Genomic DNA, 72,089 nt, shown 5'->3' on the forward strand with positions numbered 1-72,089 from the left:
GGCTTTCCTAATAGTCTACATACTTTAGTTCAGCAAGATTAAGAATTCAGCTCTAACTTTTTTAAAAAATAAATTTTTAATATTTCATTATTCTTAACTTGACAAACACCAACAAGCATGAACATTTCCATATACAGAGAGTAGAAAAAAGAGGATAGTACAGAAAACCATAAAATTCTGTTACATAGATCATGTTTTTCTTTAAAAAAAAAGTAACACCATGAAATTTCCCATCATTCTCACTCAGGGGTCATGTTCATCTTCTCTACATCATTCCAATTTTAGTATAAATTCTGCCAAAGCCAGCACATACAATTTGTTTTTTGAAGGATGTAACAAATTTAGCACAGTTGCAAAGCTGTCCCACTTGTCTGTGCACCCCTCTGAACCTCCTTCTGTTCCCTTCTGTGTATTTAGAAAATGCTTCATTGATATTCTTATGATAATAATCACTAACATAAAATGTGCCTACTATGTGCCAGGCTCCCTTATAATTATAATTTCATTTGATCTTTATAAAAGCCCTGAAAAGTAGGTGCTGTTACTATTCCCATTTTATAGATGGGGAAACTGAAGCAGACTGTGGTTAATTCTGAGGTAGTGTGTCTGATATCATATTTGAATCCAGTTCTTGTTGATGCCAGACCCGGTATTCTATCCACTGCATGTTACACTCTTATTTTTGCATTTCAGTCACTAGCCTCCCTCCTCTTAGTATTTCCTCCCATTCAAGAATTTAAAACAAAACAAAAAAGAACATGAAACCTCCTTTTTATTTTTACAGATAAACAGCCAACAAAAGCAAAGTTTTTTTTTTTTACTATGACCAAGTCTGAATATAGGTTTAATTCTGTCAAGAGGTGGGAAATGGTTCAACAATCCTCTGGAGTTGTGGCTGGTCATTGCATCAATCTTAATTTTTCAAAGTTGTTGTCACTGGAAAAATTATTTTCTCCTGGTTCCATTTGCTTCACTTTGCATCAGTTCAAATGAATTCTTCTAATAAAGCATCCTCTTATTCTTTCCTTCATTAAAATGTGCTATTATCAATATTTTTGTACATATGGATTCCCTTCCTCTTTTTTGTGATGTGAACCTTTTAATGATATCACTGAATTAAAGGGTATGCACTGTTTAGTAACTTTTGGGATACAGTTCCAAATTATTTTCCAGAAAAACTGGACCAATAATCAGTTCTACTAACAATGCATTAGTGTGACATCCCTTTTCATCTCCTTCAACAACTGTATTTTTCTGTTTTGTCATTTTAATCAATCTGATGGGTATAAGATGGAGCCTTATAGTTGTGTTAATTTGCATTTCTTTTGTTATAAGTGATTGGGAAAATTTTTATATGGTTTTAAATAGCTAATTTATTTTTATGTATTTGTTTGTTTGAGTACTGCCTGTTCATATCCTTTAAGGCTCTCCTAAGGAATGTTTCTTGTGCTTATATATTTGAATCAATTTTCTATATCTTGGATATTGACATTTATTAGAAAAAGATTCCACCCTCCCCCAGTTAATTTTTTCCCTTCTAATTCAAAACTCAATTTATCTTGTTTATACAAAAAAAATTTCAACTTTATATAATCAAAATTAGTCATTTTGTTACTTGTGATTCTTCTAATCTTTTGCTAATCCAATCACTCACAGTTCATAGTTGTGAAAGTTATCTCCTTTTCTGCTCCTCTAATGTTATGATGTTCCCTTTTACATCTAGGTCATGTATCCATTTGGAGTTTATCTTTTTATATGATGTGAGTTGGCTCTTTCCCCCATCCCTTCCTTTTTTATTTTTTTCTTGACAATTATGTTTGCATTTCAAAGTTCCTACTTCACTCTGGTCTTTTCATCAGAAGTGCTGGAAAGTTCTCTATTGCATTAAAAATTCATTACCACTAAGTCTTGCATGGTGAATTATTCTTATTTTGTTTTTGTAGGGCAAGGTCACACAATTAGTAAATATCAAGAGCCTGAGATCAAATTTGAACTAGGGTTCTCCTGACTCCAGGGCTGGTTTTCTATCCACTGTGCTAAGCAGTTGCCCTGGTAAATTATTCTTAGTTATAAGCCTTTAGTGTTTTGTCTTTTGGAATATGGTATTCCAAGATCTCTGCTAATTTTTAAGAAAAATTCTCAGGTCTTGTGTGAGCCTGACTATGTTTCCCTTGCTGCTTCTCCTTCTTTCTTGATGTTTGCAATTTTTTCTTTGATGTGAAAACTCTGGATTTTGGCTTGGTTCTGGGACTTCCCCTTTTGACATTTATTTCAGAAGGTGATCAGAAGATTCTTTCTACCTTTACTTTGCCTTTTCGTTCTAATAGATCTGTATAGTTTTCATTTATGATTTCTTGAAATATAGGGTTCAGGTTTGTTTTTAAACTTGGTTTTCAGGATATTTGTTTATTCTTAATTCAGCTCCTCTTGACTTATTTTTCAGATCAATTGCTTTTGATATCAGAAATAGTATATTTATTCCCACTTTTTCAATATTTGGATTTTGATCTGATATTTCTTGTCTCATGAAGTCACTGATTTCTGTTTGATCTTTTCTAGTTTTCAGGGAGTCTATTACATGGGCAGGGTTTATGACTTTCTATTGTAATTTAACAAGTCTCTTTCTAGTTTTTTCTCCAAAAGATTTTTATGTCATTACGTTATTTCATATACTCCTGACATTTTGCAAATCTCTCTATTCATATCTGAATGCTCTGTCCTGCTCTGTTTAAAGGTACCTATGACTTATGGGTCCACAAACTAGAATAGAACAGAATAGAATAGGATAGGACAGGACAGGACAGGACAGGACGGGATAGGACAGAACAGGACAGAACAGAACAGAACAGAACAGAACAGAACAGAACAGAACAGAACAGAACAGAACAGAACAGAATAGAACAGAACAGAATAGAATAGAACAGAATAGAATAGAATAGAATAGAATAATAGAATAGAATAGAACAGAACAGAACAGAATAGAGCAGAATTGAATAGAATGAATGGAATGGAATATAATAGTTCTCTCTCCTAGCTTTGCAACACAACATCTTGATTGTAGGTACTACCATGATTCTAACAAATTCCATTTAATACTTGTGTGACCTAGGGAAAATTTTTTCCTCTCTGAAATTTTTCCTTCTTTATAAAATGATGCTAGTCTGGACAATCTCCAAGGTCCCTTCCAAACTAATATTCAGTGTTGCAAAGTCCTTTCCAGCTCTACCATTCCATGTTCACAAATTCAATGTTCTAAAACAGTTCATTCTAGTTCTAACATTCTATTTTCTTTTTTTAAAATATTTAATATTTTAGTCATTTTTTTTCCAACTACATGTAACAAGTAGTTTTCAACAATGTTTTTTTGGCAGGGTTTTGAGTTTCACATTTTTTCTCTCTCCTCTTCCCTTCTCCCTCCCCCGATAGAAAGCAATCTAATAAAGACTATATACGTATAACCATAACATTCTATTTTCTAAGTCCCTCCTGATGATTTGTGTTGCAAATTTCCTTCCAGGCCTTTTCTATGATTCTATAAATATAGGCTCTTCTTTTCACTTAACTACCCTTAGCCTCAGTTTCTTCATCTGTAAAAGGAGAGTTTGGCTAAAAGACTCTTCTAGCTCTAGACCTGATGATCTTTGGAGCCTGACTTCTGGCTCTCTCCCTCCATACCCAGTCCCTGGAAGAACCAGCTTGTGGGGTAGCCTACTCTGTTTTAGTTTGGCTCCTGAAAGGAAAAGGAAGGGTATAAGCCCATATCCACCTCTCTTATAGAACAAGTCCATGTGTTTCCCTATACGGTCCCCTTGCTGCCCTGAAGCTGTCTTCCCTAATGTGGAAGCAACTTCCCTAAAAGTGATCTAGAGCCTATCTCACTGGAAAGGAGATAACTTCCTGATGTGCGCACCTTCTACCATAGTGCCAGGAAAGTTCCATAGGAATCCATGGGGAACCATCATCCATCTTCATTGTTTTGACACACTGCCTTGACTACCTTAAATTTGAGCGTGCTCTAGCTAGCATTTGCACTCTGAAGAGAAGCCAGTCACATTTTTGTCTTCCTTTCCTGAGACTCTCAAACCTTATTTTAATCTCGGATACTTTTTCCCCTTGTTGTAGAACTTGAGACCATAGAATTCAAGCTGGAAGAAATCTTAGAAGTGACCTCAGGCAACCAATTCATTTTGCAGAGAAACTGAGTCCCAGAAAACTTGAAGTAATTTGCCTAAAATAATAGAGGTAATAAGGAGTAGAATTTGAATTTGAATCTGGTTCTGTCTTCAAAGCATGGCTACACCATGCTCTCTTCTGCCAATGATAATCTTCCTAATACTCAACTCTGCTCATGTGACTCCTCTACTCAAAAATCTCCTGTGACTTCTTATTCAGCAACAAAACCTTGAACTTCTTATCCTGACTTTTAAGATCTTCCACATGTCCAGTTGATATATCCAATTGTGACGAATTTTTTTGTTTTTTTGCAAGGCAAATGGGGTTAAGTGGCTTGTCCAATGCCACACAGCTAGGTAATTAATTATTAAGTGTCTGAGGCCGGATTTGAGCTCCGGTCCTCCTGACCCCAGGACTGGTCCTCTATCCACTATGCCACCTAGCCGCCCCAATTGTGTCAATTTCAACACTGAGAGCCCATGATTCTACCTTCACCACACCTTATGGAAGGGGAGGTTATGCTCAAGAATATCTGATTTCTCTCCTCTGATATCAGAGGCAGAAATGTGCCCATTAATAAGAGTAGAAACCTCCAGTAGAGATGATTCCAGATATAGAAGGATTCAGAGAAGGAGCAAAGCAGGGGTACCTGGCTGGAGAGGGAGCATGTCTAGAATAGAGACAGTAATAATAGTTAGGTAACACCAAGACCAAATGGTGATTGTACAAGGTCATATAATTAGTAAATGTCAGCATGTTTAGCCTTTTTTTTCAGCCATGTCTTACTATTTTTTACTCTTTTGGGGAATTTTCTTGACAAAGATATTGGAGTAGGGATTGAGAAGATAATTGTATTTAAATTCAAGACAAGTAAGGGGCACAGTGTATATAGAGTACTAGACCTGCAGGAAGGCCTGAGTTCAAATTTAGTCTCAGACACTGCTGTGTGAGCCTGGCAAGTCAATGAATAATTAGCCTCAGTTTCTTCATCTATAAAATGGGGTTAAAATTAGTACCTACTTCCCAGGGTTGTTATGAGTATAAAATGAGATAATATTTGTAAAGCACTTGGCAAACATTAAAATGCTAAGTAGATACTAGCTATAAAATGAGCTATGAAAGGTAGTCATTTACAATATGATGAAGGATTAAAATTATTTTGTGAGACCTTGAGGGTAGAACTAGGAAAAATGGATGAAAGACAGATTTAGGCCTAATATAGGTTGAAATATTCTAACAGAGCTGCACTGGGAGTAATAGGTTCTCCCTCACTGTAGATATTCAAATAAAAGCTGAGTTATCATTTTTCAGGGATGTTGTAGGGAGATTCTTGTAGAGTTCCATTCTAACTTGGAGATAATGTGATTCCTGCAGATTGCAAAGGGTAGGCATTGTGACTGAAGAATTTTCCTCAGGGTCACTCAGTCCTTTTGATGGCTATTATTGTTGTTGTTTGTCCTTCATTCTCATTGAAAACCATGACATCAGGGAGGTGATGCTGGGATATGCAAGTGAATTGGATTTAAGTGGGGGGGGCTGTAAAAAGCAATCAGCCTCACTTTCTCCTCTGGAGTCATTTGCATTCAGTAGCCAGATACAGATCTGGATGATTGGAGATGGCCCTGGATGCAGTGGAAGACCTTGACCTTTTTAAGCTAAGATCTTTAACAGGTCTCAGTTTGACTGAGGAAACGCCCATTCTGTGATTAAGCCAGGTAAGAAATGAGGTGAGAGAATGGCCTCTTTTTTCTAGTAAAAAAAATCAATTTAGCAGTCCTACCTCAGAAGTTGAGGGTCATTCTCTGACCCTGGATATTCTGACATTCTTCCTCTCTTTCCTTGTCCTTCAGAGTTTTCTCCCTTGAACTCTATAATCACTTTGGGTCTTAGAGCAGAACATCTGCGGGTCCAGGTGCTTGCTGCCTGTTTCCCCTTAATAATCAGAACTCTCAAGCTGGGGCAAGATCTTTTCCATTAGCTAATGTTTGGACTGTGTTCAAATAGTTCTCCAACTGGATATCAGTCTCCTATATTCAAAACCTTGGGATAATCCTGACTCTTCCCTTTCCTTCACCTTCTACAGTCAATCAGGAGCACATCTATCTCTGCTCCATCTTGTTTCATTTATCCTCTGGCTTGGCTCAGAGATAGATGTTTAAATGCTTGTTGGTTGATTGAATGATCTTTTGGATGTCTCTTCCTTTTTTTATTCTTTTATTCTTACTTCCAGTACACCCCAGTAAAGGCTCTCAATACCACTAGCCTAGATTCTTTCCCTGTGTTCCTGCCTCTACTTTTTCTCACCTCCAATGACTGATTTATCTTCCTCATGCATAGATCTGGTTATGTCATATATCTCTGCTCACAATCTCAACTCCCAGTGATCTATGAGCTATGACTCAGAATCCTAAGATAGAAGCTTTCTAATATGGAGGTCCTCAGTAAATGTAAAATCATAGGATTAAGAATTAGAAGGAACCCTAGAGACTTTCTAGGCTGATCCTCTCATTTTACACAGGAAAATAGAAGCCCACAGAGGCTTACCTGAGGTATGCCAGGTTGAAAACTCCAAATAATGATTGCTAGCAATTTTATAGGGCTCCAAGATTTGCAGACCACTTGACAAGTATCTCATGTTAGCCTCACAACCTTGGAAGGTACTGCCTATTATTATCATCCCTATTTTACAACCGAGGAAACTAAGACAGGCAGCAGTTAAGTTACTTACAAGGTCACACCACTTTTTTTTGTATTATTAAGGTCTTATGTCTGACTCTTTGTGACTCCATTTGGAATTTTCTTGCCAAAGATACTGGAGTGGCTTGCTATTTCATTTTCCAGTGGATCCATTTTGTCAGGCAATAAGAAGTTAAGTGATTTAGCCAGGGTCACACAGCTAGTATCTAAGGCTAGATTAGAACTCAAGTCTTCCTGATACCAGATCCAACACTGTGCCACCTACAAGAGCATTGTAGGCAAACTGGTGGCACAATTGTGCTGAGGATCAAACTTTAGCAATAGTCTGGTTCATAGAAGCTGCTATATAAATTCTTATTCTCTTTCCTTTCTTCCCACTACATCCTATTGATGAATTAATTTAGCTAACCTACCTGCACATCAAATTCAACATGCCTCAAATTATATTCTTGTTCCTTCCTGTGAAACCTACCCCTCCTCCCGATTTTCTTTTTTCTCTCAATGGCATCATTGTCTTTCTCGTCACCCAGGATCATAACCCAGGGATCATCTTTGACTCTTATCTCTCCCTCACTTCCTATATCCAGACAGTTGCTAAGTCCTTGTGATTCTATCTTTGAGACATCTCTGTCCTATCCATCCCCTCATTTACACTTGTACACAGTTGATCGTATCACCTCACCCCTGGATTATTTTAGGAAAGAGAACAAAGGACAAACATCATTATCAGGCACTTAATAAATGCTTGTTGACTAACAACATTTATAATAGAACCTGTGTGTAGAGTCCTGTACATAGCAGGAGGGACAAACTTGGAAAAAGGACAGTACCTCCTCTCTAGGATCTTATAGTCGAACAGTGAACAGTGTAAATACATTTATATTCTATAAATAAATATAATGTGTGGCATAATAATTGCTAACATTTCTATAGCAACGACTATGTACTAGGCTAAGCACTTTAGAACTAGTATTTCATTCAATGCCCACAACAACCCTGGCAGAGGTACTATTTTTATCTCCCTTTTACAGATGAAGCAGCTGAGGCAAACAAGGGATTAAATGACTTGCCCAGGAATGAGACAGCTAGTAAGTTTCTGAGGTAGGATTTGAACTCAGATATTCCTGACTCTGGGCTTGAAATTAGGAAGATTCATCTTCATGACTTCAAAATCCAGCCTCAGATACTTACTAGCTGTGTGACCTTGGGCAAGTCACTTAACCCTTTTGGTCTCAGTTTCATCTATAAAATGAGCTGGAGAAAGAAGTGGAAGATCATTCCATTACCTTTGCTTAGAAAACCCCAAATAGGGTTACAAAAAGTTGGACATGACTGAAACAACTTAGCACTTTCCTGTCTCCAAGCTCATCACAGTGTCTTGGGAAAATCTAAGGAAGATGAGATGACTTTTAGCTAAGGCTTCATGGAGATGGTAGTCCTTAGGCTGGGCCTTGAAGGAAAGGACAACGGTTCAGAAGGGAGATAAGACTTGAGGAAGGTCTAGCTTTCTGTTTCTAGGTTTTCCCAGGACAGAATAATATTAAACTCCTACTTAAAAGTTGAGTCATCCTCAAGACGGCCCTTCCACTGATTTCCTTCCAATCCACTGTTGAGCCACACCAAGGACCATGGATGTGCTCCCCAACTCTGCCTGGGAAGGTCAGAAGGCAGGGGTGAGGGAGGAAATAGAGAAACAGACTGACTGCAAGGATGGGGGGGGGCAGGCACTGAGGAGGGAGTGGGTGGGGTGGTGGGGTTTTGACCCTGAAATGCTCCTTCTCCCTCTTGGACCTCCTGTTCCCAACAGCTGCCTGGTGACCTCCTAACTTCCAACTGACAACATCCAGGGGAGAGCTGTTTGGCTTTGCCCAGACCTGTTTGATCTACCTTAATACCTTCTAGTCTTGTTCTCTAATCCCTTCTGCCTCATCTCAAACAGTGATTCATAACCTCATTTGAGTGCCAATACCCATTTCCATTGTTCCATTTCCTCTTACTTCCCTGTCTCCCCCTTCCCCAGAATGCTATTCATTTTTAAGTGTCTTCTTCTAACATTTTACCCTCTAAGGACAATCAAAGCTGTCTAATGGGATGGGCATTCTTAAGAAACAGTAGGTTTTCTACCACTGGAAACTTTCAGTTAAAGACTTAAGAGATGACTTGTCAAGAAGGAATTCTGTTGAATTCCATATCAGTACAAAAGAGCCCCCCTGAGACCCCTCCCAGTTTTGAGATTTTGTGATTTTGCTAAGGCCATTTCCAGCTCAATATAACATTCTATGGTTCCACATATGAAAATTCCCATAGCACGAGTTTTCTTCCATGTAAAAAACTGATGTGTGAATGCATGTTATCTGCTGCCTATACAGTTACAGGAGGGGTGCTTGGGAGGTCCCAACAGCAACATTGGCTTACAAGGTCAAGAGGGTTTTGTATGATGGATAATTTGCAAATGAATGATTTGAATGATAAAGTTAGCTCTACAAAAGTTAGCTCTTCTTATAACCACTCTGTGAGTGAAGTGAACTTGGTTGTTCAAAATTATCTAGACTACTACACAAGAATGGGCAACAAGAGTTGTCTTGAAGAATAGTTTATCAATATTTATTTCCCCCCTCTTCAATTCTCCCCTACTACCCCCAAAAAAGTCCTCTACAATATGCCACAATTTTTTTATACCTCTGCCCATATTTTCCAGTGCTTTTTCAAAAAAATGAACTCAAGGCAAAAAGAGTCTGGAAAGTGTAGGATAGGGCTAATTTGGTTCTCTTATTATGTCCAGTATTTGAGAGAAGGGATGGGAAAGTCTTAGCAAAGTGGAAGCAAGTGACTCTGGGACTGACCTTGCCATTGGACTTTTTCATGTGGATGTGATTTCATTCTGAGTAGAGACAGAGGACAGGACCAAACAAACCTGTCTTAGTTCCTTCTAGTCCAAGGAAATTGTGTTGAAAGTGTGAGCAAATCACTTCTGTATCTTTGCCAAGAAAGCTGCAAATGGAATCATGAAAAGTCAGTCACAACTGAAAAATAACTCAACAGCAACAACAGAGTTTGGGTTCCATAGTATCTAGGATCTCTCCCATCTTTCCATTTTCAGTCTTGCATTCTAGCATTCTAAGGTCTAATGAATCTTGTAGTTCTAATATTTTGAGATTTGTGTTCTAACTTAATATCTTTTCCTGTTGCGATATTCTATGATTGAGCTTAGGGCATCTTTTCAAAGCCAGAAGTCAGGTAGGAACAGTTCAAGTCCAGTAAAATTTCCTGTAACCACAGAATGGTTCAGGTTGTTGCAGTTTCATTATGGTGACCCAATATAAAATTGAACTGGTGATCTCTGGGGAATGATAGTCAGCTTGCTGAGGTCAGCTCTCTTATAGAAATCCCTTTTCCTTATACATATGTATACTTACATACATATGTACATTCATGCACACATAAATATATTTGTTGTTCAGTCATTTCAGTCATGTCTGACTCTATTAACCATTTGGGGTTTCCACTGAAGTGGCTTGCCATTTTCTCCTCAGGGTAATTTTACAGATGAGGACCCAAGGCAAACAGGGTTACAAAATGTCTGAGATCAGATTTGAACTCACAAAGTCTTCCTGACTCCAGGTTCAGTACTCTATACACTATCCAGCAACCCTATGCATATATATATATATGTGTGTGTATATAAATATATATATATATGGAGATATATAATATGCATATATATATATATATATATATATAATGAATTTTAAAATAATCAATTTCCTTGGAAATCCTATGTATTTATTTTTTTCATTTAAAAACATTGTTCTGAGGAGTCCATAGGTTTTATCCAACTTTTTGGTTTTTTAGGGTTTTTTTCTTAGGCAATGGGGTTAAGTGGCTTGCCCAAGGCTACACAGCTAGATAATTATTAGGTGTCTGAGGCTGGACTTGAACTCAGGTACTCCTGACTTCAGGGCTGGTGTTCTATCCACTGCACCACCTAGCCTCCACTGTACCAGCTAGCTGCCCCTCCAACTTTCAAAAGGGTCCATGACACGTAAAAAAAAATGAAGAAGCCCAGCTAAGTTAATCTTTTCAATGGACACTGGAAGCTGAGGAAATTTGAATTGGAAACTTAGGCCCAATGAAAGTAAGAGGAAATGTCTTGTCCAAAGTCAATAATAAGTGTCAGGGATGGGATTCAAATAGTTCTCCTCATCCTTAGTCTCCTTTTCCTACTCTGCTCAGTCACATTAATGTCTTAACTGCTAGACTCTGAGTTCTGTGAGAGGAGAAACAATCTAAGTGATGCAATTGTGTCTTGTATTCTAGATGAAGTGAATGAAGATTTACTTGTATTTTATGGTGTCTATTTACATTGACTCTACTCTCCCTTGCCTGGTTTTAATTTACTCCCAAAGGGTCGAGTGTGTAAACTGAAGCACAATTTTTGATCATTTTCCTCTCATATATTTGCAAATACAAATATATAATTTATATTTATTTTTTCCTCTGTACAAATTATAATTTCCCCTCTCTGTGCAAATATAAATATTTGCAAGTAGAAATTATAAGTTTACTCTGACATAAAAATGTTCCTCTTACTATCTCTAATTCCTTTTCCTTATGGATTAAAAAAAATCACTATTTCAAGGCATTCTAAAATTCCAGTCCTGTTGTTTAAACTAATCCTATATTATTATTTCTTTATTATCCAAATGCTGCTAGTTTGAAGTCTTACTTTTATGAAATTTTTTTAGTAGTAATTTCTCTCACATGGTTAAACTGTGACATCATGGGACAGAGTCTTGTAAAATAAACCAGAGGGTCAGCAAAACAAACACTACGTCCATAGAGGGAAAATGACTTCAAAAGAGCTGTGATTTCCTATGCTTTCCCCCATGCCTTAATAATAATAACCAATGTTTCTATAGCCTTTAGCGTTTACAAAGCACTTTATATGCCTGATCTCATTTGTGCCTCACAGTCCACCCTTGGGAGGGCAGAGATTATTTTCCTCATGATCAGGTGGTGAGACAGAGGTTTTAGAAATATCAAGAAGTGGTGTTCCCAAGGCTTTGATTGTTTATATGTGACAAAACTAATACCCAGACTCAGGTCTTCTGATTTCAAATCCAGTCCCTTTCCCACTATGCCAAGCAAGATAATTCTTCCAGAGTTTTTGTAGTCAAGAAAATTTATCACCTGGAGAGAAGCCTGTCTGTAGTTTATGGCAGTTGGACCTCAGACTAGGCAGGTCCTTAGATCATTTTCCAGTTTGACAAGCCTGTCCAGAACCAGGATTCTAGAAGAACTCTATCAGTGGATAGAGTTACAGGCCTGAAGTCAGGTAGGCTCATCTTCTTTGCCCTTCCTTACCTTACTCTTGTTTGCCTCAGTTTCCTCCTCTGTCAAATGAGTTGGAGAAGGAAATGACAAACTATTCAAGCATCTTTGCCAGGAAAACCCCGAATAGAGTCAGAAAGAGTCAGACATGCCTGAAAAACAACTGAACAAACCTATGACCTAGTACTGAGTTCAGTACTCTTTCCACTGAATCAATACTAGTGGAAGATGACAATTAGCATACAGACAACTGAAATACTGACAGTTGTGTAGTTGTGATAGATTTTCCTCCTCAGTCCTCTCTATCCTAATCTTCAAATAATATTTATTTGAAATGAAGCAATCCTTGATTTGGTATCATATTTTTCTTTTATTTCAAAGGCTTGTTACATGTTAAAAAAAAAAAAGTTGCCAACCAATGTGGATGCCTGGCTGATATAAGCAGATTCTACAGGATGCATTTATTTACTTCACTTTATAAGGGGACACAGTGGTCAGTAAGGCCTTTGCAAGGGTTACAAGGAGAACTTTGGGTCTGGGTTTGGCAAAACATTCTGCCCATTTTTGTAAGGCATATTTTTACACATTTAAATACAGTAAGTCATTATTTTAAAATATCCAAACCATCCTTTTGTTCAGAGTAGGACAAAAACAGGCAATAAAGCAAACATAACCTGTGGGAATTAGTCTGACCCACCTGGACCAAAGGAGCCAGTCCTGGAAACCCTAGTGTTGACACATGATAGAGGGCAACCTCTTTCTTCCTCTCTTTTTAGCAAGCTTCAGTTTAGCCCTGAATGGAATATATTGACTTTCATAGGTTACCATTGTGTCCATAAATAACATTAGTGACTGTTCTAGGAGGGCTTTCCTTGCAGTGAGGATCAGGGACAATACTGCCATGGGAAATAGGGCAATAATCCTAGCCTGCTTAACTCACATGGTTGTTGTTAAGAAAATGATTTATTAACCTTAGAGCATTATAGAAATGGGATTTATTATCATAGAATGTCAAAACCTGAAGGGACCTGAGAGATCAAGTAGTCAATCCTCTCATTTTATTGAGAGAAACTGAAGTCAAGAGAAATGAGGGGGATTGTCTCAGGTCACGGTAGCAGGATAGAAAAGTTGGAATTTAAATGAGGTCCTCTTATGCCCAGAGCAGATATTCATGGTTCCTTCCACCTCTAAAGCTTTTTGGATTAATCAATATAAACACAACTCCTTCCTGATCCCAGAGTCAGTAATTCTGTGCTATCTAGCTCTATGCTCAACCATCCCAGAATAAGAAATACTCACAAGGAAATATGCTAACAGACTGGGGAAATGGGGAACATCTTCAAACAGATGTTAAGATTCTAGAAGGACTGAGAAAAGTCAGGCACCACAAAGTTCACACCTTCCTGGAGAATCAGATGGGAAAAAGAGAAGGTCACAAAGAGATTCCTGAAAGGTCATAAACTAAAGGAAATTGTATGAAATACTTTTGGCTATCAGAGAAGCAGGTTAAGAAAATCTACACACTCCTTCACAACTGGGGTTGGGGTCATGTTAGAGGCAGAAACCCTGCCTAATGTCAAGGACCCCAACCATTAGGAGTGATGTCATTTTAAGAACGTAAGAGCTAGTAGGGCCCTTAAGAGTCAACAATATTAGGACTGGAATGACCTCTCAATATATTTATAGAATGCCAGAGATGGATAAGACCTATAACCCAGAATTGTAGCATCTCAGACAATCAAAAAACATTAATTAACTCATATTACATGCCAGCAAAATAAGTCCCTTCTCCCTTCTAAAGGGAAAGACAACATGAAAATACTAGATAAATACAAGATATGTTCAGAGTAGGTGGAAGAGAATCTCAAAGGGGAAGGTACTAGCAGCTGAGCAGGAGAGACCAGAAAAGGTTTCTGGTGGAAAATCTTGATGGAAGTTAGGAAGCAACAGTGAGTAAGTTAATGAGAGACAGAAAGGTGGGGAGATGGGGGGAGGGGAGAAAGAGAGAGAGAGAGAGAGAGAGAGAGAGAGAGAGAGAGAGAGAGAGAGAGAGAGAGAGAGAGAAAATGTGAGAACATTCCAGGCAGATGAGATAGTGTGGTAGGTAAGGGAGAGCAAGGAAGCCAGGATGTGTGCCTTGTTAAGTGTGTGGAGGTAAGTATAAGACTGGAAAGGCAGGAAAGGGCCAGGTTATGAAAAGCTGAACAGGGAACATGACTGCTAAAAGGAGCCTTAGAATATAGATTATTAAACATGGAACTAGAGCATAAAACATAAAATTGGAAACAACTTTAAAGATGATCGACGATCCTCCATTTAAAGAGGACAAAAAATTAGGTTAGTGTTTTGCTCAGCCTCAGCCCTCAAATTCAGGTCCCTACTTTCCTAATCCAAGCCTATGTCCATTTCCCAACTAGTGGTTTCATTCAGACTTGACCTTGAGGGCTGGTATTCTTTTAGAAAAGCTTGGCCTCCTCTTCCTCAGAACCTTCCCCCATTTTTTCTTTCTCATCACCCTTATTTATCTCTTCCGATAGGTAACAGGTCTCCTCTTCCTTCGGAAAGTCTTTTCCAGCCACAAACAAGACCTAAAACTCCTCCCAGAAGAGTTCAGGACTCCAGCCATTAAGATACAAATTACATACCATGTCCCCATGCTGATAGCTTGGACTGCTTCCAGCAGAACTAGGGTGGGGGTTCAAAAGGAAGGATGGATGAAGTTGCTCTTTGCACGTACAATACTGGTCTGATTACAGGCCATTCTATTCCCACCCTCGCCTTTGAAACAACAGCCCATAATGATTATGATTGTTCAGCCTAAGTCTGTAGGTTGTTTTTCTTAAAATCACAGAATCTTAGAGCTAGAAAGGAACTTAGATAGCCCCCTTTTGACAGATGAGGAACCTGAGGCTCAAAGAGAATAAATGATTTGCCTCAATAGAAAGTAGCAAAGCCAGGAAACAAAGGGGACTTCTTTGACACCAAGCTCCCCATCAAATTACAGAATTTCAGAGCTGGAAGGGTCCTTGCATGTCATCAGGTCAATGGGTACTTAGGCAGGAATCCCTGGTCTTGTATCCCTGACTACTGGTGCTCAAGCTTTACCAGAAGCCCTGTAGTGATGAGACACTCACAACAATATAGTGCATTCCACTCTTTGCTACTTCTGAGAGTTAAGAGGTTTTTCTCTCTGTTGAGCTGTTTCCATAACTTTCACCCATTGCTCATTGTTCTTTCTTCTTTCAGAAATGTCTATTTTTAAGAGTGTAGCTTGTATTTTGGGAAGGTTAGCCGCTCTTCAGACCAATACTGAATTCCATAGCCTGGCAAGTAGCAACAGTGGTTTGCAGTATGGGGAAAGTGGTTAGTCTGATGGAAGTTTCCCTGAGTCTGAATGGTTAAATTGTCCATTGTGATAGATTTAAAGCTTGAAGGGACTTTGAAGATGACATAGTCCAAGTCTTCTATTTTACAGATGAGGAAACTGGGGCCTAGAGAAATGACTTGTCAAAGATCATACACAGTTTGAGGGCACTGTGAAAGCTGCCAGGATCATCTACTAGATGATACCAAGATGTGAGTGGGGTGAAGGGCAAAGACAGCAGGCCTTTGGCCAAAGCAAGCATTTCTGCAGTGGGAGGGAGTCTCTGGCCAGGCCAGAATCATGGGGGGAGGAGAGGCAAGGAGGGGAAGAGCTGATGGAAACAGTGCTCCCCTCCCGATATTTCCTGGCATTCAGGCTCTTCCAGCATTCTTGGGCCCCGACTGCAGAAATAGATGACAACATTTATGAATTACAAAAGAAAAATCAGTGCAGAAGAAAGGGTGAGGACCTTGGAACAAGTTCTCATGTTTTCTTGGTATTTGATTTCAGGCCGGCTCGTGGGTGACTGTGGAGGGATGGAATGTGTGTCGGACAGTATACAACAGCATCCCAAGAGATGAGGAAGCCAGCGGGCCTGACTGTGGATCCGAGTGGCCAGAGGAGGCCTAGGGCTGAACACAGTCCAGCTTTACCAAGGAAGAGAAAATGTTCCCTAAACCAGCGCTCTCTTTGCATACAGAAGACGCTATTTGTGGAACTGAAATAAGGGACCAGAGAAGCCACCTGATCTGATTCCCCCATTTTCACAAAGAAAGAAACTGAAGCTAGCAGAGGTTGAAGAGATTTGCTCAAGCCCAGACTGAAGAGTCAGGATTTGAATCCAGGACCTCCCCCAGTTGAGGCATGAACAGGTCCCCCTTGCACTTAGCCTAGGCTTCTCTTCCTTGTTCAACCGATTGAAGGATTTAGAGCCAGGACAAAACTTTGAGGTTATCTGGTTCAACTCCTTGGTTTTATAGAAGAGGAAATGGGAGGCCTAGAGAGAAGGGACCTGATTTGCCCAAGATCTTTCTCTCAGAGAGTACCAGAACGGTTGTGAGAAAGGCTTTTTTATTCCATAATCAGTGTTCTTTCCACAAGGTTATACTGCACTGAATTAAATTAAATTAAATTAAATCCAGGAAAATGATTGTTTCTTGGGTAAAAAAATAGGGAGAAAAAGACAAACCAAGAATGTTTTCTCACTGTCTCTCTTTGCCCATTAATCTATACAGACATTTGCACAACAGAAGTATATAGGCACTATATACTGCCTATATACATAAGTGTAAATACATAGAATTGTGACATCACTGCTGCTTCTTCTGCTGATACCTCCTCAGGGTGTGGAGGGGACCCCGATTCTCCTAGGCCACACCAATGAAGCCAAGTTCTGCTTAGGAAAGCCCAGTGACAGAGTGTGTTTCTGTCAGTGGAGACCAACCAAACTAGCAAAGTGCAGAGGGGCTCCTCCACAGAAGAATGGCCACCAGGGGATGAATTCTTTCTGCTTCAGAAACTCATGAAAGCATTCAATTGGGAGCGGGGACTTGGGGGTTAGAAACTGCGCTAGGAGAAAGAGTTAACTAGGTCAAGAGCATCCTGGATCTTTGAAGTATTATGTTATATAATATGAAATCTTTCTATCTTATAAGCATTTATCCAGGTAGGAAAATACAGTGATCTTTGATCTCTGTTAAAGAGGACAAGATATTTCAGCTCTCAGAGACCTCTCAGTAAAAGTTGTTTAGCCTAGATGACTTCGAGGGAAAGTTGCTTTCAAGCCAGAGATTCTAGGATTCTCTCATTCTCTATGCTACAGTGGCCTGTCTCCTGGTTCTGACTGTAGGAGGTACCCTGGGAACACAAGAACAACAAAATTTGATTTCAACAATGAAGAGAAGCAGAAAAGAAGAAAGTCGGGAGAGAGGATAAGGGTCTAGTTCTAGAAAGCATTTAGGGATAGGTGAAGCCTATTCTGAGACTTCTATAAAGTATGCTCCACTCTTCTCTGCTCTGTCTCTCTCTCTCTCTCTCTCTCTCTCTCTCTCTCTCTCTCTCTCTCTCTCTCTCCCCATCTCCAGTAACACCACTCCAATCTGGGCAGCCCCAGAAATGTTCCCAATACACCCCTGCTCTGTGGGCATGGGGACTATCGTGCGGAATCTCAAAGAGAGGCACTAGTCATCTGTGGCCTCCTCCTCTACACTATAGGGGAGTTGGCCAAAAAAGTACTTCCCTCTGTTTTGGGAGAGAGGACCCCAGCTTCTCTCAGACCACAAAATGGAGGTTGTAGGTGACCTGGTGGCCATTGTCCCAGGCATAGAGGACCCTCTCCTTGGGATTATAGTCAATCTGGGTGGTGAAGGAGTGCTCATTGAGGAAAGGCAGCTTGGGGTAGGCATCAGTGTTGGTATGAGTGTCAAAGGCATAGGAGATCTGCCCCTCCCTCTGGTTGTAGACATCCACAGCATAGAGGATCCCGCAGACTAGGAAGCAATTCCCATAGGAATTGCGCCTCAATCGGGTTTTCCAGGTGGTCTCCCGCCGCACAGACAGGTCTCCAGGGTCCAGCCGGCTCAGTACAATCACCTCTTGTTGGGAGAAGCCACCCTCATCCACTGCCGGGTAAATGACCCACAGGCCACTCTCATCCACAGCAAAGTCAATGTCAGAATGGCCTCGCCACTTCCATGGGGTAGTGTCTTCATACACCACATCTGGAAGCAGGGTCCAAGCTGCCACGTAGCGTTGCCGGAGATCATATTTGATAATATTTTTGGTGAAGGCTCGGTTGTAATAGAAAGCACCCTGGAACACCACATGGCCCGTCCCAATCCAATTATATGGGAGTTTGTACATGTTACTCCAGCGGCCTGTAGGGAGAGTGGGAGAAATTAGGAGCTCCAGTAAATGACCACCATACCAAAAATGTTTCAGGGCTCTGAAAAATCATGAAAATAGAGCTGGGAGAGACCTCAGAACAACTCTTTTACAGATTAAAAAAAAAGTAAAACTCATTGGAGTCAATGGAGGTAATGTGGTATAGGAGATGAAAGCACTGGCTCTGGAGTCAGAGGATCTGAGTTCAAACCCTGCCACTTGTTCAAACCTGGGCAAGTCATCTAACCTTCTAGGTCTTCAGCATCCTCGAAGGGGGCAGAATAAATGGCTCAAAAGACTCTTTCCAAGGGGCAGCTAGGTGGCTCAGTGAATAGAGCACCGGCCCTGGAGTCAGGAGGATTTGATTTCAAATCTAACCTCAGATATTTAATAATTGCCTAGCTGTGTGGCTTTGGGCAAGTCATTTAACCCCGCTGCCTTGCAAAAAAACTTTAAAAAAAACCCAAAACAAAAAAACTCCAAAAGACTCCTTCCAAGTTGTACTCCAATGTCTTGTCAAGGTTGTAGGGTCCTAGGTTAGGAGTTTTTGGTTTTTTTGGACTAGGTAAAAGTGATCATTCTTGGCATCCTTGACCTATCTCTTTCTTACCTACCCATAATCACTGAATGGGCATTGCCTCAATCAAACAGATCTGTTCAAGATTTTAGTTCAAAAAGACCAAGGTCTTCCAACACATTCAGGGCCATCTCCAGTTGTTCTGATTTATATTTGGTCCCTGGACCCAGATGGCTCTGGGAGGAGAAAGTGAGGCTGGTGAGAGGCAATCCTCTCTCACTTAAATCTAATTCCTTTGATGTCAAGGCATCACCTTCCTGAAGTCATGGGCTACTTCGGAGAAGGTCCTAGGAATTAGCTGTGTAATACTGTTCATTATTTAAAAGATAAGAAAACTAAGGTCCAAGAAGCGAGAGTGACTTCCTTAAAGTCATATTATAGCAAATAGCAGACTGAGGATAGGAACCCAGGTCTTCTAATTCCAAATCTAGGATTCTCTCCATTGTATCAACTCTCCTCCAAGATCTAACATTTTCTGATCTAAGTTCTCTTTCAACTGTAGCTTCAATCAATTTACGATTCAAGGAACAAGAAGGAGTGAGCACAGAAGGGACATGGATGAGGAGGAGGCCCCAGAGATTTCTCCTGAGTTCTGAACTTCTGGCAAGTCATTTCCACGTCAATGAAAACCAAGCATTTCTGGCATCTTCTCTTGATTATGTAAGCTGGCTTTCAGGTTCCAACACTGTCCTATTTCTGCTGGGCACCAATCCAACCTCAGGAAATCCTGGAGGGTTCTCAGCTCCTGAGCTCATGAAAGCACCCACTGATCTTTTATCTTGTTTAAACACATGGACTGAATTAGGTACATTCCATCCCTCTCCTCCTTGCCCCCTGCAGCTCCTTGACCTCTTGCAGTCTGATGCTCAGGGGGCCATTTTGGCCCATTTATAATAGGTCACCTTTCCTAATTAGAAAATGAGGGCAGATCTTCCTTGCTGGCACCCAGGCCCCCATCACTGGAGAGCTAGAATCAGAGAACTTAGAGCATAGAATAGTGGAGCTGGAAGAGACATTGATGTTGTTGTTCAAGTCGTTTCAGACATGTCCGATGCTCCATGACCCCATTTGGGGTTTTCTTGGTAAAGATACTGGAGTGATTTGCCATTTCCTTCTCTAGTTCATTTTACCAATGTAAAAACTGATGCCAGCAGGGTTAAATGACTTGCCCAGGGTCACACAGCTAGTGTCTGAGACCATATCTGAATTCATGAAGATGAGTCTCACTGATTCCAAGTCCAGTCCTCTATTCACTGTATGACCTAACTGCCCCCCAGAAGGGACATTAGATTTTAGACCCATGTCTCCATTTTACATATATGGGAACTGAAGCCCAGAGAGCAAGATTTTGACAGATTTTGGAATAAAACTTGAGTTATAATATAAACATCACTACGGTGCTCTTTTCATCATAGTATACTGGTACTATGCCCAATAAAATCCATTCTCAAATGTTTTCTCTTACTTCAACCAAACTGTTCCCTGGCAGAATGTGATAAACTTTCCAAAATAGACTAAGTATAGAGTTTGAATAACTGACTTCTAAGATCCCTTATGAATTCTGAGATACTGTGATTTTTTTTGTGCCACAAGTCTATGATTCAGGGTCTCTCATTCTAGACTTGACATTCTGGGTTTTATATCATGCATTCTATGTACTAAGGTCCCCTCCACTCCTAACTTTCTATTTGCTATACCCTAATATTCTATATTTTGAGGTCCTTTGGAATTCTAATATTTTATAATTCATAAACAAAAAGACATGAATAGGAAGAGGGGAGAGGGGAGAGAGGAGAAGGTGCCTAACACCAAGCAGACAGGTCAAGGGAAGGGACTCTTCCCTTTTCAAAGAGATTATCAGGTTTACCTAGATCATATGTCCCATTTTCCCTAGGGGGAACTTCTTCTTATACATCCCTCCATAAATGCTCCTCACATCCTTGGAAAACTTGGTTCTGAAAAACTGGTTCTTGCCATGTACCCAGTGGGAGCCCTAGCATCTCTACTATTTGACCCAGCCCCTCTCCAAGAACTTTCCACAGGATCCCCAACCTTGTTGGAAGTTGTCCAGGTTACGGAACTCCACCAGACTGTTCCCATAGTAGTAGTTGGTGACATAGATCTTGTCATCCCTGGCCCTAGGGTCCTTCATCCAAGCCCCTTCATTCCGCCCATAGCTGTGTTGCTTCACAGGGGGATCAACAGACTTGATAGTGCCTTCACACTCCACTTCTTTGACTGTAGAGAGAAAGGATTATTCATTAATGAATCTTCTAAATCACAAATGTCTGTGAGCCTGTTTTTCTCTTTTTTTAAAGTGAACATGTTAATTTAGATGTTCTTGATTGTTTAAATTCAATGATCTCAAGTAAATTCAAATCATCTCAGCCTTTATCTTGCCTTTGGAAAATATCATTCACTCCCCCAACTCAAAAAAAACCCAAAACAAACCAAAAAAAAGTCATACTTGTTCTTAAAGGTCTCCAAGAACTGCAAATGCTATCTTTGTCTACTGAGATCCAATCCTTTAAGGACCAGCCAAAATGTCACTACTTTTGAAAAGCCTCTCTCACGTCCTCCTTAGACCCCCAAATGCTTTCTTTGAAACCTAAATGACACTTGGTACTTCACTCATTATCATCTTATCCATATTCTATTCTGTTTTATTGTTTTGTGGCATATCATATATGTATTAGTTTTATATATATATATATATATATACATATATAAAATATTCAACAACATTTAAAAAAAACCACATGATTTTCAAATTACTTTCATCCACATCCCACAGTTTCACTGGGGCTATACTCCAAATCCCTGTTCTGAGTCCCCTTCTTTTCTGATTCCATATTCTCTCATTGATGACCTTACTCATCACCTCCCCTGGAATAAGTTACTAGCTTTATAAAGATAATGCCCAGGTTTTTCTATCTGGAACTCTGGAATGCTCTCCTTTCTAACCTTTGCCTCTTAGAATCCCTAACTTCTTTCAAAACTCAACACAAAGACCACTTCCAACTTTAGGTCATATTGATCATGTCAGTTAAGACCCTGGGCTTAGAAAATTATTTTTTCTTTACTTCAATATATTGTTTTAGCTGTATACATGTTACTTCCCCCTTTGTTGAGATCAGGTATGCCACTGCTTGGAAATATGCCTTTCAAAACACTGGTGCTTAATAAAAGCTTACTGAATAAATGAATGGAGACCATTTAAATAGTATGTGAAGAACAATAGCTCTGTACAGATGTTGCATAATGTAGTTTGTCGTGATGATCATAGACTTCTAGAAAGTTAGATCTGTAAGGCTTAGGATAGAGAATATAAAGACAAAGAGCGTAAGATGCTAGAGCTGGACACCAGATTGTGCTAACAACTGACTCTCTAGAAAGAAAAAAAAAGTACTTATGATACATTTTAAAATTTAATCTATTTTATTAACATTTCTCTATCACGTTTTAAAGTCTAGACAGTCAACAAAACAATAAATCAAGTTCTGATTTGTAGTGTTTGGTGTTTTCTATGGTGTAAATGCTTACACTGAAAATTTAACTGTAGGCTCTTAGGAACCAGCTGGAACTGGCTCTAAAACATCCCTGAAAAGAGGGAATCTTAGAACACAGAATGTTAGATCTGAGAGAGATCTTAGAACATGGAATAGACACTAAAGAATATAAAATGTCAAAGCCCATAAGAAAGTTGTTGAAATGTAACTCCCAAATACCTACCTTGCCGTAATTATGTGATATAATATATAAAATTATAAAAATGTGTTTTGAAAATCCTCTAGTCCAGCTCAGATAAGGATAGAAGCAGTCCATGTGTTAGAGATATAAGAGATCTAAAATATCATACCTTAGATACAAAATATAAGGACATAAAATCTTAGAGAATAGAATTCTAGTTCTAGAATGGCCTCAGAGATTATCTAGTTTGGCTCTTTCATTTATAGAAGAGGAAGATGAGACACAAAGAGATTAAAAGTCACCCATATCACTTGTGATAGAAGTAAGACTAGATCCCAGAGTTCATTCCATTGTCCCTGACATTTTAAAGGTTGATATACCATACCTTGGTTAGGACTTTCTGACCCGTTGGAGCCTGCAGTATTGTATCCAATGGACAGTATGGTGACCAGAGGGCTACTGGTAGTGGTGGTGGTGGTGGTGGCGGTGGCGGCAGTGGTGGTGGTGGTGGTGGTGGGAATCATGGTGGTGGGAAGAGAGGTAGTGCTTGTGGAAGGACCAGGGGTAGGGTCTCCTTCATTTGTAGTCCCCACTTCCTCCTGATCATCTGAGTTGGTTTCCAGGTGTCTTCCTTCTATCTTGGTTTCCTGCTGCTCTGGTCCTGTTACCCTCTTGAGGGTATTTTCTATAAATAATAACAATAATAAACATTTGTTAAAAAATCTTCAAGACAAAAACCAAATAGATCTTGTACTCCAGTGGATAGAGCACCAGTCCTAGAGTCAGGTGAACCTGTTTAAATCCAGCCTCAGACACTTGTGAGCTGTGTATACTCTTGGCAAGTCACTTAACCCTGCCTTCAAAAAAAAAAGGTTCCTATTCTCAAGGGGCTTACAATTTTTTTGGTTGGGAGGCAACTTATACACATATAAGTTTAATCAAAGTAAATATCAAATAGATTCAAGGCAAAGGCTTCATGGAAAGGTACTGCTTGAGTTAAGTTTTGAAGGCAATTAGGCAGAGGTAAGAAAATAATAACAACACTAGTTCACACTTAAAATTTACTGCCATTCACTACTTTATGAATATGGCCTCATTTGATCCTCAGGTAGTTTAAATATTGTTCTCACCACTCCAATTGTTAGGGCTGGACCTTAGAATGATGTTATAATCCCTTCGTTTTGCAGGTAAGGAATCCGAGGTACAGAGAAATCAAATGACTTGCTTAATGTTTCACAGCTAGCAAGCAATGATTCAAACCCATGTCTTTGGACTCCTAGATCCTCTCCTAAGAGGAAGAACTTCTCAGGGCATGGAAGTCCAAGTCCTTGGAGGACCCTTCTTCTTTCTATCCCTATCTCTTATTCACTTCTGAATTCCTTCTGAGCGCATTACAAACTGTGGGAAGGTAGAAATACACTGGGGCTAGACATGCAGATTCATTCAGCCCTTGGCAGGGCAGATGAGGGGGGTGGGGAACAAACCAGGCCTTGTACTGGAGTCCTCTCTCCCCAGCCACCCTCTTCTGATATAGGGAAGCCAGAGAAAAATCCACAGGAAGGAAATAGATTCCTCCAGTCTTGTTTGTCATGGCAGCCTCTTGATGTTTGAAGCCCGCATGGGGCCATTAGGTATTCTGAGAGCACAGATCTCAGGCAGCCTGGGGGCCCTTTATCAGCAGGTGGTGGTTGTTTTTTTTTGTTGTTGTTGTTTTGTTTTTTTAAACAGGATTGAGGCATCCCCTTCCCCTAAGATCATGTTCTTAAAGACAGCAGCATAAATTAAAGTAGACAGTATGTCCTTTTGCAAAGAGCATTTGATAGAGGATGGAAGTTCTGAGTTCAAATCCAGTTGCTTACTGGCTCCCTTGAAGCTTCAGTTAATGTGCTATCTCCTTCAGTTTACATCCTTTGCCTCTTTGTTTTTGGCACCAGAACAATGTCTGTATGTAGTTGGTGCTTTATATATGCTTCATCTGACCCATAAAGTTTTCTTCAGCTTTAACATTTTATGAAAGATGAGAAGACTTGACCTAGGTCACATAATCTAACCTTTGTTGATGATCATCATAGTGAAAAAGTATAGGTGGAAAATTCTTGTTCTGCCCTGTGGTGGGTAATCATGGGCCAATCACATTTGTCCTCTGAGTCCTAGATTCTTTGATGTGGGGGGCTCCTCACACCCACAGTGAATGTGGGTCAACAGGAAATATTTTCCATCTGGGATCAGAACCCCTAAATTCAAGTTTTGGTTCTTCCCCTTCTTTTCTGTGTGATGTAAGGGTCATAATTCTTTTAGCCTCATTTTCCTCATTTGTTAAATGACAAGGGTGGGTGGGGGATGTGATAGACTAGAGATATTCTATAGCAGGGGTGGGGAATGTCTAGTCCATAACCTCGTTAAGGCCTGAAAAATCATTTGGTCTGGCACTGCCAAGGCAACTGCAGACAGGACTCAAAGTTTAATAAATCTAGGAGGTTTTTAGGGGTGAATTAATTAAATATTTGATCAAATAGAGCAGGCTAATTTTTAAGCTAATAATTTTGTAGAGCCCACAAATAATATTACAAATATTCAAATGGTCCTTGGCAGAAAAAAGGTTCTCCATCCCTGCTCTATAGGGTCCTTAACATCTTTGAGTCTACAGTCTTATCTGATAGGCCACTGTGAAGAAAGGACTTTGTAAATCTAAAAGTGCTTTCGCTAGAAATGCAAGGTGCAATGATTATTTTTTGAATGTATTTCTTCTTTTCCACTGCCTTTGAATCCATGCAAGTCTGATCCTCCCTCCTTCTTGACTGACCAACTGTAACTAACTCATAAATGCCCTCTTTACCTCCAGTCTTTTGTCTCCCCAGACCAGAGTAACCTCACTGGTGTTCATGATGACCATGATGTTCTGATCAAGGTCCCCCTCACCTTTGCATAAATACCTTCAATAGCTCCTCATTACTTAGAGCAAGATTCTAAAACTGGGGATCTTTGGCCCCGAGAACTTGAATGGAAAAAATCAATTACATCCTAATTTCAATATAACTGGCTTCCCTTGTAATCCTATGTATTTTATTTTAGTATTAAAAAATTATTCTAAGAAAGGGTCTATAGGCTTCACCAGCCTACCGAAGGAGTCCCTGACATTAAAAGGGTAAAAATCCTTAGTTGAGAGCTTGAAACCTGCCTATAACCTAGAGTTCAAGGCTCTCTATAATCTGTCCTATACATTCCTTTCCAGCCTATCTTCCCTTTCATGTATACAGAGGCAACTAGGTGGTATACTGGACATGGAATCAGAAAGAACTAAGATCAAATCAGCCACTAGTTGTTTGGACCCAGGCAAATCATCTAATCCTCTATCTGACTTAGATTCTTCAACTGTAAAATGGGGATAATAAAGCATCTACCTCCCAGAGTTGTTGGGGGGAGTTCAAATAAGATAATATTTGTAAAGTACTTGGCATAGTGCTTTGTATATAACAGATGTGATATAAATGCTTATTCCCTTTCTTCCTCTCAACTCCCCTAACCTCCCCATGTTTACTCCACATTCTAACCGAACAGGCCTTGGTTAACATGTCCTACTTTTTCCAACCCCTTCCCCTCAACTAGGAAGGGAGAGATGTTATGGAATTAGAATTAAAATGACCTAGTTGGAAGTGAAGGAAAAGGAGGATGTCCAACTGAGGTTTCAAATACAAAAGGATGGATGACTGATGGAAACCCTGACCGAAATTGAAAAGTCAAAAGATGGAACCTTCAGAGAAAGTTTTCAAGACTGGAGGATGCTGACTTCGAAGCAAACTCTGAATATTTTCTGAGAGAGACATTTCATCTTGGTTTGAACTTGAAGAGTATAGGAATGGGAAGGGATGACGGAAGAGACCTGGGTTTGAGTCCAAGCCTCAACCATGAATTTTATATGACATATTGCATATCACTTTCTCTCTTTGGATTCCAGTTTTTTTATCGACAAAATGAGAGTTGAACCATCCCCGAGTTCTTCCTAGCTCTAATAATGTAGACTTTATGTTTCACCATGTTATAGCTTTATGTCCCTTCCACCTCTGACATTCTATGTTCTATGGTCTAAAACTCTCTGATCCACAGGATACCAAGCCTAATTCCATCCTTCATCTTTCTCATTTTTGCCCAATACTTTCCCCTACATGCTTTCTTTTTGTTGCCTTGACTTTGTTTACTATGAGGGTTAAAGGAGCCAAAGTCACCAGCTCTGCACACTGGCTCCCAGGGAGACAGCACTGTTCCTGCTTCTGCCATCAGACATCAATCACATTTGTCCCTCTCTCTAAGAGTCAAGACTTCTCACTAAAAATGTTGTTTGAGACAACTTGACGGTAGGTCAATTACCAGCCCTGCTGCTATGGGCAAGTAACAAAAATAGATAGGGAAAATAAAGGAGGTCATTTGGGACAATAGCTCATAAACTCAGAAAACGTTAGAACTGAAAGGGACTGTGGGAACATAAAATGTCAGAGCTGGAATGGATCCTGGAATACAAAACATTAGAATAATGAGTGCTGGGCAGGAAAAGACCTTAGAACATAGAAAGTTAGAATATAGAATTTTAAGGTTGAGAAGAATATAGAGTGTTGAAGTTAGAAAGGACTTTAGGGGGTATGTTACAACCTTTTCATACTGAAGACTAAATAGAAAAGGTGACTGGACCAGGGTCTAGTTAGCTGACAAGATCCCATACTTTATAAAAACATGGGTCCAAAGTTGCTTCATCTACACCATTCTACTCAGTTTCCCCTAGAGAATTATCTCCTCCTGTCATCTAATTTGGATTTGAAAAGTTTTACCGCCTACTGGCGGGACTAGCCTGGTTCTAGAAAGGAGAGGTCCCCTCACCTTTTCTTTTTTTTTATCATTTTTGGGGGTGTGGGGCTTTTGCAATTTATTTATGGCAGAGTTCAAATCCCTATGGTAATCCTTGTCCTAATCAGCCTAAATATTGGCTGACATCCTCGGGCTGTAGCCAAAAACCATAGAGCCATACCAACCTTGGTTTCCAAGCAATAATCTTTTATCCTTTCTCTCCACAGGGGTGTCATGGTGATGGGGTCAAACAACATACAAAGTGACCACAGCATCCCTCTTTATCCCTGGGCTATGGCCCCAAACCATAGAAACAAACCAACCTTGGCCTCTAAGCCCTGACTTAACCCCTTCTCCCCACCAGGCTGTCAAAGTGATGGTCAAACACCACACGAAATTAACTGCAGCATCCCCTTTTATCCCATCTCCACATTCCTCACCTATAACCTCTCCCCTACAATTCTGCAAATCTTCAATTCAGAGGCACAGCTGTAAGCAGCTGACTGCCTACTAAGAAATAATAACATTTCTGAAGGACTTTAAAGTCTACAAGGCACCCCACCCCCAACACTCCTGTGAGGAAGATAGTATAATAAGTATGTTATTCCTGTTTTATGGGTTAGGAAACTAAGTCTCAAGAGGGATTAAGTGGCTCACGATCAGACAGATCTGTCTTTTAGACCTATAATTTAATTAAAATACCAGCTCTGACACTTATTACCTTTGTGACCTTGGCAAATCACTTAACTTCTCTGGCTTCAGATTTGTTAACTAAAAAAATGAGAGGGTTGGACTGGCTGGAACCAACTTGAAACAGAAAGCTGATTTTTACACCTGAGAGATCAGAACCAGTACAAATCAAAGTCTGATTTATTGTTTTGTTGATTATCTAGATTTAAGAAAGTGTTAATAACATAGATTAAACATAAAAGTGTGTCCTATATCCATATTCCCCCTCCTCCTCATCCACCTCCCACACTGTTGTTAAATATTTACCAACATATTCCTACCTAATGTCTCTTCCCACTCTAGAGTTACCATCTTGTATCCAGCTCACCTTTGGGAAAGGGGGCAATCATGGTGATTCACCTTAATATCAAGTAAAGTGAATATAGAATGACAGAAGGATAATGTTAGAAAACAGAAGCTTAATGCTAGAAAGGACCTTTGAATAATAAATCACACTCATATATATGTATGGTAGGTGAAGCAGTAGATAGAGCAATGAGCTTGGAATCAGCAAGATTCATTTTCTTGAGTTCAAATCTAGCCTTAGACACTATGTGACCCTGGGCATGTTAACTGTTTATCTCAGTTTCCTTATCTCTAAAATGACCTGGAGAACAAAATAGCAAACCACTCTGGTATTTTGCCAAATGGGGTCACAAAGAGTTGGATACAACATATATGTACATATTTTTATATACATATATACATCTGTTTCTGGAGAATACCTTAAATTTTACCAAGAACTTTTCTAGAGACAAGATGAAATAGACAATACAAGTATTATTATCCTTATTTAACTAAAGAATAAACTGAAGTTGAGGACTGCTGTATTTTGCCCCAGAGTCAGGATATGAACCTCAGTCTCCTAGTCCTAAATCCAAAATATTTTCCATCATACCTTAAGAATACAAAATGCTAGACCATTAGAATGTGAAAGCTCAAAGGGACCTTAGAATCACTTAGTCTCACCTTTCATTTTACAGAAGAAACAAAAGCTGGATCTAGAAGGACCTGGGTGACCAAGGGGAAGGGGGAGTCAGATTGGGTCTAGGCCAGCTTCTTTCCCCCACCTCCCCACCTTTGATGTGCTAACAATTTATTAAGGGCACATCAACATTTCCTTGCCTCTTTCCTGTTCACATATCAGGCCTGGCCCTGGAGCTCCTCCCAGTCATAATGGGAAGGTGGACATTAGGGCCTAGCATCCCTTTCCAGAGTCCTTGCCTTTGGTCTGGCCAGTCCGGCAACATGGGAGGGAGAGAGTGGATGGGTCTTGGGCTGCTTGCCAGACAGAAAGCCTTGGTTCCCACAGGTCTTGTTGGCAAAGTCAGATTCCTGCAGCTGTGACTTTTTTTGGTAAAGTGAAGGAAGGAATAAATATGGGAGCCAGGTTGTGGTTCTTCCTCAGTTGAGCTGAACAGAAGGGAACAACTGACGCTGGGGAAGTCCTGCCATTGTATGAATTATGTGTGGTAGGAGCAGCAGCAGAGAAATCCCCAGAAATTCTGTCTGGACTGTTGATAACAAGCTCAGTATAAACACTGACAGTTCCTTCCAGTTCTGATTCCTATTTTCTTTATTTTTAGGCAATTGGGGTTAAGTGACTTGCCCGGGTCAAACACCTAGTAAGTGTCTGAGTCAGAATTTGAACTCATGCCCTCTTGACCTTAAGGGCTGGCATACCCCTTAGCTGTCCCCAAGCCTCCAATTTTCTAAAGTTCCCCTTCCACTCTTCCATTCTGTGTCATATGATCTCACCTTCCATGTTCTATTTCCCTTGTCATCCTGACCCCCAATCCCTAGCAACGTCAACAACCAAGGACACACAACAATCTCCTAATGTTATTTGTATCAATGAAAAATATGAAACCACCTTAAGAGTCTTACCAGCTGCATCCTCCACCTCTTCCTGCTTTGTGGATTTGTAGTAGGTGATGCCCCGGATCACCGCTTGCTGGTGTGGGAGGGCCCGGGGTCTAGCTGTGGCTTGCAGAGTTTTGCCCTTCCCGGTGTCTTTCCTCACCTTCTCGACCTTCAGATGCTTGTCTTTGGGAGGCCTTGAGACAGACTTATCCCCAAAGGTTTTCTTGACCCCAGAATATTTGCTGGTTTCCCTGCCTTTTCCACCAGCTGTCTCCTAGGAAAGAAAGAGGAAAAAAGGTTCCTAGAGATACTGACAGACACTTGGAATTGGGGAAATAGGTTTCTAATTCTCAAATCAATGTCCAGGTAACTCGATTTTCCAATTGTCTCTGGAGGAATACAACGTACAAAATGGACATGGAAGTCAGGGGACCTGTTTGTATAATTTACTAGCTGTATGTCTGTAGGTAAGACATTTCTCTCTGTCTCTTGTTTTGTCATGATAGGGTTAATCTGAGATGACCTCTAAAGTTTTTTCTACTTCTAATATCCTATGTTCTATGTCCTAAGATCCCTTCCAGGTCATTCTATACTTCAAAGTTAGATACCAACTTACATTCTATAATCCAAAATTCCTTTTCAAGTTTGACATTATGTGAATCTTTCACTTTACAACTCAATCTTTTACTGGCTATTATGATCTCATTGGGGGGGGGCAGTTACGTGGTAGAGTAAATTGAGTGCCCAGCCTGGAGCTAAGAAGACTCATCTTCCTGGGTTCAAATTTGGCTTCAGACACTGTCTAGCTTTGGACACTTGTCTGGACAAGTCACTTTAACCCCTTTTGCCTCAGTTTCCTCATCCATAAAATGAGTTGAAGGAAAAAATGGCAAACTACTCCAATATCTCTGCCAAGAAAACTCTAAATGGGGTCATGAGTCAAGTGTGACTTAAATGATTGAACATGACCTCATTATTCCATTCCTAGGAATAGTTTCTAGTGTATAGGAATTTGGAGAGTGTTTTTTCTATTATTATTATTATTATTATGAGCATGAATAATGTTATTTTTATTACTGCTCAGATGACTCTGGTGTTAACTCACAATAACAGCATGGGGGCCTTATTGGCCAAGTTCATTACATAATCTATTGTTGAAGCAGATAAGGGAAGAATCATAAAGGAAGGCACACCCCTTGGGAGTCTAGAGATCTGGGTTCAAGTCCTGGCTATGTCATTAATGTATTGAGTTGCTTTGATGAAATCATTTGCCATGAAGAAGAAACCAAGTTTCTTTGCCATTCTTTTAAGGAAGCCCTAAGTAAAACTTGAATTAAGGATTTTTTTTCATTGAAGGATTGGGTTTAACTGACCCCTAAACTAATTTCATTACTGTGATCTTCTTTAGGATCCCCTTCATCTTAATCGATGTTTCTATATTCCACAATTTATGATCTATGGAAAACTCTTGGTATTATGACAAATATTACACATATAATCCAATTTCCAATCCTTTTACTCATCTTTTTTTCAAGGCAATGTGTGGCTTTCATTTGATGTTTATTTTAAATTTCTACATTTCATATGTACTAGATTGTTATCATTAATGATTCTACTAGTAATTCCAGGATCTTGGAGCTAGAAGAACCTGATAAAAAATCTAGTCTAATTTGTATCTAAGGAGGAATTTCCTCTCCATCACCCCAGAGAGAGAGAGACAGTCTTCCAACCTTACACTAGGAGAAGAGGGATGTCCAAGGCAGCCAGCCTCTCTCATTCTGGGGCTGCTCTAATTGTCAAAATGCGTTTTTCCCCCTGCACTGAGATGAAATCTCCTTCTCTGCCACTTCCATTGATCATACCAGTACAAATAATAAGACAATTCCTTATCATCACTTTCACTTGATAAATTTTTTACTTTTGTGCAATCTGTGTGTCTAGATTTTGAACAGGCAGGTCTCATCAGGAATTATCAAGCTTTAGCTTGAAGTAGAAGTGACAAAATGGTTGGCATCCTCAGGTATTCCAGCCTCACCCGACTAATACAGATATCTCTCCTTAGGGGAACATCCCTCAAACAGATGTGGAAAGATGAGTCACCTGAGGAGGAAGGAAGCTTTGCATTAAAGAAGAATGCTGGCTATGGACTAAAGAAAGGACTTCTGGTCATAAAGCTCCAGAAGTTAGGAGTCACTTTTGTGGCATTTTTGTACCTTAGGGATCAGCTGGTTCATGTATGCCTGACTTCCACTGTCCTCTCAGTAGGAGCCTCCTCTTTCCATGGACCGTGTCTGTGAGAGAGTGTGATTTTGGGGAGAGTCTTTTATACCAATTTTTCTTAATATGTCATCTTAGCAAAGGCTTTTGCTTAAAGCTAATTAATCGGGTTTGGCAGATTGTTAATAGGAAAGTGAATGATGGGGACTCAGGAGCAATGGTACTAGAAACATCCCTAGAAACTTGTAAAAGGGGGCGGCTAGGTAGTGGATAAAGCACCAGCCCTGGAGTCAGGAGTACCTGGGTTCAAATCCAGTCTCAGACACTTAATAATTACCTAGCTGTGTGGCCTTGGGCAAGCCACTTAATCCCGTTTGCCTTGCAATAACCTAAAAAAAAAAAACTTGTAAAAAAAAGAATCAGTCATTCTTTGGAGACTAGCCTGGCATCAAAAGTTTTAGGGAGTAGTCAAGAAGGCATACTGTACTCTTATTTCTGATCGAGTGACCTCTCAAGTGACTCAGTTTCTTCATTTATAAAACAAGGATTAAAAAAAATCTGCATGACTTACCTCATGGAGTTTTTGTGAGGAATCGACTTGCAAACTAGAAAGTCTTCTAGGAACACGGGCCATTTTCATGATTAATCTAATCCAAGGCTCTGACTTACCTGGACTTTGCTCTCAGGGCCAGCAGCTGCATCCTTCTGCAACAATTGGTAGCCCAGGCTGGATATCTCCTTCTTTATACTCATCATGATATCTGAGTAGTTCTCATAACGCTTCATCTGGTGGGTCAGGTGGGCCACACTTTCTTTCATGAAATCATTTTCCCGGCTAAGGTTTGTTTTAATGGTCTGCAAGGGACAGGGATGAGAAGCATAACAATGTAATAGAAAGAACATTGAACTTTTGGGGAGAAACATCTGGATTCAAATCCTAGATCTGATTGTAGCTGTGTAACCTTGGGTTATTTACTGTTTATAGAGCATTTTATTCACCTTATTTCACCTTAGTCCCAAAGCCACATCTTGAGATAGATAGTGCAGGCATTATTGGGCTTAATTTGAGGAAATTAGGGTCCATGGAGAGAAAATACCAAAGTCATATAGCAAGTAAAGTATTAGATTTAGGCCCATAAACCAGACTACAGGTCCAGTTCTCTTTTCATTTCTCCCAGGCAGCCTCTAATAACTTCCCTTATGAACCTCAGTTTACCTACCTAGATAATGTAAATAGTAAGTCCTAGGTGGTGCAGTGGATAGAATAAGATCTAAGTTCAAATTCATCCTCAGATACTGACTAGCTGTGTGAACTTAGACAAGTCACTGAACCTCATTTGCAGCAATTTCCTCATCTGTAAAATGAGCTGAAGAAAAAATGGCAAACTACTCTAGTATCTCTACCAACAATAGCCCTGTTGCTGTTGTAATTATTGTCATTGTACCACAGAGTCCCTCTTGCCATTCCTTACTCCTCTTCCCCTTTCCACCATTCTAGGGTGTTGGGTAATAGACAACAGAACTAGAGTAAGAATGTAAGACCTGAGTTAAAGCTTTTACCCTGTAATTTACTACCCATGTAACCTGAGCTTCATTTTCCTCATCTGAAAAATGAGAAAATAATACTTCCATGGAATGCTTTCCACATATGTATCTTAGCTAACTAAACAACATCACTGAGAGAAAAGCAGGGTTTCATTCTCTTCACTTTACAGATGGGGAGATTGAGACTACATGAGTGGACTTGAGTCAAAGGATCACACAAATCAGAGGCAAGGTTTGGACCTGTGTTTTCTGAATCTCTGCATCATGGGACCCTTGTGATGATTCAGTATAGTCATTAATACTTGCTTTTTGCTAACAGCCTGAATAAAGTTAATTTTGATTTTTTGCAGACCATATCTTATGACTGGAGACCAGGGAGCATCACCAGAAGTAGCAGGTGCTATGGGATGGATGAACACTGATTTGGAATCAGAACTTTGACTCAAATTCTTACTTGACCACTTAGCACCTTTGTGACCTTGGGCAAGTCACTTAACTTTCTTAAGATTTGTTTTATTCACCTAAAAATGAGAAATCTAAATCTTTAGACTAGATGACCTCTAAGTTCCTTCTCAAGGCCATGTGTATAATTTTCTCATAAAGTAACACATGCTAGCCATCAGTGTTGTATACAGTATATTATTATGAGAGTCCCTCTACCATATGAAACTTTTTCTTCCTCCTTCTTATCTTTCTTCCTTCTTTCCAACATCATTCCTTCCTTACTTCTTCCCAAAGAATAGCATGTGATTTTTTTATAGCTTAAAAAAATGTAGTTAAGGGTCTTGACTTGATAATCAAGAAGCCTACATTTTCAGATAAGCATTAAACCTAGCTAGAGGCAGCACAGTGTTTCAGTAGGTAGAACACAGAACTTGAGATGAAGAGGACCCAAGTTCAAATGCTGCCTCAGATACTAGCCTAGTAACACTGAGCAAGTCATTTAACCTGCTTGCATCTGTTTCCCCATCTGTAACATGGGGACAATAATAGCACCTGTCTTCCAGGGTTGTTTTGAGGAAAAAATAAAAAAAATAATTTTAATGCGTTTTGCAAATCTTAAAGCACTGTATGGTCACTGTTGTTCAGTTGTGTCTGACTCTGTGACCCCTTTTGGGGGTTTTCTTGGCAAATTTTTTGCCATTTCCTCTTCCAGCCCATTTTATAGATGAAGGGTTAAGTGACTTGCCCAGGGTCATGGAGCTAGGAAGTGCCTGAGGCTGGACTTAAACTGACAAAGGTGAGTCTTTCTGACTCCAGACTGGTGCTCTATCACTGTACCACCTAACTGCTCAGCTATTATTATAAGATTACTATTAATAATACCAAAGTGGACATTCCACTGACTTTGTCACTCTCTGGATTTCAGTCTCTTCACCTGCTAAATGGAGACAATGAGACCTGCAAAACTGGTATACTTCACAAAGTCTTTTCAAGATTTAAATGAGATGAGGGATAGGAAATATGTAAATACATGCTAATCCTTATGAATTATTGAAAAATTCAACTTCTCTCTCAGATGCATGAAAGAGGAAAGTAAAAGATATTCACACTGAAGCTGGAGGAGTCTGGAGATAAGGAAGGCTGGGTATAGACTGAAGGCAGGGGCAGGAAGCCTGAAGGGACCTTTTCTAGTCAAAGTCTGAAAGGTTGGGCCAAGGCAGATGAAGCCTAGAGACCCAGCTAGTAAAGACAGAGGCAAAAATGTTTTCCTGTTTACAAAGTCCTTTCATCCCCATGGTCCAGAAGAGTGTAAGAATAACTACCAGGTGAAGAAAATGAGTTAGTTACATTTACTTACAAACTTATTAACTATTCACTATTGTGAACTGAGCCTTGGGTTCAATGCCAGTAATACAAATTTACACCTATAAATTTAAATCTAACTATAATTGTTAGCTTGGTTTTTTACTGTGTACAGAGCACTTTATTCACCTTATTTCATCTTAGCCTCAAAGCTTGAGATAGACAGTGCAGGCATTATTGAGCTCAATTTGAGGAAATTAGGGTCCAGGGAAAGAAATATAAAAGTCATATAGCAAGTAAGTATTAGATCCATAAAATGACTCCAGACTACAGGTCCAGTTCTCTTTTCCTTTTCTCCCAGGCAGCCTCTAATAACAATATTAATGGAGAGTTGTCCATAGATATTCATCTCATAATTTACTCCAGGTTAGGAAGCTGACTAGATTAGAGGCAGGTTTTGGGGGGTAATAAAGCAAGGAAGAATTAGAATAACTCACATTTCTGTCCTACTTGAACATTCAAATAGCATAAGATCGGGAGGGCAAGGTTTATTAGTATCAATTTCTAGATGAAGAAACTGAGGCTCAGGGAAAGGAAGACTTGCCCAGGGTCACACAGCTAGAAAATACCAGAGATGGGATTTGAATGTACTGATTCACTCAACAAACACTTATTAAGCATGTTTTACAGGCCAGGTAGTATGCTGGAAAACAGAGTTAAGTCTCTTGGTACTAAAACAATCCTTCTTTCCAACAAGTCTCCATTTTTGTTCTAAAAGGTTTAAGGCTGAGCCAGGAAGGGCTTGGTTCCATTTGTTTGGCCCCCTTAATGGCAGAGATGGAACTGGTCCTCACTCCTTCCTTTATTCTATTTGCCCTGAAGAAGAGAAGGTATAGAAGGGAACAAAGATTTCTTTTCTTGGTAGCCTGGGATTTTCAGACTCCAGATTTCATTCAAATAAGATTTAAGGGAAAAATTGTGCCCCATATTTGACCCAATATGGAATTTTGCTTCTACTCTAGTCATTAGTCCCTTACTCTGTTGCCATCTTGAAGAAGTCAGACACTCTCACCTCTTCCAGGGTATTCATCTGAGAGGCCACTTTGTTGATATAGGCATGGACTTTCATCAGGTCCATACTGTACAACGTTCCTTCCAGGAGGTCGACCATAGATTGGAGCTATAAAGAAAAAAGGTCACAGTTCTTCAAATATCCAGATTTCACATCTAATGCCCCTACTTGGGGTCCCAAAATGTGTTGCAAGATAGTAAGATTCCTGTTAAGGGAAGTATTTGAGCAGAAGTTGGATAAACACTTGTTGGGGATGGTGTAGAGGATTCATACTACAGCAAGTAGTAGAACCAGATGACCTCTGGCTCAGGAAGCTTTGACAGTAACAAGTATTCCTGTCACTTTTAACTTCTCAGCAAGTGAGGTTCCATTGCTGTTGAACTAGAATTAGTTTCCACCAAGAATCTACTTCAGGGGCAGCTAGGTGGTGCAGTGGATAGAGTACTGGCCCTGGAGTCAGGAGGACCTGAGTTCAAATACTGGACTTTGAGCAAGTAAAGGAAGTTTTAGGGAGGCAGGGTTCAGTCTGAAAAAGGAAGAACTAAAAAAAAAATAAAAAAAAATAAAAGAAATAGGAAAGAACTTCCTAACAGTTAGAGCTCCCCATCATTGGGAAGATTTGCCTCAAAAGACAGTGAGTCCCTCAGCACTGTGGGTATTCAAATTGTAAGAGAGATATACATTAGGTAAGGGATTTAACTAGATGACTTCTGAGGTCTACACTTCCCATACTAGATTTCTTTGACATTTTGGTTTTAAGGAAAATTGATCTAGTGGTGAAAGAATGCTGAACCAGTACTCAGTAAACCTAGGTTCCAGTTGGGATTCTGCCACCAATTCACAATGTGACCCCAAGGCAAGACATTTCCCCATTCTAGTTTTTCTAATCTGTAAAATGATGTTAGATTACAGTTTCTCTCAGTTTTGACAATCTTTGTTCCCTTGAAGTACTATGTTTCAAAGTACTTTTGAACCCTAACATTCTATTTTCTAAGATCTCTTCTTATTATCTAAAAGCTCTTACAGTTTATGTTTCTGAGGTTCCCTCCACCCCTGATATTCAATATTCTGAGCTTCCTTCTAGGCCTCACATTCTATATTCTAAAGTCCTTTTCCAGCATTAACAATTTCTATTTTTTAAGGTTCCTTCTAGACCTCATATTGTGGGTTCTAAGGAGCTTTTTAGCTCATGATCTATGTTTTCATGTTTCTTTAGTCTTCATAGTTTGTGATCTAAGGCCCTTTTCAACTTTTTTTGACTCAGCACTTTCCATTCTGAGGTTCCTTCCAAGTCTAACAATTTATGTACTAAAATACCTTCCAGTTCTAATATCTAATATTCTAAGTTCCCTTGTTCTGATAGTCTACACCCTAAAGGCTCTCTTAGCTCTAACAATTTATGGTTTACAGTCCTTTTAGCTCTAATGTTCTATGTCGTTTCCTTCCAAACTTAAAATTCTCTTTTAAGGTTATTTCCAGTCATTGTATTCTATGTTCTAAGAACTATTCTTGTTCTAAAAGTTCACATTTTAAGGTTTCTGTCTGCCAAAAGTGCATGATAGCCAAAAATCAATTCCTCATAAGAGTCTAAAGCTGGTAATCAGTGTGTTTGGTGGATTAGGGTCCCTTCCTCAGAATGCACCTGAGGCCTTGGCTCCTGGGCACTCTTACTGCTTTCAGTTCTCCTCCCTTCTCTTGGTCCTATGCCCCTTTCCCATATGTGTTTGATGCTTCTTTGCTGGGTCTGGGGCCCACACACTTTCCCTCATTGACTCCATAGCTCAGGTCTCCCCACACCAAACTGGAAAAATGATGAGACAAAAAGCACACACCCAGGACATTATCCTGATTGAACTTTAACTGAAGTCACTGTTCTCTTGGGAGGGGGTGGAAAGGCTGGCATGAGAAGCCAAAGGACTTCTGTGTGTGTGTGTGTGTGTGTGTGTGTGTGTGTGTGTGTGTGTGTGATTATTACACAAAACAGCTCTTGAGGAGAGGGACATCAAAAGCCATGACCACAAAAAAGCTGCTCCCAGCTCCTTGCCTCTCTCCTCTCTCCCATCTCTGCAAATATTCCATTTCCCCTATTCCCCACTATTATTTTCCCACCTGTCTTCCAGCCTTTCTTGATGTATATACCCACCCCATCCAACCGTTGCTCCAAAGATTGTTCTTCAGTCCCCCAAACTCTCCCCTCCCTAATATCTGTCATTTCATGACATTTGCTTCTCTTTCCAAAGTCTTGCTTATTGGCAAGGCTGCCCTTCTCTGGAAGCCTCCTAAATCTCCAACCTCAATAACATTCATCCCTCCCCTCAACCAATGCACACAGGAAACATGGGTTTGACTCTTGCACTTTCCTTAAGCCTCAAGGGACAGAGCTGATCTTCAGCTCTCTGGCTCAATTTCCTGGGGCTGGAGTCTGACTCACTCCTCTCTTCTCCACCCCCTAAAAAAGAGGGCCTGAGATCTAGGACCTGGAGAAACACCCTTACTAAGAGTCTGGATGGGAGTGAAAAGCAAAGCTCTGCCAAAACCCTAAACAAAAAGAATGTACAAGTGACTCCCTGGAATTTCTTGGACAGACATTGAAACCCATGTGCTCCTAGCAGTTAGAGCAAAAAAGACAATGTACTAGGAAGAAGGCCTATATTCTGATCTTCAATCCTAATTATCTGGGTAACCCTGGACAAATCTCTTTCTCTCTCTGGGCCTCAGTTTCTTTATCTGTAAAATGAAGGAGCAGTCTATGTAACTCCTAGGGTCCCATTCTATATACTAAGATTCAAACTAAACATTCTTCATTCAAGGTCTATTTTGGTAGGACCCAGGTGGTTTTTTTTTTGGGAGGGGGTAAAGTGAGGCTGGTGACTTTGCACAACCTTCCCTCACTTAAATCCAATTCACTTGCATGTCATGGCATCACCTCCCTGATGCCATGAGAAAATTAGGGTTATGGCACCCCCCTGACCCACATGTGTGGAAAATCTGCATAAAATTTTTTGGCCTTCCCTTCATACCAGAAAAGAAGTCTGAATTCTTTTTTCTTTTTTTAATGGGGTAATTACAGTACCTTATTATAAAAGTTGGGTTGATATATAATATCATACATATATTTTATGCATTTATAAGTTTTTAAACTTTTTCTGTCATCTATTGACCTTTGCATGTTGTCTGCAGCTTTCACAAAACTCTCAGAAAATTCCCATTTAATTTCTTATGCCAATCTATGAAATAGCAGAACCTCTGTGAGGATAATCAGGATATGGAAAGGATAACTGTATTCTAAGGTACCTTCCTTCTTTTACACTATATGATTCCATAACTTACTCAGATTAGAGTTTTGGGAATTTATTGAGATTGGCAACTTTCCATTGGAGAAGTGATTTGCCACTTTGATTGAGTATAAGTTGTGTTTTTGTGATGAGGTACTGCTGAATATTGGAAGGTTACCCCTCACGTGTCCTGTAATCACCTGAATTTGGCCCTGGGCCTGCTTCCCTTTTAGCCTCTGCACCCTGCAGACACTGTGGCAGCTTCCCTTTCCCAGGTGAGCCTCATTCTCCATACCTTGAAGAGTTCTGGTGCTTGTTTCTTGATCTTTTCCATCTTCCATTCATTCTCACAGGGGTTGAGGGAAGAAGGGGGAGCTGTGCAAGAACAGCGGCAATCTGCCCCGGAACTCACAGTTTCCACTGTGTAAAAGTCTTCCACTCTCATACTCCCATTGCGGACACGGCTGCAGGCGTCTTTGCTCAGGGGTCTCAGGATGCACTTGCAGCGGCAGTCAGAGCCCTCTGAAGTCATCCGAACTTGGTCTGTATCACCAAACACCTGGAGAGATAGCAGAGCAGAGGTTCTTTGGGGAGATACAGACAGGATACTGGGGAGAGAAATGCTTATTTAACCAATAGGTTGAGGAGGCACATGTAGGGTCACCAACATTACTGAAGTTGAAGGGTTCCTTCTAATTTCCCTTTTATGGGAAGTGAAGGAAGAGACAAGTGAACCTATTCTGGACCTGATTCTCACCAATAAGAAAAAATTGGCTGCTGAATTAGAAAAATTGACTACCTTTGGGGGAAGTCTTCTTACTCCATCTTAAAATCTCTGAAAAGGGAGGAGAGGAAATGCATGTATAGTCTGACAAGCATCCTAGATTTTCAGAAAATAGATTTTAAAACATTCAGAGATAGCTAGGTAGGAATCCACTGTCCAAAATTCTACAGAGGAAGTCAAGACAAAGGGTTGGAAAGCTCTCAGGAATGAAGTTCTGAAAACAGAAACAACTCCAGTGAGGAAGGAAAGAGGGTGTTCTGTATAAATATCAATGTAAACTTTAAGAAGGATATAAAGGTGGTAGAAGCAAGGATGGGTAATGGATCCAAAGTGCTTCAGGGTCTTGTAAGAAGAGTGTAAAGAATGTGAAAGTTCAAAACAAGTTGAGACTGACAGTGAGAAGGGCATTTTAGTCCTATTAGGCAAAACAAGATAAGACAGCTATTCAGGAAGGTTAGAACAATGATAATGGATATTTAGAATTAGATATTTAGAGAAGAGAAGGCAGAACTACTCAACTAATTTAATTTTTTTTTTCTGTTAGGAAAAATGATCCTGGACTAGAAAATTATTAATAAGGAATTGGAGCCCAAGTTAGGTAAGGAGATAATAAGAGAATGCTTGACTGCTCTTTATGAATTTGAATCACCAGATCTGAATGAATTACATCCCAAAGTACTAAAGGGAATAGCAGATGTAATTACCAAGCCAGACACAGAAATCTTTGAAAGACTGTGAAGATTGGGATTTATGCTTCAGGACTGAATAAGGACAAATGTCCCAATTTTCAAAACCAGGACAAAGGCAGAGTTTGTTGTTTATAGAGCACTGAGCTTGTTTCAATTCCTGGAAAAATATTAGAAAATATATTAAAGGGATGGGTTGTGAATATCTAGAAAGGCAAGCAGGAATGAGGCTACATGAACTTCCCAAGAACAAATCTTGGCAGACCAGCCCCATCTCCTAACAGCAGAGAACGGAAGAAAAGCACCAGTTTTGTCACTGTCTACCAGCATGAGTGGGAGCAGTTTTCTCAACTGTAAAATGAGGGAAGGGAACTGACTGGTAGCTGAGGTTTCTTCCCTCTATAAATCCATGATCCTAGGATTATAGGAAGAAGCATGGTGGTGCAGTGAATAGAGCACTGGATCTGGAGGCATCTGGAGGATCTGAATTCAAATCCAGCTCAGAGACTCACTAGCTGTTTGACCCTGAGCAAGTCACTTACGTTATATTTGCCTCAGTTTTCTCAACTGTGAAATGGAGACCATATGGTCATTGTGAGAATCAAATAAAGTAATATTAGTAAAAGCACATAGGAGATTGTCTGGTACACAGCAGGGGCTTAATAAAAACATTTCCTTCCTATGATCCCTCCTGTTTTGGGACAGGGTTACTTGACTAATGGATTATGAAAATGTTGACAATGTCTTTCATGCTAATCTTGTGGACAAGATGAAGAGTTTGGGGCTAGACAAGAGCAGAGTCTGTAGATTTAGACCTGGTTGAATGAGTCCTAAGGATTTCAGAGGGAGGAGAAAGAAGGGAAAAAGACTTTATTTAGCACCTACTCTGTGGTAGACCCTGAGCTAAGTACTTTGCAAATATTTCATTTGATGTTCATAACAACTTTGTGAAATAGGTCTTGTTATTTCCATTTTTCAGTTGAAAAAACTGAGGCAGACTTGCTCAGAGTAACAAAGCTAAGCAACAGTCTGGATTTGCACTAAGGCCTCCCTGACTCCAGCCCATCACGCTATCCATTGAGTTATCTACCTCTACCCCCTCAAGGTAAATATCTACTTGGAAGAAGGTCTCCAGTGAAGAATGCCCCAAAGGTCTGTCCTGGGCTTTGTGCTTACTTGACCATGTTATAAATGACTAGGATAATGGTATAGATTGCATGTTTATCAGATGTGGAGATGGAACAAAACTTGGGGAGATGACTGATCAAAAGATGCAGCCAGGATCTCAAAACACCTCCATGAGCTAGAATAATGGACTGAATCAAGATAAAATTTAATAGTGGTAAGTATAAAGGTTTAAAAAAATACTAGTGATTGTGAAGATCTAGAGGTCTTTGTAGACTGCAAGCTCAGTTCAACATGATAATCAGCAAATTTAATTAAACCTTATGTTGACTAAAGAGAATAGTAGCTAGAGTTTGGGCAATGATAGTCTCACCATTCTTTACCCTGGCCAGGACCCATCTGAAAAGTTGTGTTTAGTTCTTCCTGCCATGTTGAGAAAGAAGACTAATAAACTAGAAAGGGCCCAGAGCAAGGCAACTGGAATGATGAGGAACTTCAAAATCATGCTACGTGAAGAATGTTGGAAGAAACAAAAATACTTCTGGGTCTTAGGTTCATCTTTAGATAAATAGGAATAATAATCATCCTACCTTTAATTACAAAGTACTCTGTAAACTTAGGAGGAAATGTATGGAAATGAAAAGCAGTCTATTCCCTGAGTGATACTTCCCTTATCTGGGTCTCAGTTTCCCCTTCTATAAAATCAGATGGTTGGACTAGTTCTTTACTTGTTCTAATTTCTATGATTTTGTTAACTGTAGAGGGCTAGAGAAATGTGAGTTTTTAATAGGAAAATCACTTCTACTCTTCCAACTTCATTTCTTCATCTGCAATATGGGAATAATAATATTTACATTCCCTACCTCATAAAAGTCACTAATTTTTTTTGTAATCAAGTACAGAAATGTGGGCTTGTTGCTTTTATGATTTGTTATGGATTCCCACTTTTATAATGATGATGATTAGTGTTCATCTTTTAAAAAGTTTCTTTTTCTACAGTCTTACTTCTTCAGTGAAGATTAAAATCCAGGGGTCAAGACCTATAGTCTTACTTCTTCAGGGTCTTGACCCCTGGGATTTTAATCTTCCCTTTTCCTTTTGGGGAGGTTTTTGAAAGGGAAGGCTAGAAATAATGATACAACTCTAATCTCATAACTCTGTGGGGAAGAGAGACCAGTCCTGAACTGGGAGCTCTGGGACTATTGGAGGAAGTTTTTGGTAACAAGAACTTTCTGGCAAAATTTACTTTTGAAACTGCCAGGTCATTATCTCCTATCTGTTAATGGTTAACACCAGGCCAGCATGAGGGCTCAATGTTTGCCACATTCCACAGTCCCAGGAGCTTTTAAATACTAATCCTATCTAATCAATCACAGAATCTTATACGCTACCAGAGCTGGATGGGACATTAGAACATAGATTGTTAAAAACAAAGAAGATCGAATGTAGAATGAAAGGGGATCTTAGATACAGATGGAGCCTTAGATTTTTTTTTTCTCAAAAAGGATCATGACATCAGGGAGTTGAGCCCTGTGCTCTCTCCCCCAGAGCCATCGGGATCCAGTGATAAGACATAGATCAAGACAACAGGAGATAGGGGCACCTAGATGATGCAGTGGATAGAGTACCAACCCTGGAGTCAGGAGGACCTGAGTTCAAATACGACCTCAGCCACACAATAATTGCCTAGCTGTGTGACCTTGGGCAAGTCACTTAACCCCACTGACTTAAATAAATAATTTTTTTTAAAAAGGATGGCAGGAGATATCCCTAGATGCAGTGGGAGACTTTGTATCTTTTTTTAATCTTAGGTCTTTAACTTAGCTCAGTTTGAGCAAAGCAATACCCATTCGATGATTAAGACTGGGTCAGAAAAGGAGGCAAAAATTACACACAAACAAAAAATAAATGGGAAGGGAAGTATCTGGCCAAAACAGAAACAATTGCTAGTTACATTGCTCTTAGTCAATCAGACCAAACAATGACAAAGTGGGGCTTGGTCTGGGACCTGCTGTTGGCAATTTTGTGAGAGCCCAGTGATTTGGGTTTAAGGTATGTTCCTTAAGAAATGGTTTTCAGTGATCAAAATTTACATTCCTAGGGGTGGCTAGGTGGGGTAGTGGATAAAGCTTTGAAGTCAGGAGTCCCTGGATTCAAATCCGGTCTCAGACACTTAATAATTACCTAGCTGTGTGGCCTTGGGCAAGCCACTTAACCCCATTTGCCTTGCATAAAAAAAAACAAACCTAAAAAATTTACATTCCTTTATACAGAGCATCCACAGGTAAGGGTATGATATCATCCTATGTGGATAGAGGGAAGAAAAGGGAAGGGAAGGGAAAGGAAAGTAGAAAAAAGAAGGTTAAAGCAACAGGCAGGAAGGAAGATAGAAAGAACATTGAGGGTCAGAAATAGAAGGGAGAATAAAACAAATAATATTAGAGCTGGAAGGGATGTTAGAACATAAAATATCTGATAAAGGCCGTAGTCTTTAATTCCTTAATTTTAATTGAGGAAACTAAAATCAGGAAAATGAGGCCCTGAGTGAGCTCTGAATCCTGCCCACATCACATAGATGATAAGTGGCAGAGCTAAACCAACACTCAAGTACTTTGACTCATCCTCTAGCTCTCTGTACTAAATGGGGGTGCCTCTGAACCCCATAAGATTACCCGCCAAGGGGCTCCAGACTCTCAGAGAAGTGGTGTCCTTGCTTCTGCCCCTTCACAATCCCAGCCTTCTGCCTCTCTGGCCACTCTCATCTGTGTTTGATGGGGCCCTAGCAAAAGGGGAGCTGACAGAGATTGGGTGTGGGGGACTTAACTGGAGCCTCCCCCATTACTGGGCAGGAAAAGCTGTTTAGCTCATCTGCCCAAGCAGCAACCATCTGCTACATTCTTTCCCTCAGTGATGAGGTGCAACGTCCTATGTGGTGCAGGGAGGTTGGCAAGGCTTACTCAGGCCCACTGATGGGTCAGTTTTCAAGCTGGTCTGGAAATAGCCTTTGGTAATAATCCTGGGTTTCCAGGAGGGGAGCCCCTCCTCATCCCACCCGGAGTCAAATCCTGCCCAGCTGGCTCATGCCTCCTATCCCCCACCCACCTCCTATCCTTCTACCACCCATCTTTTCATTTCACTAAGGACAAAGCCCTGTACGTCAAATACTTGGAGGTGGAGCTGAATCTGAATTCCTTCCTTTCCTCCACTAATTTACACAATGAAGGAAGATTCCTAACAACAGCACATTAGAGTTAGATGGAACCTCAAAACAGAGAATGTTAGAATATAGAATAGTAGTTTAGGGCAGGAATAGACCTTAGAATGTTAGCTTCTAAAACAAAGAGTGTGAGTTGGCAGTAACATTAGGGGGTCTATTTTCTTTTTTCCAAGCCCTTCATCTGGGGAAAAAAAAAAAAGGAAATAGAGACTCAGAGAGAGTAAGCAACTTTCCGAAAGTTAGGATTAAATAAGAATGGAGCTAAAATTGGAACCCAGTTCTCTTGCCTCCCAATCTAGGGCTCATTTCATGACATCGTTTTATAAAGGATCAAGAGAGCTTTTACATGACTGTGTTCCCAGGCATCCTGGGGAGTCATTTGGTGACTTTTTATATCTGGCTCTTTTTCTTAATCCTGTCCTCCCTCCAGGCAAACCTGGAAAATGTGTTTCTTCAAGTCCAGATCTCCCTGGTTCCTACTCTCCTCTTTCACTCCCACTTCAACCCATGAAACAAAACTCCTCACTGCCCACATAGATGGCTGCTGTCCTCATTTTCTTGGTGGTTTTTCTATAAACAGGACCTGAGATGCTTACAAGTAGTTCACAATGGAATTCAAAAAACATCAGGGGAAAAATTAGTGGTTTTACTGAAAACGAGTCAATTAGACTCTGGGAAGGATTAAATTTTGTAGGGAACACTGGTGCCAAAGAAAGTTGCTATTCTCCCTTTTTATGCTTTGTATTTCTTCTCCAACCCCTCACCTCCTTCCATAAAGATATCCTGCCACCTACTTGGAAGGTGATTCTGTCCTAAAAGCCTGAAAATCTGGGCACTGGAGCTATTGTTTGAGGTAGTTTAGTCACTTTAAAATTAAGCTATGAGGCCCAGTTTATATATAATGCAAATCATCTAATTGTAGACATATTTCCCCAGTTCCAATCTCTTTGATTTTCTCTCTCTCCCTCTCCCTCTCCCTCTCTCTCCCCACTCCATGCTAAACTTGGGATCAACTGACATGGGTATGAATCTCAACTCTCACATTTACTAGCTCAACAATTCATGTTATCTCTCTGACCCTCAATTTCCTCATCTGTAAAGTACAGTAAATAATCCTTATTTCCTACCTGTCTCAGAGGACTTGGGAAAAAATGTATTATACATCTTAAAACACTATAGAAATGTGTACTTTCTGTAAAATGAACTAGTTGGATTAGAATCAAAGATTATTAACCAGGGTTCTCTGAACTAATTTTTTACATTTTGATAACTATATTTCAATATACTATTTTCTTTTATAATTTGGATTTATTTATTTTTAAGTCTGTAATTTTTACCCAAATGAAATAATATTTGTAAAGTGTTTAGCACAGTGACTGGCACATGACAAACAATAAATGTTTGCTCCTTTTCCCCTTAGTTAATACATTTAAAAATATTATTCTGAAAAAGCATTCATAGGCTTTATCAAATTAGCAAAGAAATGTATGACACTAATAAGGTTAACCCAGGACTAGAGGATCATCTCTAAGGTTGGTTCCAACTCTCAATCTTTTAATCTTCCATTACTTCTCCTCCTCCTCCTCCTATTATTCCTACAATATTCCTCCTCCTCTCCCTATTCCAATTAATTTGTTTTATTTTATTTTGTTTTGTTTTTGCAAGGCAATGGAGTTAAGTGACTTGTCCAAAGTCACACAGTTTGGTAATTATTAAGTATCTGAGATCACATTTGAACTCAGGGCCTGCTGACTCCAGGGCTAGTACTCTATTCACTGTGCCACAAAGCTGGCCCTACTCCTATTAATAGTAATACCTTTGCTCTTCTCTCTCCTCCTTCTCCTCCTATTACTATTATCTGGGAGATATCATCCATTCTCAATGCTCCAAATATTGTCTTGCTCTTCAGCCTCCTTTACCACTTTCTTTTCCTTCTCAAGTTTCCTAAGCATAAATTCCTAAGTTCATAACTTTGGAATTGGAAGGAAACTTAGAGGTCATCTAATTCTTCCTCCTTATTTTATAGACTGAGAGAAGTGAAGTGACTTACCCAGGGTAAGGGACAGGTCTGAGGTCTGAACCCAGATCCTCTGACTCAAATGCAATCTTCTATGTGAATCTTTTCCTTATCCCTAAACTGCTAGAGGCCTCATTCCCCAAATTACTTTATTATATAATAACATACTCATTTTGAGTATCTTTTGGCCATGTCTCCCACCTTTGGAGTAAGCTCCTGGACGAGTGCTCAGCAGAGTGCCTGGCATACAACAAGTGCTTAATAAATGCTTGTTGATTGACTGCACCCCCCTGCTGAGGCCTGGTTGGTTGGCTGGTTCTTGTCCTTCCTTACCAAAGAAGACCAAAACAACATCACTATGTTTGAGACAAGTTATAGTGTGTCCAACTACGGCTGATCAGCCAATAAGAGCTTGAAATGCTCTACCAGAAGTTGGGCACAAATAGTTCATGTGAACACCTGGGGTAGGTACTCTAAACTTACAGATGTCGCATGTCCTTTGAGCCACTTCAATTCTGCCTTCTTCCTAGAGTGCAGCACCCTCACTGATGAGGGCATGCCATGCTGGGCAATCCTGTGCCAGTGTCTTCCATGCTGTATAATCAATTTAAGTTCTTCAATGAGACCTTCAGGGAGTCTCAGTATCACTTCTTCTGACCCCCTTGTGAGCACTCACCCTGTATAACTCTTCTTTCTCAATATTCTTTCCCTTTGTAGTCTAATTCACTCTCATGGACTCAATGATTGCTTCTTTTTAGATTAATCTCAGTTTTATATTTCTAATCTTGATCTACTTTCTAATATAGAAATCCTTGTGATTAACTGCTAAATACTTCCAACTAATTGTCCTTCTGGCACCTCAAACTCAGCATATCCCAATCTGAATTCAGCATCTGTCTCACTATATCTGCTCCTCCCCATGACTTCTTTATTTCTATCCATGACATCATCATCTTGATTTCTTGATTTCCATTTAGGCTGGAATCCTTCATATTTCCTTCTCCCCCCAACCCCTACTATTGAATACTTCCATATTCAATCAGTTGTCAAGCCTTCTTGAGAGTTTCTTCAAGAAGTCTCTTCCAATATTTTTCTCCTCTTCTTTACCACACCGCTATCACCCAAGTTCTGGTGCAGAGAAAGAGCATTAATTCTGAAATCAGAAAACCTGGGTTCAAATCCCATTTCTGAGCATACTACTTGAATGACATTGGGTAAATGAGTTAAGCTCTCTGGTCTCAGGGTACTCATCTGTAAAATGATGGGTGAGGTAGAGGTGATGATCTCTGAAATCCCTTTCAGGTTTAGATTTATTCTATTATAACACAGTGAGCTCCCTCTTTATTCTTCCAATTCTTCTTTATTTAGTTGCCAGCTTCATCAGATTGAAACTTGGGTTTCCCAGTGACTTGCTCATGATCTCACAAACAGTAAGTGATAGAACAAGAATTTGAACTCCTGAGTGTTCTGGCTTTAAATCCAGTCCTCTTTTCATTATACTGAACCACATCCAGGCTCAAGGCATAGCTGTATTTTTTTTTAGGTTTTTGCAAGGCAAATGGGGTTAAGTGGCTTGCCCAATGGCCATATAGCTAGGTAATTATTAAGTGTCTGAAACCGGATTTGAACCCAGGTACTCCTGACTCCAGGGCCAGTGCTTTATCCACTGTGCCACCTTAGCTGCCCCATGCTGTGAGTATTCTTTAAACAAATCCTATGCCATCTCAATATTCACGTGTCTTCACCTTATACAAGGCTCTCCACCCAAGTCTCTATCCTTATTTCTCCATTTTAAATGAACTATCCAGTCCAGTCTATATTTTCCTTGTTTTTTTTTTCTGCTAAGGAGAATGATCTTTGGTTTGTAAAGGATTGAACAAAAATCATTAACAGAGAATTGAGCCTAAGGTACATGAGAAGATAGAAGTCCCTAGTAGCCACCCTTGATGTATCAGTCAGTTGACCTAAATGAAGTAGATCCCAAGTGACTGAAAGAACAATCAGATGCCACTATTGAATTATTGTTAGAGATCTTTGAAAGATTGTGGAAAATGGAATATATCCCACAGGACTGGAAAGGGGCAAATAGTGCTTTAATTTTCTAAAAAAAAGGGAAGATAGTAAAATCTGAAAACTATAGAATGGCATCTCATTTTTTCTGTGCTGAGGTGGGAGTTATGGGTCTTGGCCTCTACAGATTACTGAAACATAATTTCAATTCCTGGAAAAATTCTAGAACATATTATTGAAGGGGTGATTTTTTTTTTATATCTAGGAAAGGAAACCATAATAACCAAGAGCTGCCATGGTTTCTTCCAAAAACTTTCATGAAATACAAATCTCATTTTTCTTTTAATTGACTGTGTTCAAAGACTACTAGATTAGGGTAATATAGCAACTATTCTTTTTTTCAACAATATACTTAACAATGCCTGTCATGCTATTCTTAAGGCCAAGATGGAAAGATATGGGCTAGATGAGAGTACATTAAGTGGATTCAGATCTGGTTCAGTAATTGTTCTTAAAGAGTGTTGGGTTGATGTCCTTTGTGTCATGCCCCAAAGGCTTATCCTGGGCCCTATGCTGTTTAACATTATTATAAATAACTTGGATGGCAGCATGGATGGCATGCTAATAAAATGTGACATAAAACTTTGTAGGACGGTATCCAAAAAGACCTCCATAAAGTGAAATTTAATAAATAAAAAGTCCTTCACTTGGAATTTAAAAAAAAATCAGTTCCACACATATATAACAAGAGACATATGGTGGTTAGACAATAGTTTCTGAGAACAAGGTCTGGGGATTTTAATGGATTGCAAGCTCAATGTGAGTTAGCAATGTAACATGTCAACCAAAAATGCAAATCTTGAACTTTATCAGGAGAAGAATCTTTTCCATAAATTGGAAGAGGACCATATTCATTTCCCTTGATCAGATCACATCTAGGGTACTATATTCAGTTCTGGGAATCACATTTTAGAAAATCATTCTCCACTGCCCTGGAGAAGATACAGGAGAAGAAGTAGGGTAACCAGGAGGGTAAAGAGCTTTTTGATCATATCATCGAAGGAATGATATGAATGAACTGAAGACACTGAGTCTAGAGAAGAGAGGAGTCAGGGTTTGGCAAGATAGCTTACTTCAAATATTTGACAGGCTATCAAAAGGAATAGAGTTTAGATATATTCTTCATAACCTCAGGTGGCTGAACTAGGAGCAATGGCTAGATATTATAGAGGAGAAGATTTAGGCTTGATGTAAGGAAGAATTTCTTAACAAGTTACAGTTAACACAGTGCCTGGTATTATACATAGTAGGTACTTCATGAATACTTATTGATTGATTGCTCATTTATTACTGGGTTAGGTGCAAGGGGTAATAAATACCATAAAAGAAAGAATCCCTACTTGCAAGGCTTGAGAAGACACCTCTCTCCTCTCCATATGGAGGTGAGGAGCTATGGGTCTGGGACCTTTTAGATAATTCAAGACTATTTTGTTGGGTTGCTTAGTTATGCTGATTATTCTTTGTTATAAGAGATGACCCTCTTGGAAGACAAGGTGAAAGGATACATTTGAAAATGATTCTGATATAAAAACAAAATGATTCTGATATAAAACTTGCAACTAACCTCAAATGGAATGACCAACTTGGGAGGCAAAGGGAGGTTTGTCACTAGAGGTCTTCAAGTCAAACTTATTTGAATACTTGTTTGGACATTGTACAGGGAATTCCTGGTCAGTTAGAGACTGACTGGTCTCCAAAATCCCTTTTAATTCCATGATTCTGTCACAGAAAAAAATGCTTCGCCTTCTTGGTCCCCAGTGTTTACTCCCCAGCCTACCTCCTGCCATTTTATCTCTTGCCTATCTGCATCCTAGCCATCTTTCAACTCACTTAAACTACCTCACTTTCTCCAAGAAGCCTTCCTTGACATCTATAGCTCCCAGGAATTTTTCCTTCCTCTAAACTTCCACATACCACAGCTTGTCTGTGCCATTTATTTAATCATTATCTCTGCTCTCTGCAGAGCACTGCTCTCAGTGGCTGAGGTAGAGACAAAGTTTAGGTTGCTGCATTCATTGGGCTTACACTAAAATTGGGAGTGACATAAATTTAGAATAAGGGAAAGATCAATGAATTTGGACATGGGTTCAACATTAGTTCTATTATTACTAGTGTAACTAGACAAATCACTTTCCTCTTTGGACCTCAGTTTCCCTGTGTATAAAAAGGAGGATGAGATGAACAGAACCAGAAAAACGTTGTATACCCTAACAGCAACATGGTGGTGATGATCAACCTTGATGGACTTGCTCATCCCTTCAGTCCAACAACCAGGGACAATTCTGAGCTATCTGCAAAGGAGAATACCATCTGTATCCAGAGAAAGAATTATGGACTTTGAACAAAGGCCAAAGACTATTACCGTCAAATTAGGAAAAAAGTGTTATATTATTATGTAATTTTACTATCTCATACTTTATTTTTCCTCCTTAAGGATATGATTTCTCTGTCATTACATTTAACTGAGATCAATGTATAACATGGAACCAGTGTAAACACTAACAGAATACCTTCTGTGGGGGGTGGGGGGAGAGAAGCAAGAATGGGGGAAAAATTGTAAAACTCAAAATAAATAAAATCTTTCTTTATTAAAAAAAACAGGAGGATTAGATGATCTCCATAGCCCTTTCTTGCTCCTGAAATTTTCTTTGTCCTGTCTGGAGATTATAAACTCCATGATAAGAATAAACCTGAAAAAGATTTAATGTGCAATCTATAAATGGTTATCAAGTGATTGGTTGTTAAAGTTCAATCCATATTACAATATATCAAGCACAAAGAAATCCCAGTAATCTCTTGTATCAGGCTAGATTTATTCAGAATGGAAAAATTTCTGGTTGGATTCTGTTATCAAGCTTGTAGGACTTGAAAATCACCAGGTCTCAGCTGCCAGCTGATACCACCACATTGAGTTCTCTTCCTCTCCTACAGTCAGAATCAGTTATTTCCTAACAGTGTTTGATGGTGGAGCACAATGTCTATTGTCTGTCAGTCAAGGGAAATGCTGAGAGATCTGGCTCTTCCTCAGCTGGAGCCAGTGGCTGGAGTTTGCCCTCTGTTAGGGTGTCTGTTGCCTACTTTTATCTTCATCTTCACCTTCATGACTGGAGTTTGCCCTCAGTCAGAGTGTCTGTCCCCTACTTTATCTTCATTTTCACTTTCAACCACCCTTCTAGGACAAAGTTTTCCCAGACTGGAAATCAGGGTCTGCCAAAAACCACACATTTAGGCTCTGTGACCCTCCCCAACTAATCAATACCTCCTTCCCTCCCACCTCTGTATGAATGAACTTCCAACTTTCACAGTCTAATTGGCACTATGCCCCTGATTGTCTTTTGCTATCTGTTTCCTGGCTTGCCTCTTTTTCAGGTTTCCCTGTCTCCCTGACATCTCTGTCTTCCCAGTCTCTCTCCTCCCCCTTCCATTTCTCTCTCTCTCCTACCCTCCCTACTTCTCTCTCCCTTTCTTTATCCTTCCACTCCTCTGTCTCTACCCTCACCTCCACCCCCCATCCCTTCCCACATTTTGAAGACTTCAGTCTCACTTGAGTATACATTTGTGGCCACTAAACCACATCTAGTCCCCAATCCTGTTCAGGCTGTGACACAGATTATAGAGTTTCAGGAGCTTTGAGGAGTAGGGGATTAGGAAGAGCTGAAACTAAGGCAAGCAGGAGTCAAAGACTTTGCTGTAAATATGCCTGGGTTCTTGGGATCAAATGATTTTGAGTTGAAAGGAATCTTAGAAATCATCTTATCCAGCCCCCTCATTTTATGGATCAGGAAATCGAGATCTAAAGAGGGCGACTGGGGCGGCTAGGTGGCACAGTGGATAAAGCACTGGCCCTGGAGTCAGGAGTACTTGGGTTCAAATCCGGTCTCAGACATTTAATAATTACCTAGCTGTGTGGCCTTGGGCAAGCCACTTAACTCCATTTGCCTTGCAAAAACCTAAAAAAATAAAATAAAAAAGGGGGGGTGACTTAGCCATGGTCACAAAGGTAATATAAACAGCAGAACTGACATTTAAGCCCAGGCCTCTAACTCCAAACTGAGCTCCTACTACCACTGTTTGAGGGAAGAGGAAGGAAAAAGACTAAATGGGGGGGGGGGCGTAGCTAGGTGGCACAGTAGCTAGATTACCAGCCCTGGAGTCAGGAGGCCCTGAGTTCAAATCCAACCTCAGACACTGATACTTACTAACTATATGACCTTGAGCAAGTCACTTAACACCATTGCCCTACCCCTCCCCCCAAAAAAAGACAAATGGGAGGGAGAGTCTGAGATTAATAGGTGGAGAGAAGACATCCAGAGGTTGATTCCAGAAAGATTACCGGAAACAGAGAAACTGAAAAATGGGACTATTCCAGTGAGTATGAAGTGACCCAGAAGTGTTTTCTAGTAGAGAGCAAAGACCTAATTGGTGGGAGTTGCTAGAAAGAGAAGAACCCTTAGATGAAGAAACTCTTCAATGTATCCCTGAGAGAAACCCGAAAGAGAGGTTTTCAGGCAAAGAAGGCCCCATAAAGCGGGGAGCAGTGGGGTTGCTCCCCAGAGGTAGGTGGAAGAAGAACCTCAGAGGAATTAACAGAAGGCAAAGGACTCCATTGTAGAACTCCCAGAGACAGAGTGATTCAGCTGTGACCTCACAGCCAGAGACAGGTATTCCTGAAACAAAGGTGGACTCATGCAGGGCATCCTAGAGGAGAGGGTCCTCATGTCAGGTGACAGAAAGCACTATCTCCCTGTATAGGTCGTGATCCCATAGAAAATCCTACATACTCTGAGTCTGCCCTAACCCTAGCCCTGGCCCTGGCGATCAGAAGAGAGGGGGAGTGGTTGAGGGGGGTGAGGGGGTGACAGCTGCAAAGAGCTTTTCCTGCTCCAGCTTGTCCTGTTTCCAATTACACCCCCGGGCGGAAACTCCACAAGTCAAAGAAGAGCCACCTAAGCCCAGGAGGCCAGTAGGGCTGGAAACATGTGAGCAGAATCAGCCCTGCCTGATGCTGAGGGAAGGTCTGAGCCGGGGCCACCTCCTGCCAACTTCCTCCCAAACCCCACCTGCTCTCCAGGGACCCCAGGGGCGGCCTGGAATTGAATGAAGCCTGGCATGCCTGGGGCTAAGAGTTCCCCTGGCTTGTTACCAGCTGCTTCCTTCTCTCCCACCCCCAGTGTGCTGGCTGTTGGTTAATTCCTTCCTCAGACCTCTAACATCCAGTCATTGCCAGCTAAAAGGAGGCTACCTCCATCTCCATCCTCAGTTCATTGGTCTGAGGACTTGGATTAGCCACACCTCCTTGTCCTACCTCAACCCACTGCATAAACCTACATCTACTAGGACCTGCTAGTCTAAACTGCAGAGGAAATTAGATTCATGGGTTTCAAAAGCTGTGAGAAATCATAGGATCATGGAGTAAGAGCTGTAAGAGGCTCCCCAGATGTCATCTAGACCAGTCTTCTTATTTTAGACAAGAGAAAATCAGAGAGGGTAAGTGACTTTCCCAATATCACATAATAAGTGACAGTGCAAGGACCCTCTGATATGACATTGTTGTTTTTTTATGATATGCTTTTAGAGCTGAGAATGTCAGAATACACCGTGCCATCTAGCTACTCCTAAAACAGCCCTAAGAGACCATCTAGCTGAACATATCTTTGGATTTAGAGTAGAAAGGACCTTAGGGATATTTAGTCCAACCCTCTCATTTTGCAAAGAAATAGGTGAAAAAGTAACTTGTTAAAAGTTATATCAAAACAAATAAGTAGCAGGGCTGAGATATGAGGTTTCTTCCAATTTCAGCAAATAAATAATTCGGAAGTTAAGGTTTTATTTTTCCCAGTAAAGACAGACTTAGACCATGCTAACAAGAGTGACTCTTCCTATAGACAGTGAAGATTCCTGTTAAACAGAGGATGACAGAGATGCCTGACTTCTTAAATACTCACCACAGGAGCTCCAGCCACAAAAATCACCCACCTGGGACCAGGCTGTTTTGTTTGTGGTTTCTTAATTTATTTTAAATAAGTAAGTAATGTTTGGCTAACATAATAAATTTGAATTTTCATCTTTCTGTTTTCAATTTAAATTCATACGACTTCCTTCTCTGTTTAGAGAGACTAACAAAAAGACAGCAAAATGATGTGGATGCTTCCTGCATCCATGACATATAGCAAAGTGAATTAGTAGAAATAACTGTTTCAGAAGACCTGGGCAATGTAGAGCTTCAGAATGTTTGATTTAAAAGAGACCTTAGAATTTAGGACATTGAACATTCTAATACATTCTCATTAGTTTACAACTGGGAAAACTGAAATATAGAGAAGTGAAATGATTTGACCAATGACACCAAATGAATTAATGGTAGATCTGAGAAGGATTTTTTTTAACCCTCACATACAGAGACCATGTTTCCCCTACTCCTAATCCAATCAAACCTCCAATTTCAACCTAGCTCAAAGACCTCCATTTCTCTTCTGCTTGGTCCAGGTAGGCAGAATTAGGAGGAAAGGGCAGGAACTTGAAAGAGACAGATTTAGATCAACATCCAAAACTTGATCTTTATGACAAAAAATGAGGAAGCCTCACTAGAAGACTTCATTGGAAAAGTGGACAACTACTTAGGTGTTTTTAAGGAAATTCTTGGCCAGACAAAAGCTGAATCACATGACCCCTGATATCCCTTCCCATCTGAGATGCTTTGCTCCTTAACATTCTAACTCTCATGGTTTTTGGCCCATGTCCTAAAATTATATTAGGGACAGCTGGGTAGTACAGTGGACAGAGCACTGACCTAGAGTCAGAAACACCTAGGTGCAAATCCTGCTTCAGATGCTTACTAGTTATTCAAACCTGGAAAAGTTTCTTGACCATGATCTGCCTTAGTTTCCTCATCTGTGAAATACAAATAATAATAACACTTCCCTCCCAGGGTTGTGAGGATAAAATGCAGTAATATTTGTAAAGTACCTTTACAGCACTACATAAATGGTAGCAATTATTAATATATCCTATGTTCCTTTTCAACTTCTGGAAATTAAGTGCAATTGATATTTCCAGGGAATTTGAGCTAAATCACCTGCCATCTAGGAGTCAGAGAAAAGAGGTGTAAGAAAAAGTACAGGGATCTCCAGTCCCATTAGGAAGTCTTTCCCCCTCTTCTCCCAGGAGTGGTTCCATGGTCAATGGAAAGGAGATACTTCACCAGAGGTGGACATTTGTACCACTTTTATAAGTTATATTTTTCTGGTGAGAGCCCCACTAGAGGCTTAAGATGAACTAGCACCAACTTATATTGCTGAAGATAGTCCTGCCTCCTTTTTCTTTTTAGCTCTAGTGTTTGACTTTTCCTGCCTTAAGGGAACAAGGTTAATTCCCTGAATTATTTGGGTCAGTAGTAGATGGATCCTTGCCTCAGCCCTCCCCACCCTCCTCCAGTCTTAAGGAATCACAAAATATAACAGAGCTGGAAAAGATCTTAGCATGCTAAATACAGAGCAAAAAAACTGAGGTCAAAGAATACTTGAACTTGGAGGTCATTTATTTGGTCCCCTTTAGATTTTACAGATAGGAAGGAAGGAAAAACAGTTCTGGTCTCAGATCTTGAATGCATTATAAGTACTGTATTATTTACATAACTTAATAATATCTTAAATTGATTGAGATGTGCCAGGCAGGGTGGTGCTAATGGTTAAAATGTTCCCTTTCTAAGGTCCCATCCCCATTCCCAGGCCCCAGTCATGAGAACTCCCCTCCCTCTGCACCACCCCAATCCAACACTAAGAAGTAATAGGGTAGGTTCCTCTGGGGATTTCGAGTAAGAGAGCACAAGTAAAAGAGGGTGATTTCAGGGGCACAAGTATTTAGCAGAGGGCTGAAGAATGGCAAGTCACTTAACCTTTCTGAGCCTCAGTTTCCCCTTCTTTCAAACTGGAGCAGGGCAAGTGCTGCCTTCTAAGGTCTTTGCAAGCTCTGCCATTCTGAGTTCTAATATTCTAAATCCTAAGGTTTCACTTAACTCTGACATTCTGTGTTCTAAGGTTCCTTCCAGCCCTGACATTCTATGTTCTCGAGTCCTTCCAAGTCTTGACAACCTAGGATTCTAAAAGCAAAACGATGAAGGGAGCGGGTGTGAGCCAGGAGGTCCCCTCCCCAGGCTCCCTAGGGCTTACCTTGCTGTTGGCCCTCACTGTGGCTGCGTAAAGCAGCAGGGCCAGCCAGAGCAGTCCGCGTTGGGCCATGGCTCGGGCTGGACCGGCTGGACAGGCGGACAGACCGCAGGGCTGGTCTCAGCCGCACTTGAGTCCGCGAAGCTCCCGCCGCTCTTCTGCACGCCCCGCCCTCGCCTGCCGGGCTTGTGTAGGGGCTGGGCCAGGGTGGAGCTGGAGTAGCCGACCCCACCTCCCTCCTAGCCTCACCCCTGGGACCTGGGGGTGGGCCCGGGCCCCGCCCCGCCTATCCCTCGGGCCGCCAACCTTCGGCCCTGGGCCTTTCCCACCCGCTGACTGGTGTGTTAGAATCTAGGACTCCCTTTCCCCAACTGCACGTGTTTGTTTAAAAAAAAAAAAGTGTATTGCAAGCATTTCATTTGGAGAATTTCATAGTATTTCGGAGATAACCCAAGCATAGGGGCTGGGGTGGCATAACGGGATTAGGAAAGGTCTTTTCATTTCTCCAGCTTTCCCCTACCTCTCTCTCTATCTCTTATTCGCCTTCCCCGGCTCCCGCATCCCAGCTATTCAACCTAACTCTCCTCTCCTGTTTGTCTTCTTTGTCTAATCTCTCCTGGCATCTCCATCTTCTCCCGTCCCCCACCCCCCCTCCAGATCTGTAACCTCTGTGCCTTTCCTCTCAGTCTTCTTTGTCTCAGCTATCTTATTCTCGCTTTCTTTGTAGTCCGTTTTTCTCTGCCTCCTTTAGTCCCAGGGCAGAGTTTCTGCAGCCGGACTACAAGTCCACGTTTTCTGGTGGAACCAACGACTGGCACGAGCCTCTACTGCTGGATTCTTTAGCTCACGGTTTCCCACACTTTCAAACGTGCTCTACATAACCATTTGGGATTTTCTGGACAAAGCTACTAAAGTGGGTTGCCATTTCCTTCTCCAGCTCGGTTTACGAATGAGGAAACTGAGGCAAATAGAATTAAGTCATTTGCCCAGGATCACACTAAATGACTGGAGAAGCTCTGGCACTCTAACCACTGCCTCGCCTAGCTGCCCGAATTTCCCATTCTATTTTATTTTGTATTGGGTTTTTTTTTTGTCTTTTGCAAGGCAAATGGGGTTAAGTGGCTTGCCCAAGGCCACACAGTTAGGTAATTATTAAGTGTCTGAGACCTGATGAACCCAGGTACTTCTGACTCCAGGGCCGGTGCTTTATCCACTGCGCCACCTAGCCGCCCCTGAATTTCCAATTCTAGAACCACTCAATCTTCATTTGTTCTTTCTGCACTCAGAATGTTCCAAAGGAAGGAAGCAGGTAAGCTCCTAGAGGGCAGGGGCGGTTACTTTGTCGTCCTTAGACTCTCAGTCCCAGACATTGAGTCTTGCTGCCGATGGTTACTGTAGCAATTACATAGTAAACTGTGTGCTCCGTAGGGTGGTACTCAGCAGGTGGACCAGGAGGCAGAGGATGTAGATTAGAATCTATTTACAACTGTGTCACCTTGGGCAATACTTTTCTCTTTCTATAAAATAGAGGTTAAGGATTTTGCACCGGGCTGTCGTGGTGCAAGTGATCATAAAAGGTGATCCATAGCGCAGGATAGAGTACCCACAGGGGAGTCAGAAGGACCTGAGTTCAAACACCTAATAATCACAAAAAAAAAATTGATTTTTTTCCTTTATTTTCTTAGAGAAAGCAGAAAAAAAATAAAGATAGAATTACGATAGAAAATGGCAGAGGTCATCAAAAATTTTCTCAATGCCCTCAAGGAATTTCCTCCTTTCTTCTTTCCTCTTACTCTGTCCTTCAACACCCTCCCCTATCTATTCACACACTAACAGGTCCTCAGGAGAATATAAGGATTCCTTTTAAAATAAAAAATGTGGAAATTGCAACCACCCCTCCCCCCATACATTCGAAGTAATAGTTCTATTAACATCCATTGACAAAAAAATTAGTATAAATTTGGAAGCACTTTAAATAAGTTGATATTTTTTAAATCACAGCAGCATTTGAATTCAATTAAAAACTAATTCTGTGTAAGATAGTTTATACAGTCTGCAGAGGGTATACTTGCTTTTTTAAAAAAATTATTTAAGGCAATGGGATTAAGTGACTTGCCCAAGGTCACACAGCTAGGTAATTATTCCACCTAGCTGCTCATATGCTTGCTTATTGTATTGAATCATGCTACAGTAGAGTTGAATAAAAATAAAAAAGGTCAATGGTTGACAGACATGAATTTCAGGACCCCTTGCAATGACTCTGAGACCCTCTCCTCTAAATGAGGAGGTCCTTGGCCTGATGGCTGGGAATGACTAATGTAGTCCTATCTGAACCAGATAGAGTGGCGATGGATGGAGTGTTGAACTTAAAGTCTGGATTTTCTTTCAGATACTTAGAAATTGTGTAAGTAATTCAACCTCCTGGAGCTCAGTTTCTTCACCTGCATTATGAAATTAATATTAGGGTTGTTGCTATGATCAGATGAAATAATCTAAATAAATTGTGTAAAAATTCAAGGCCTATACATATATCAGATTTTATTTTTATTTAGATAGGGAAAAATCAGGAATTGATCATTTTATGTCTCTCTGAAACTCAGTTTCCTCTGTTGATGAAATCATGTATCATTGAGAAGTATGGAACACACATGCATGAAAGGAATCATGGCATATTGATTGGATCTGATCTCAGATTCAGGAACATCTGAATATGAGTCCCTCCTTTGCCATATACTGGTGTGTGATTTGGTCATGGAACTTCTTAGGGCCTCAGACAACTTTCTAAAATTATAAATTGCAGAATAGGTGTAGACCTGTATTGATACATGAAATTTCCTCAAAAAGAATTCTTTACACTAATTAGATCACAGGTCAGGTACTCTTTCCACTCCAATTAATTAATTAATTGAATAGAGTTTTAACCTGGATGCTTTTTATCCTGGAAGTGTTCAGAGTTCAGTGGCAATGGGAGATCTTAGAGGAGATCATCATAGAGAGGGAGGCCAAAGGGATATTCCTGAATGAAAGCTGAGGATAAAGTTGTGGGGCTGGTTTAGCATTCTCTCTGAATGGTGGCCTACAGTACAGTTAACTGCAGGTTCCTAAATCCTGTCATTGCAGTCTTACTGCAGGTTCTTTCCAAGTTTAACTCAGCTCCCGCCTGCCCCCTGGTGTTTTTCTGGTTAATTAATCAGAAATCACAGGGTGCCAAGAAAATAAGAATCACAGTAAATTGTTGCAAGCTTTGAGATCAACTCTGTAGGCATGAATTTACCCATTTTATGAAAACTGAGGTCCAAGAAAACTATCTTGACTAAGATTACATAGTAAGTGAAAGAGTTATGACTAGCACCTAGGTTTTCTTATTTGCTTATTATATTGAATCACACTATTTTATTCTACCAATACTCTCTTTAAACCAAGAGTCCCAAAAGCTAAACCAAGAGTCAAAATTGCCTCTTCTGCCCCCCCAGATCACCTAAACACCACATTCCCTATAGAAGCAGAATTACAAGTCTCCCAGAAGTCAGTACAAGTTGTATGACAAATGTGAATAGGCTGAAATATATTTCCAACAAAAATGTAAATGGAAAAAGTGATGTAAGCTATCTTCAGTTTATTTTAACATGAATTTACCAAACACCTAATATTTCCTGATACTGTGCTGGACTTATTAAGACAAATAACTTATTAAGGCAAGTAACTTCACTGTCTTCAACAGTCTTTTACACTTTAATGAGGAGAAGAGACATGCATTCAAAACACAGACAAACAAATACCATATAATTTGAGGAGGTGAAAGAACAATTAGATGATTCAATATTCAATCAATCAACAACCATTTATTAAATACCTACTATATATCAGGCATGATAGATAATGAATAAAACAATCACTGATCTCAAAGAGTTTGCATTCTGTCTGAGGATCTAACATGTAGATATGTAAATATATACTTTTAAAACAAAATAAATACAGGATAATTTGGGGGAAGGAAAGAAAGGGATGTGAGGAGAGCTGAGAGCCCTCAGGAAGGATTTCTCAGAGAAGTGTCTCTAGAGCCAGACTTTGAAGGGAAGGCATTCTAGACCTGAAGAATAGCCTGGGAAAAAGGGAAGAGACCAGAGATAACATCTTATGTGTGTAAGAAGATCTATTTGACTGTTTAATGGTGAAAGGGAGAAATATGAAACAAGCCTGGAAAGGGAGGTGAGAGCAAGACTGGGAAAGATCTTAAACTCCATCCCAGAAGTTGTATATATCATAGTGACAATAGAGATTCACTGGAGCTTCTCAAATAGGGAAGTGACATAGTCACTTCTGTAGCTTTAGGAAGACTATTTGAAGAATGGATTAAAGAAAATGAATTAAAAGAGAGTCCAAATATGAGAATGGAAAACCAATTTAGGAATCTACTGCACTATTACTGGGGAAGTGAGAGGTATTGAAGGGATAGAGTGGACAAGATTTGGTAGCTGATTGGATATGGGGGATGAGGAAAGGAGTCAAGAATGAAGTCTAGGTTGTTAACTTGACCACCCAAGCTATCAGGAAATATGGCATTATCTTCAATTGGGAACTTTGAAGGAGGGAAAGCTTAAGGAAAATGAAAATGAGTTCTATCTTTAATATATTTTAATGTTTTTGTGATTCTGAACCTGACAAATATCAGCAAATATAAGCTGAATATGAGCAATAGGAGAGCAAAAATAGAAAGAGTATTGTATATGAAGCCACAAATCTCCATTACATACAACTTGGGATTTTTAAAGTATGTAATGCATTCTTCAGAATAGTTCCAAAGCTATCCCTCTTATCTTTGCTTGCTCTGTTAAACATCCTTTTGTTCTGTGACTTAATTATTTTCATAACTATAGGTTTGTTTTGTTGTTGTTGTTGTTGTTGTTGTTTTTTGGTGAGGCAATGGGGTTAAGAAACTTGCCCAAGGATACACAGCTAGTAAGTATCAAGTATCTGAAGGTGGATTTGAACTCAGGTCCTCTTGACTCCAAGGCCAGTGCTCTTTTCACTTCACTAACTGCCCCTCATAGGATCTTTCTAAAAAAATTTTTAGAACAGAAAAAAAGAGGATTGCATTTGAAATTGTGAATCTCTAATATATAATGCTTGTTTTTCTTTCAAAATATATAACAAATTCAACATGTAACTTTTGTTTTACCTCTTTGAAAAACTTTTAAGATACTATGTTCAATGAGTTCTACTTTTGGTATGGTATGTTCAAGATAACTCAGGGATGGGAGTTTACAAGATATGAGTGTCAATAATGTAAGAAGGCAAGGGATTTGAGGTTAGAAGTATAACTGAATTATTTAACCTCTGATCAAGTTTTTTTTAAACTAATGATGACTCATCAAAGAAGAGGTGTCACAAAAATCAGTCAACAAGCATTTATTAAGTATCTACATGTGCCAGACACTATTAAGTGACAGGTATGCCAACAACAACAAATCTCTGTTCTCAAGGAGATAATTTGAAAATAACTGTGAACAAACACAATATATCCAAGATAAATTGAAAATAATTTGCAAAGGAAAGGCATAACAATAAAATGAATTGGAAAAGACTTCTTGTAGGAGGGGATTTTTAGCTAGGACTCTGCCAAGAGACAGAGCTGAGGCATATAAGACAGTCAGTGAAAATGCCTAGAGTTGGTAGAAGCAGTCTCATGTTTGAGGAATAGCAAGGAGGTCTGTGTCACAGGATCACAGAATATGTTGGGGGTAAGTAAAGTGTAAGAAGACTAGAAAGGTGGGACAGAACCAGGTTATGAAAGACTTTGAATGCCAAATAGAGGATTTTATATTTTATCCTGAGATAATAGGGAGACACTAGGGTTTATTGAATTTTGGGATGACCTGATTAGATCTGTTTATTAGGAAGATTAATTTGACAGCTGAGTGGAGGATTGGATTGGAGTGGGGAGACCAACTAAAAGCCTGTATCAGGGTGATGGTAGTGTCAAAGGAAGTAAGGGGGCATATATGAAAGATGCTGAGAAAGTAGCCTCAGCAGGATTTGGCAACTTGCATATGGGAGGTGAGAGAGAGTGAAGAGTTGTCGATGACGTCTGGGTTTTGAGCATGTATACCTTCAACAGTGATAGGGGAGTTAGGAAGGTGGGAAGGATTTAGAAGAAATGATAAGATATCTAGACACACACAGAGAGAGGTGGGGTGAGGAAGAGGTGAGAGGGAGAGTGAGAAGAAGAGGGAGAGGGAGAAGCATTTTTATAGTGAGAACAAGGAATAATAGCTTAATAACCCTCCTCCCATTCTTAGCCATAGTCCTTGAAAAGGCTCTCTATACTTGTGCCTCCACTTCCTCATTCAGGAATCAACAAACATTAAGTCTTTCTTCTCACTCACTCCTCACCTTTTGGCAATCTGAAGTGGCTTCTGACCTCTTCACTCAACTGAAACTTCTTCCTTCAAAGTTACTGTGGTCTCTTAATTGCTAAATTTGTGGTCTTTTCTCAATCTGCAGCTTTTTTGATCTATCTGCTGCATCTGATATGGTTGATCACCTTTTCCTGACTGAACTCTCTGTAGGTTTTTGTTATTCAGCTTTCTCCAGATTCTCCTACTTATCTGACCCTTCCTTCTTAATTACCTTCTCAGGTCATCATTCTTATCATTCTCCCTAATCAAGCCTGTTTCCCAAGGTTCTGTCCTAGTTCCTTTTCTCTTCTCCTGCTATACTTTCTCTTGGAACGTCCTCAGCTCCCATGGATTTACTATCATCTTTATATAAATGAGAGAGACCTGTATGCATAACACACATGTATAATGTGTGCATGCATACACATTTAGAAGTGCGTGTGTATGCACACCCTGCATGGACATTTTATGCTGTACACACATAACATGGGTATGTGACACAAATGATGCCTTGTGATGTAATAAATATCCTATGTATTATGTAATAATGTATATACACATGATATTGTATAGATAATATCTAACTATACATTTATATATACACATACCACATATATTTAGAGATGTATATATATACAATATACCACATGTGTATGATATATAGTATACATATATAGAGATGTAACATGTATATGTGTGTGTGTATATATATATATATATATATATATATATATATATATATATGCCCACAAAGAAATGTAGTTATAGACACACACAAACCAGAGACTAGCCCCAGGCTCTCCTCTTGAGCTTCCATCTCTCATCACCAAATACCTATTGGTTATTTCAAACTGGTCATTCCAGATGTATCTCACACTCCTAAATTGAACTCTTTATCTTTTCCCCTCCTAAAAAATTTCAAAAAATGCAAACCCTCTTTTCTTCTAAACATTGCTATTCCTGACAAAGATGCCACCATCTGTCTAGTTTCTTGGGTTTTTAACCTGGGCATTATCCAACTCCTCATTCTTTCTCACTTCATGTATCCCTCCAGTTGCCAAATTTTGCCATTTCTACTTCCTCGACATGTTTTGCATCCAACTCCTTCTCCCACAAATGCTGATTCCATCTCTGTTTAATATCTCAACACCTCTTGCCTAGATTATTATAATAGTCTCTGAATTGGGCTTCCTGTCTCAAGTCTAACCATTACAGTTAACCTGATACATTGATTAGCCCCAACCTATCTTTCCAATCTCATTGTATATTACTCTTTCTCTTGCACTTTGTGATAAACTAAGTTGACCTCATTGTTTTGTTCTTATGATACTCCATGTCCTGGATTCTGTGGCTTTGTTCCTTACCCATATGTTGAATGGATTTCTTCCTTACCTCCATCTCCTAAAATCCCTTTCTTCCTTTAAGGTACAGGTTAAACATCTATATGAAGCTTTTCAAGATCTTCCCCAATTGCTAGTGTTCTTCCTCCCAAATTACTTTGTATTTATCTACCTTATATTTATGTCTACATATACACATGCACATAGACATACACATGCACATAGACACACATATGCACATTATATTTATATTGTATACATGTATGTATTTGGCTGTTGTCCTTCCTCTTAGAAGGAAAGTTCCTTGGGATTTGGGTTTGTTTCATTCTTTATACTTGTATCACCATTGCCTGGCATACGGTAATTGCTTATTAAATGCTTGTTGATTGATAAACCACAAAGGCTAGATGATCCATCCATATTCTCAAGGAACTCACACACTAAATGGGTGAAGAAAATGTATAGGAGAGTTCTGTGGCAGAGTGGACAGCAAGCCTCAGGGCTCCTTAGGGTGCATCCAAGATGACAGTATCCAAGGATCTAAAGGACACATTGTGAGGGCAAATGATAAGACTCAGAGGACCTTAGGACCAAGGGGTAAGGCAAATGGCAAGGCTTAGTTGTCTTCTGTCTAACCAGCCTTCCATATTATAGTTGTACCTCTTAGTTTCTCTGAGTGAAATGAACAGTCAAATCCATTCTGCAGGATGGATGTATAAAAAAGCCTGGCTTACCACCATTGTGAAATGATGAGTTTAATTTGAGACTCAACTTTTTGTCTATTTGTACAGTCTATCTCAGATTGAAAAACTTTTGGCTAAATTACATAGTTTATCCTTTTATCAGCATGTCATAATCTGTTCCATAAATATTCTTCATCTATTTGGTTTTTTTTCTATGTAGATGATCAGACCAAACCCTTTTGAGTGAATACAGATCTCTTCCAGGAAGCTTTACAAAATTCTGAGATTTGATGCAATCAGAAAGATGTTATCTACTAAAAGAGAATCTGGAGCACATTAGCATCCACAGGGGATTCCTATTCAAATTTAATTCTGCACTAAATTTCCAGTGGTAGATATCTTCATCAAGCTTTACTTTTGCATGCTCTGTTCTATGTTGTACCTAATGTCTATGATCATTTAACAAAGTGATCTCTGCTGTTATATCTTTAAAAGAATCTTGAATTATTGTGATGCATGGATATGAGAAATCTTACTAGGAGTCATTTTTTTCATAATCAACAAATTGTAAGCAAGTAAAATGAGACCTTATATTATCTATATTTTCAGTCTATTGTATGAAAGTAAAGGTGTGGGCCAATGTCCAATCACTTAAAAAATTCTATTTTCATACCAATATATTTATCCAAGATTCTCTTAATACTTGTAAAAATGATGTTCTTAAAACATTTTTTTTACTTAGATGGAAAAGTAGAAACTAGATCAGTAGATGTGGTTGTTTTTATTAATAAAGATTGAGACTCCCTCCTCCCTACCCCATTCCTTTGTCAATCTGTATTACTTGACACTTTCTGTATCATGACATCCAGGACTATAACATTGGCATCTAAGTATTAGTGATTGTACTACTCTTTTTTTTTTAAGATTTTGCAAGGCAATGGGGTTAAGTGGCTTGCCCAAGGCCACACAGCTAGGTAATTATTAAGTGTCTGAGGTCGGATTTGAACCCAGGTACTCCTGACTCCAAGGCTGGTGCTCTATCCACTGTGCCACCTAGCCGCCCTGTCATCGTACTATTCTTACAATGAAAATATCTTTCCTTTGTTTCTTCTGTTTGTTGTCCTTCCACTTTTATCCTTAAATGCCAATATAATGATTTTGCTTAATTGAGTCTCGATAAATTTTCTTTAAGCTGGTCTTATCTTTCACTTGAGCTAACGCTGCTCATAATCTCTTGTTCTTCTTTGTAAAAATTTACAAATGAATTTATTTTATTAACTGGTATTGCCTTTGTCCACTATTTTCTGCTGTTTATTAAGTTAAGTGTCTGCTGACTAAGGCAAATTTAGACTCTTTTTAGATATGTTGTTATTGCGATTGATTTGTATTAATTAAACTTCCTATATGACCCTGGGCAAGACACATCACCTTGTTTGCCTCAGTTTTCTCATCTATAAAATTAACTGGAGAAGGAAATGGAAAACAACTCCAGTATCTTTGCCAAGAAAACTCTAAAAGGGGTCACAAAGAGTTGGACACAACTGAAAGGACTAAACAACAACAATAACAACAGCAACAAAATTCTTGTAATAGGTGTTATAATTTTTCATTTTCAATGATTTGTTTAAATAGGGCAGAATTGAGTTCTTCCAAATACATCTTTTTCTCATTCTTTTAGCTTGTTTGATCTTTATACTAACAAGTAAGTGGTTTGACTATATGAAGACAGCTGATCAAGAGATGGATCATCTTAATAGTGAATCTTTTCCTATTTGTTAAAATTTGTTAACATTCATTCTTGTGATGTTATTTGATATATTTGCTTGATGAGTCCAGAGCCTACTTATTTATTTTTATGACTTAAGACTGTATTATTTTCCAAACGTATTTCATAATTTGCAAGGTCTTAGCAAGTAGTAATGGCCTTGTATATCCATTTATTTCTCTCTTATAAGTTTACTTAATTTTACAAAGGCTCATACTGTCCCAAAGTTATTTCTTGTAGTTTGGAATAAATAACTGTAGAATTGGTGAGATTTTTAACATTAAGCAATGTAATACATGTGAATTTCAATGGCTAATATTAGTATAAAAGCTATTCTTGATTATGTTTGGGTAGTTAAGCAGTGCAGTGGAATAGAGCACTGGCTTTGGAGTCAGGAAGATGAGAGTTTGAATCTGACCTCATCCACTTAACTCAGATTCAGTGCCATCTCCAGTTGTTCTGATCCATATTTGGCCACTGGACCCTGAATGACTCTGGAGGAAAAAGTGAGACTGGGGATCCCCAATATCCAATTCATGTGCTTGTTATGGCATCACCTCCTTGATGTTATAGCCTTCTTTGAAAATTAAGGACAAGTATTATTTTTATAGGCTTAAAATTTAAAAATTTTTATGTAACAATACTACATCAAGATTTGTAGCACTTTGAGTAACCATACACTAAATGGTAATACACTTAAATATAGGCTACTTTAAAACCATTTTGAAATCATGATAAACTTTTAAAAATATTTTATTTTTCCCAATTACATGTAAAGACAATTTTTAACATCAATTTAAAAATTTTTTGAGTTCCATATTCTCTTTATCCCTTCTTTCTCTCCCCTTCTCCCTCCAAATCTGTAAGCAATACAATAAACTTTTAAAAGCATTCAGAAATCCTTGTTTTGGGCAGCTAGGTGGTGCAGTGGATAGAGAGCACCGGCCCTGGAGTCAGGAGTACCTGGGTTTAAATCTGGCCTCAGACACTTAATAATTGCCTAGCTGTGTGGCCTTGGGCAAGCCACTTAACCCCATTTGCCTTACAAAAACCTAAAAAAAGTAATAATAAATAATTGCCTAACTGTGTGACCTTTGACAAGTCACTTAACCTCATAGCCTTAAATAAAGAAAAAAAATTTAAAAAACGAAATCTTTCCTTCGACCAATTGTCTAATTATTAAGCAAAATGCAAGGAGTCATTTAGTTAAAATTTTAAATGTTCTTATATCCTCTATGTTTTAAAACAAACAAAAAAGTATATAAAGCTTTTTGACTTCCATAGCTGACGATTTCAAATCAGTAACAGAATCTTCATATTCCAATGATTTGACCAGTATACATTACTCTTGAAAATGTAAAATTCATTCAGTGCTTGTTCTATAATTTTACTGATTCTTTTTTTTTTTTAGGTTTTTACAAGGCAAATGGGGTTAAGTGGCTTGCCCACGGCCACACAGCTAGGCAATTATTAAGTGTCTGAGACCGGATTTGAACCCAGGTACTCCTGACTCCAGGGCCGGTGCTCTTTATCCACTGCACCACCTAGCCACCCCAATTTTACTTATTCTTAAAGAAAGAATTCATAATATAAAAATATGAGGCTTCTTTGTTTTCTATGGACCTTTGGACTCTCTCATTCACCATTCCTGACCTAGGCTTTCTATTTCATTTTTCACATCTTTTCACCTTTGCAGTTCCTAGTATTAAGGGTGTGCAGATTTAATTTGCAAGGTCTTAGCAAGTTCTTCATCCTCTGCAACTGATTATATATAATAGCATTTTCACAGCCTTCTTTTTGAAAATACTTATGAACACTGATTACAAGGTGACCAATGGACTAGTCACACTCCCAGCTTTCTATCATTCACTTTATCTCCCTGAAGTATTTACAGGGTAAGCATCTGTCCATGAGCTTTGTATCTTTCCCAAATTGATGGGAGAAATAGGCACTTAATACATGCTTGTTGAATTCACTTAATTGAATTTAGAGGATCATCCTTTACCAGATGTTGCCCTGTAAGGGTAACCTGATCCCTTCAAATCTACCCATCACTCTCTCTGGCAATGTTGATAGAGGATGTGAGAGTGATCATGTGAAACTAGAAAACCTGAGGGTTTCCTTTCCTTTATAGTTAAAGACCACCTTGGGAGGGCAGCTTTTTATGCAGAGGAGCTCTAAACCCTGAAGAAGTTGGAAAAAAAATAAAAATTTAATCTAATTTAATTTTAATTTATTTAATTAAAAATTTACTTAAGAAGAATTAGTATCTTTCAGGAGCTTCCAGTCTTTTGAAGGTAGGAATGAGGAGGGAAGCAAAGAAGTATGTAATTATGATATATATATATATATATATATATATATATAATGCAAGTACATTAATAGAATTTAGAACATAGTATTGGAATGTAGAATGTCACAATTGGAAGAGACATTAGAGATCACCTGGCTCCATTGCAGCATTTTATAAATAAAAAAAACTGTAACCCAGATCATCACCCGTTGCCTGGATTTCTAAAACAGTGCCTTAAATGACCTCCCTGCCTTAATCTTGGTCCATTTTCAATTCAGACTTTACTCAGCTGCTGAAGCATGTGTTACCTTGGTCAAGTTCCAACTTCTGTAATCCTCCTAATAAACAGGTTACTTTATTGTTCAAAATAATCACTGGTTCTCTATTACTCGTAAGATAAAATGCAAACTCTTTAAGTTGACACTTAAAGCAGTTAGTTGACAGAGTGGATAGTGTTGTATTTGCAGTTAAGACTTAGTTCTGAAATCACATCCTGGTCAGATACTTATTGTTCCATCCTGGGCAAGTTATTTAACCTCTTTCAACTTCAGTTTCCTCAATTATAGAGTGGTGATAATATAATATAATAATACCTTACAATGTTGCTGTGGGGATCAAAGGATATAACATATGTAAAATAGTTTAAAATGACATATCAAAACTAGTCATTATTGTTATGACCCTTCATAATCTACCTCCTCATCACAAGATCCCCAAATACCATTAATGGGTTCATGGGCCATCTATCTCCTAACAGAATCTTTTTCTGATACCCTTAGTTGTGAGTTCTCTCTCCTTCCTTGTTCTCCTTTACAAAGTATCCCATTTTTTACTGCATCATTTGCATGATATACACTTCCAATAGAATATAGGTTTCTTAAGAACAATAAATCTCCACCCTCCCATCTTACATCCCTAGAATTTGGCAATACTTAGTAATTGCATTTATCATAGTTTCTACACATGACAGGCATTTAATAAATATTCTTTTAGATTGGAACTTATTTACCTTTCTAGTCTTATTTGGTGTAATGCATTCTAAACTCCAACCAAACTGGACAGATAACCATTTTTCAAATTTAATAAGTCATTCTCCATTGACTGGGATGTATTTTCTCCTCACCTCTCTCTTTCAGAATTCTCTTTGAGAGCATCATCTCTGGTGAAGCTTTCCTTGTTTTCTTGAACTGAAAGTTTTATCTTCCTAGGATTTTGCTCAGCATTTGTCTGTATCTCTATCACATCATGTTCTACTCCCACCATTCTTGTGTGTGTTCAAATCCAATATTCTGTCAGTTCCCCCCTTCTCCCCCTCCCCATATCTGAAATATGTTTCAGGACTGTAAAGTTCAAAGTTTTTTTTCAATCACTGTATTCCCAATACCTAGCACCCTGACTTAAATATAGTAGCTAGTAAGAGCAATGGATTTTGGTTGAATTGAATTGAATTGCCCCGGATCATCTGGTATCAGATTTATTATAGAATTTATTATTGATGGAATTTATTCATCAAATATTTATTTAGTACTTGCTAAGTTCAGAACCTAA

At 39.5% G+C, this 72,089-nt stretch overlaps 1 protein-coding gene and 1 non-coding gene across 2 annotated transcripts; both read right to left on the reverse strand.

Moving 5' to 3' along the window:
• Window positions 1-204: 204 nt before the first annotated feature.
• LOC141510625 (U6 spliceosomal RNA) lies at window positions 205-309 on the reverse strand. Its single transcript, XR_012475064.1, has one exon. It is a non-coding gene; the product is annotated as a U6 spliceosomal RNA (small nuclear RNA).
• Window positions 310-12,480: 12,171 nt separating this feature from the next.
• Window positions 12,481-58,232, reverse strand: OLFML2A (olfactomedin like 2A). The gene is made up of 8 exons (XM_074211596.1): window positions 58,066-58,232; window positions 40,294-40,557; window positions 36,724-36,831; window positions 33,030-33,215; window positions 30,168-30,417; window positions 23,101-23,400; window positions 21,078-21,263; window positions 12,481-18,441 (listed from the first exon to the last, which is right to left on the reverse strand). The coding sequence occupies exons 1-8, from the start codon at window positions 58,132-58,134 to the stop codon at window positions 17,837-17,839; spliced, it is 1,968 nt and encodes a 655-aa protein (XP_074067697.1). The 5' UTR covers window positions 58,135-58,232; the 3' UTR covers window positions 12,481-17,836.
• Between the last annotated feature and the right edge of the window lie 13,857 nt (window positions 58,233-72,089).

Source organism: Macrotis lagotis, chromosome 1 (genome assembly GCF_037893015.1).
Source record: "Macrotis lagotis isolate mMagLag1 chromosome 1, bilby.v1.9.chrom.fasta, whole genome shotgun sequence".
NCBI classification, from domain to species: Eukaryota; Metazoa; Chordata; class Mammalia; order Peramelemorphia; family Peramelidae; genus Macrotis; species Macrotis lagotis.

Bases quoted from the DNA above. Each gene is read 5' to 3' on its own strand.
- OLFML2A (XM_074211596.1), bottom strand. From the start codon at position 58,134: ATGGCCCAACGCGGACTGCTCTGGCTGGCCCTGCTGCTTTACGCAGCC. The intron at 21,264-23,100 runs GTATGGTATATC...TTCTCTCTACAG, and splicing joins GTCAGAAAGTCCTAACCAAG to TCAAAGAAGTGGAGTGTGAA. The intron at 18,442-21,077 runs GTTGGGGATCCT...CTCTCCCTACAG, and splicing joins CCTGGACAACTTCCAACAAG to GCCGCTGGAGTAACATGTAC.